Source organism: Emys orbicularis, chromosome 7 (assembly GCF_028017835.1).
Source record: "Emys orbicularis isolate rEmyOrb1 chromosome 7, rEmyOrb1.hap1, whole genome shotgun sequence".
NCBI classification, from domain to species: Eukaryota; Metazoa; Chordata; order Testudines; family Emydidae; genus Emys; species Emys orbicularis.
In genome coordinates this window covers 24,808,706-24,880,794 of record NC_088689.1, presented here as the reverse complement: position 1 = coordinate 24,880,794, position 72,089 = coordinate 24,808,706, and positions in this window count along the sequence as shown.

Below are 72,089 nucleotides of genomic sequence, written 5' to 3'. Positions count from 1 at the left end.
GAACCAATATACAATTGTTGTTCAGATAATTGTCTGTTTATTCTTGGCTTGCAGTAAGGTTGTGTTGGCTAGCACCTCTGGAGGCAAAGACTTCCAGACATTGATTGCCCTGTGACAAACCCCTCTTCGGAGATTTGTCCTGTGTAATTCGATCACTGGGAAGAGAAAGTGGACTCAGCAATATCTTTATAAAATACTTGGCATTAGAAAAAAGGACTGAATAAGATATTCAGAAACCTATTTGTACCCTATACAGATGTATGTAAGTAAAAACAAGTCTGTGTACAGTACGTCACTTACTTCCCTCTAAAATGCCACTCATTTGTGCTACCTGAAATGCTCTGAGGATTTGAACAGACTCACCACATTAGGTAGCATGAATGTGGAAGCCTTTTTGGTTATTCAGACAACAGTAGATCTCAGTCCTTGGTCTAATTCTGAATGCCTAATTGTCTCCTTTAGTTTTTCTGCCTTATTCTTGTCACTATCACTGGAGCTGAAGCCTTGAAATGCCTGCATCCACATTAGTTTAGGACTCCTTCCAGGTCGTTTGGAATTCAAGCTTGGAACTTGATCCAGACAGAGAGCCACATAATGTAGAGCTAGGAGAACTTGGGAAAACCTGCTTGGCAAGCTAACCCTCACCCTTCCTCGGTTTAAAAAAAAATCATATTTATATATAAAAGAATCCTAAATTCACCAAGCTTTTGAATTTCACATGAGTTTGATTAAAGTAAATGAGGAATTTTAAACTAAGAGGAAAAAAATCAGGGCAGCAAGAAAAAACATGTTGTTTTTTAATTATGCTATGGACTCGTTCTCTAATGGATTCCCCCTCCCAGCTCACCCTGAGCACAGCAACTGGCATGTGGTGTGTTCTGCAGATGGATCAGAAGTGGCACAGATAGAGCCCTACACTGCTGGCACACAGATATTTGAGCTTGCGCTTGCCAGCTAGACTGATTTTCAGGGAGATCACATACAGTTGCTGTATGGGGAAAAGGGAGGAAAGAAGTCCATTGGCACTAGTAATCCTTAACAACAGGCTCAAAGCTTCAGCCAGAGAGACTACACTCATTTCTTGTTCCTTTTTCAACATGGTAGCAGGCTCACTGCCTCAATGTTTGTTGTAGCCGTGTTGGTCCCAGGATATTAGAGAGACAAGGTGGGGGAGGTAATATCTTTTATTAGGCCAACACAAGCTTGTGTTTTATGCTCTCAGTAAATTTTATCTGTTTAATTTTGTCTGTGTAGCGTTTCTCACAATAGGGAAGACATAGGACTCAGCAGTAGACAACATTAAGGAGACTCTTTATGTAGGCTGCTGGGCACACCCAGACCCTGCAGTTCCCTGGCTCACTAGCTCATTGAGGGCCTGATCCAGAAAGATCCTGTGGACCTCAATGGAAGCAGAAGGGGCTTAGCATCTTGCTGTATCAGATCCACACTGAGGAACAAAGCTTGTGGTACATAGTGCAACACAGTCTATTTCTAAGTCCTGTCCCATTGCTGACTACACTACAGATCAGCTTCTTTTTTTCAGGTTTGTTACCATTTTTATCTTGGTATGTCTGATGGTTTTGTTTGTTGGTTGTTTTTTGTTTGTTTGTTTGTTGTTTGACTGGGGGGGGGGGGGATTTAAATGATGTCTAAGGTCTGGGATCAGAACTGTGTTCCTGTGTTGAATCATGGCTTTTGCCAGCAGCTTTCCCTGCGTGATGTGCACAGACATTTTCTTACTTGATTAAAATGAGTCCTCTATTTGGTCTGAGGAACTTGAGCTCAAGGGAATGGTAAAATTACCTGACTGGCGAATCTGGATAACTTGCATGTTGAGAGGCGAGCAAGGCAGAGTTGTATTAGGAAAAGCAATCAGCAGGAAGGTGTAAGCTAACTCAACTTTCCAATGTGTCATGTACACCATATTTAAGTTACTCTACCAAGCATCCAATATTCCATCATCTCCTTCCAGTTCTCAGATTCTGCCTGTCTAGGCTCACAGGCTCCTCCTCAGGACTTCCCAGAGGCCTTTCTATGCTGGTGGAGCTGGTATAGAGGTGCTAAAAAGCTGGCATATCTCTCCAGTTATGCTGGTCTGCTGCCATAGTTCAGAGAAGGTCATGGCAGAAAAGTTTAAATTAGAGAAGCCCCTGGGATTCTGCCAAGGACTGCAATCCAGTATCTGGTAGTCCCTAAACCTAAGAGGAGCAAAGGTAGCAGAAAGCCACCGTTCTCTTCAGCCTCCCTGAGTGTAAGAATGGAGAAAGTGAAAAGTGGGGCCATAGTCTTGAACATCTCCTTGAGATTCATTATGGGAACTGCCACTGGCACTACCATGTGTAATATGTGCTGCAAGTTCTTGTTATAGTTACAATAGTTACTGTTATTCTTTTTTTCATTGGAAAAGAAAAGGATACATGTGAGTTTTGTGCAATAATTTTACTAATTCAGCACGACACAGTGAAATCCTAAGTATTGCTCTCCCTTTTGTGGGTTTTAGGTGTGCCAAACACAACACACATAACCTTAGATATGCCTGCTGAATCAAAGTAGAAAAGGGGCCATGCATACCAATATTTAGGAGTACTGCCAATAGTTGGGTGTGGTGTTTTGTTTGGTTTCCTATGCTGATTCTGTGCTTTTCTTCAGCAAGCATCCTGCTGCGTAGTTCCCAAGCACCACCAAATATAACAACATGCAAGGGCTGAACTGGAACAGCTATGGGTGACTTAGTGAACTGGTACTTTTATCTGGAGGCAGATCCTTATCAAAACCTAACCTCCAGAGTCTAAAACAGTGGTAGGCAACCTGCAGACCACGGGCCGCATGCAGCCCTTCAGGGCAATCCGCTGGTGGGCCGCCAGACAGTTTGTTTACATTTGCACGGCCGCCCGCAGTTCCCAGTGGCCGCAGTTCTCCGTTCCCGGCCAATGGGAGTTGCAGGAAGTGGCGGCCAGCACGTCCCTGCTGGCGGCCCACCAGCAAACTGTCTGGCGGCCCGCCAGCGGATCCCATGGGCCACAGGTTGCCCACCACTGGTCTAAGAATTCATGAAAAATAAATTAATCCTCTTGCCCCTATGGATGCAAAGATAATCTTTAAAAGGTGAAATAAGCATTAACTGATGCTGTCTACCTAAGTCTGCTGATTGCTTGTAACAAGAGCCCCATCCATCTTAATGGGCCATTAACCCTTAAACCTAATGATCATTTAAAATGACAACATTGTTAGCTATTTCACTGCAAGAAAGAGGGGGATTATCACATCATAAAGATTTCTGGTGAGTGGTGTTTCTTATAGGTATCTAAGGGCAGGTCTACACTACCCGCCTGAATCGGCGGGTAGAAATCGATCTCTCGGGGATCGAATTATCGCGTCTTGTCGGGACGTGACAATCGATCCCCGAATCGACGCTTCTACTCCACCAGCGGAGGTAGGAGTAAACGCCGTCGACGGGGGAGCCGCGGAGGTTGATTTGCCGCCATCCTCACAGCGGGGTAAGTCGGCTCCGATATGTCGAATTCAGCTACGCTATTTGCGTAGCTGAATTTGCATATCTTAAATCAACCACCCCCCCCCCCCATAGTGAGGACGTAGCCTCAGGTAGGTACAGCTTGGAAGACCATTACTATATTTTTTTCCCAATTCAATCCCTGTAGTAAAGCAGCTATGTCATGCTCATCTCATTTAGATTTAGTTCCAATTACATAGAATGAAATAAGAAGTGAGCTCAGACCCAAAGCATTTTTTCTTTAGTACACTTTTTAATATTTATTTTTCCTTTCTGAGTGCCTTTGCTCCTTCTGGTGTGGCTCTATCCAGGACAGGAAATGGAAGTGACAAAATACTGTTTGAAAGTCTCTTCTAGTGGGTCCTAACCAAAGATTAAATCCTGCCCTTATATCCTGGAGCCAAATGGAAGGCAGAGCAGTGCGCAGCTCATTTGGTTAATCAGAACTATCCTGACAGTGAAAGGAATGATGGCTTACGACAGGCAGGCATGGGATTGGAAAATAATTGGTGTGGCACACATTACTATTCCTTTAAAAAGGAGCAGGACGAACCCCTAGGTAGCATGTGCTGGTGACTTGGAGCAATGGGATGCTAATAGGCATATTAACCAGCTACCTCCACCCCCTGCTTTCCTAAGTGCTAGATAGTAATCATGCCCTGATCTGTAGATGCACAGGTGGGGGGAAGAGAAGAGACTCCTTCCTTCCCCAGGGCATCCATGCTACAGAAAGCAGGATTTAGCCCCAAGTAGAGATGCAAGTGGCTCAGATAAGTATCCAAACATCTGAGTATTTGTAGGAACCAAACCAAGTCTCTGAATCTTTGTCTGTTACTAAATCACAGCATCACTTTTGTGTCTTGTGATTTTTCATTTGCTTTATGTTTAGCCTTTTCTTGAACCACTTAGCTTTGCTCCAGGCACCAAATCAAGTGGCTTTCTCCTGTTCATAACTGATCTCAGATATAACAAATCAAATCCTCAAAAAATGGCATATCAGTGCCTCCAATACTTTTTAAAAACAAAACATAAACTTTAAATGCTAGGGGCAAACACTCTCTCCTCTGTCTCTTGGGAAAGTTTGGGGAAGTATTTTTTTAAAAGTAAATGTCCATTAGATATGAAGATAAAGAGAAACAGATGCACTCAAACTGTGTAAGATAGTGGGGTATAAATGTGACAGCTAACAGGTAAGAATTCTAGCAATGGAAGTGCCTGGTCTACTATTTGAAAAGAACTTTAAAATATTGATTTGGAGTCTCAATTCCATGCTCCCTCTAGTCTCTGAAATACTTTCAGAAAAAAATTATTTAAAAGTACATATGGGTTTAATCCACTTTTGTACACTCTTTCTTCCTCTCTTAGAACCTGATTCAGAGTCCATTAAAATCAATCTGAGTCTTTCCACTGATTTCAATGGGCTCTAGGTCATGCCCTTTAGTGTATGGGTGTGTCTACGCTGCAGCTGGGAGCATGCGTCCGACCACAGGTAGATAGACTTGTGCCACTTCAGCTAGTGTGTCGAAAGTAGCAGTGTTGACATTGTGGCATGGGTAGTAGCAAAAGCTAGCCATCTGAGCTCAGACCCTAAGGGCTCAAGTAGGCTTGGACTTGAGAGGCTAGTCGAAGGCACTGCCTGTGTCACAAAGTTCACTCTGCTGTTTCTAGCATGCTAGCTTGAGCTGTCTACCCAGGCTCAGATGCTTACTTCTAGCTGCAGGGTAGAGGACCCTGTGAGACCGTAAACTGTCTGACTCTAAGTTGGCCTCACATAACCTGGCCACAGCCACTCTCCATTCCCAGAATGAGATCAAGACACAGTGATCTCACTGTGAACATTAACTTGCATTGCAATAGCTCAATTGGCTCTTGGTTTTGGTCAAATCAGAATTGGTTTTGCGCATTCAGATTGCTGGATTGGTTTTATGCATTCAGATTTTTTTTTTTTTTTGGTAGGTTAGCTCTTTGCCTCCCATAAAGCTAGGCATGTTGAAGACAATGCAGAGGAAGGTGAATCTCGGACTTCACAAGTCTTGAGAGTTGGTTTACCTCTTTCATGACCATTTAGCCTGCTACTCCACGTATAATTGTAGGAAATACTCACAGTCTGTTGGTTGCAGATTTAACTCCTCTGTGGTATCCCACAGCAAAATGTCATCTTTACACTTTGTTACATTTTTACCAGCTCTGCTTAATGATACTAGTGTATCATTAAGCAGAGCTGGTAAAAAGAAACATTCTGGGCCAGACCCTCAGATTATGTACATTGGTGTTGATCCACTGATTTCAATAGAGCTACATCAATTTATACCAACTGAAGATCTGGCCCTGTATTTAGTAATTCAAATGGTGGTGAAGCCTATGATAAACTCTACATGTGTAAGCCCTTAGGGCTCAATTGGGCCTCAAAATAGGGAGAGAAGCATGTAAAGGGTGTAATCTCCCTCTACATCCCCTGTGCACCAGATCTGGGGCCAGACACGGTGCCATTGCCTGGGTTCCCCTCAGTGCATGACTAATCCAGACTAGTCCTGTTGCCAGTGCTGCCTTCCTTACAGGGAGTTGCAGGGATCAAGGAGAGGGTGGGAACATAACTCCCCATAGGTGCTGGAACTAGGGGTCCTGCGGGTGCTGTTGCACCCCCTGGCTTGAAGTGGTTTCTGTTATATACAGGCTTTACAGTTTGGTTCAATGGCGTTTTGCACTCCCACTATAAACATTATTCCGGCATCCCTGTAACTCCCATCCTCCTGAGATTTTACCAGGGTGTATGTGTGTGAGTGGCTGGCTGGCCCTTTAAGGAGACGTGTTCTCATTGTCTTTAATCTAGTAGCTAACCCACACCTGATCCAGAGCCGGTGACTCAATTACAGTTAGTGATCCCAGCTGTGAAAGGGTCAGGGCGGACTACATAGGCAGGGGAAGAGAGCTCCATGAGGGAGGAGACTTGGAGGGACAAACAAAAGGGGTTTCCCCCCTTTTCTCTGAGAAGGGCCGGGTGAAATTAGGATGGAGAAAACCACAAGGTGGTGCAGATTAGGCCCGGAGGCAGGGTCTGTTAGAAGAAAGGAAGTTCTTAGAAGAAGCTACCAGAGTAGCTGGAGAAAGGAGTCAGTCAGAAAACCTGCTAGGAAGAAGAGACTCCAGGAAAAAACCCTGCCAGGTAGTGCTCAGACAACGATGGAACTCTGCAGTCTGTGGTAGTTGGGGTGAAGAGCAGGGAACTTCAGTGTAGTTCCAGAGGGACTTGGATCTTCTGTTTGGATAGTCTAGTTAGACTTTTTTGTTACCCTGGAAGGGAACAGAACTAGAAAGAGGTGACAAGGCTGGAGGGTGGGGCCACAGAAGATGTAGCCAGATACAGACCATCATAGAGCCAAAAAATGGTCAACAGGGCATACTAGAGACAAAGAACCTTGTAATGACTCACAGATACTAGAGGAATTATGGTGGTGAGTGGAATTGCTTATAACGTAGGTGTGGAGAGTGTGTGAGGTGGAGGTATTATGTCTCAGGCAGATAAAGCAGAGGAGCATGGCTTCTGCACCAACCTTTGAATTTGGCACAGTGGCCATGCATGTGAAGTATCTGCCTGAGATGTAATCCCTCTGGGAGCTCTCACTGGTTTGCTGTGCCTCTGCATTGCCACCTACTGCTGACTGTGGTCAGCAACAATGCAACAACTGTGCCTGTGACAATTAATATTAAGTCAATAATATCTGAGACACCCATAAAGACTGCTTCTGCCCCCAAAAGCTTACAGTCTAGAAGAAAGACACATTTACTAGCAGGGTGGGTGCCAGTACAACATCCTAGAACCTAAATAGACAAGAAAAGATACACTGGAAAATCTAGAGGAGATGTGAATCAGTGATAAAGGATTAGATGCCAGGAAGGAACTGGCTGGATCCCTTACCTGTTCAAGTCTGGATTTTCTAAACCTTGCTTTATTTTTGTTACAGTTACCATCTTCATCTTCCCTGCCGATCCAGAGGAAATGTACTTGGGGGACATCAAAGGAGCTCTGCCTTTTCTAACATGTCATATTGCTAAATGGGGACATACATCAGTTCTAGCAAGTAAAATGTTGCTGGAAAAGTGATAGTCCCCTTGACCTTCATTTAAGTCTATTCAAATTACACTTAGTTTTACTATCTGATTTGGGTGATTTCTTTTGAGCATAAAAATAAGAATTAGTATCATTCATTAAGCTGCCATTTTGTCTTATTAGTAAACTTTATTTTTCATATTCGTTGTAAGCACTTTTGTGGTAGAGACCATTATTTGGTTTATATTTGTTATTACAAGGTCACATAATGTATTCATGGCATAAGATACATTTTTTTTTCATTCACATAATCAAAGAGGGGGATTCCCAATGATATTTGATATATCTCATCTCCCATCTTTTAATGTATACAGTGAAGTTATACCGCTTCTTTAAACAAAATTTTTAGTTTTGACTGTTAATTTAACCTCCTACATATGACTAGATAGTCTCATTTATTGTTATCTACTTTTATTCTCACTGGGGATTAGGTAAGCAGCTAGCAGTATTTCCAGCTGTCCTTTTTGTATCACTATTTTAAAACTATGTAGACCACAAAGAACATAATTAGAAAAACAAATTGCTGGTACAACTGTTCTGTTAATAAGGAGGGACCTGTTGTAAGTTCTGAAACTTAAAAAGGCCATTTCATTCATCAGTTTTCATTAAACTGTAGTTGCAGACAGTAGATATAATTGCATTTTTTTTCTTTTTAAAAAGGCTTTAGGTTACCTGAAGTAATTTGTATATTACTCTTTTCACTGTGAGGCCAAATCATTTCTCTCAAAGGAAAACATTACATATGGGGGGTAACTCTAGAAATGTTTTGCATTAGTGCAAAAATTGCATTCATGTACTAAGATGTTTAAGCTCCTACAAAGTTGTCGCCAACAATCTGCACTGCTGGTAGCACTAAATCAGTCGGTTGCATAGGCAAAGCCAATGTAATTTATCTGTCAGGCAGTATTTCATTTAAAACATATTTCTGTAAAAAATGAAATACTTAAAGGCACCCACTTTCCTACTTGAATTTGATGTTTTCCATTGCTACATGGGTAAAATTGTCTTTTTAATGGAGCAAGAAACTCTTTGTGCACGGGGGCTCTTGCATTAGGAAAGCGGGTTCAATTTGCATTATGTAAATAGTCAATTATCAGTGTTTGAAAGACAAGGATCTTGTTTTGTTATGATGCTTCCCCTAGCCTTTCTCTAAAGTACATATGGACTAAGAATGAAGATCAAGTGAGGCTTTCCACTGCAATTCTGTGACAAAACATGAGCACATTATCCAAAAGAAGTACTTAGAAGCCAGGGTATTGTTTCATAGCCTCATACGGAGAGCTAGGAGAGCTTTATGAAGCTTGAGTTTAATCTTTGGTTCAGATTTATGCTATGAAGCCCTCTAAGTCTGGAAATACCTTGTACTAGTTTTTGCTGTTCTCCATGATCTGGTAGAATTATGCTAATACAGAGTATGGCAGCAGCATATACACCGTAAATGTTCATGGGCCCAATTGCTTAAGCAGAAAAGCTGAGCTGGGGTTGGAGGGAGAAATAAGATTATTTTGTCCTGCTTCTAACATTTTGTAAGGGGCAGTGTAGTTAAAAACAAAAATTCAATAAACCAACTAACCAGCCATACGTTGCTGCATTTAATATAAGAAGCTAAGTCCCTATGTGATTTCTCCAGATTCTGGACCTGATTAATGTCATACCACTTTGACTGAATTTATGTTCAGGGAAAGTGCAGAGTGTACTTCCTTCCCAAACAGAAACAATATGTGCAGGCTCCTTCCCCTACCTGTAGCATATGCCACAGGGATGAAGAAGAATAACAGGGGAACAGAGGTTGGCTTGAGAGACAGAGCTAGTGAACACTAGGGTTATTTCTCTTCAGAGAATTTTTTCCCACTCTTCTAGGTAGAATGGCTAAATATTTAGGACCTGATTTTGATTTCACTTGTTCCAGTTTCATACTGGTTTAACTCCATTACTTTGGGGGAGGGGGATTGATCCTGATTTACACTAGCAGATGTGAGATCAGAATCCGACCTTTCATGTCTTTGAAGGTATAAAGTAGCCTTAGCTGGAACAAAGATCTGGCTCTTTGTTTTCATACAATCCTTGAAGTACATTTTGCATCATAACATTTATATTCTGTTGGAATTAGAAAACAACACATGAAAAAATAGAATATCCATTTACTGATAAGAGGGCTAAAGTCACATGATCCTGCCACATCTTTTTACATCAAATACTTGCTGTCCAAATTGACCTGACCATAATACAATGGATTACATAATCACATTCAAAGAAACAGAATTTTTCAAATAGGCTAATAACCCAAGAATTTTTTTTTTCAGAGATGGAAAAATATTTATATTTGTTGTGAGTTTGATAAACACAATTGCCTATAAACGTGTAATATAGGCATTGTATGTACTATGGATGAAATCCTGGCCTTGTTGAAGTTAACACAGCCAGAATTTTACTTTATAAGATTAAAATATTACGAAACTCACCACTTTCAATAACTCAAGAATTTAATATGCACCAACAACAATTTTTATTAGAATAAACAATGATTGTGACTTATGTTTGTAGAGTATCTTTTGTCCAAAAAAATACCAAATCACTTTAGAAAGTATTTATATATGGGAATGTGGTCATCTCTGGGGATTATTTTTATCTGTCTTCTGCTACACATACAAAATCAGCACATCACAAAATTCCATAGCCATAAATCAATATTCTGGCCTCTTCCAATGTTGATGACTGATGCTAGTTCCAGCAAACCATGTAATCCTCCACAATATATCATTACAATATCTGCTCAGTGTTTGTGGGGTGGAGCACTGCAGATCTCGTAATTTTGTATGACAGTACTACAAAGCAGTTTAGGATGCAAACAGGAGTCTACATACCATACCCATTGAAAGTGCTAGCAGAAACTGATAGAGGCAGATTACAATTACCAGCTTTGGTCTGGACCCTGAAACACCAGCTCTGAACCACAGAGAACTCTGGTGTAATTTGATCTGGATCTGAATTTGTAATTTGGGCCTTTAGGTATAATAAGCAAAATTGCATAACACTGAATCTGAACATCCCAAAACTTTAAGGAAGTTTTGATTCTGAGCTGATTACAAATCTGAACTTTCCAACTCAAATAAATGCCCAAATAAAAGTTTGGCTAGGACACCACATCTAATGGCTCTCTTCTCACAACTAATCGGGATCTTCATTTTACATTTGATCCAAAATATGGCACCTCCAACAACACAGTGTTCTCTACATGTATTCTGTGGCATAGGTACATTACTGACTCAGAGAGAAAGTATATTACTTGTTGAATCATGAACACCAGTTCCTGTGGCATTTAGCTTTTCCTTGGAGGTCTCATATCAGAGTACTGACCAGAACCAACTTTATTTATCTCATAAAAACAGATGTGATGACAGCCCAAGGTGGCATGGCTGAAGGCAATATTCTGAGTTTTTTCTTTCTCCATTGAATTCCCAGGTTATACACCCCATGCATGGGGTTTTCTTTTTTAGTCTTCAGAGTTCTGCATGTATTGGATGCTACATTTATTATATATCCCCAAAAGAGACAGAAGTCAGTGCATGGATATATTAGTTAAGCAGTGTAGAAACTTGTGTGGGTTCAAAACTACCATTTCCCTCCTGATCAGGGTTGAGGCACAGGCTAGAGTTGGTAAACTTACATTGTCTCCACTAATACTGCACCTGTCCTATGAATAGATGGGCCAGATCCTCAGTTAATGTAAATCAGCACAGCTTCATTGAAATCATTGTAGCTGTGATAATTTGCACCATCTGGGAATCTCATCTAAATGACTTTGGTTTCAAGGGCTTTTCTAGCATTTTTCATTACCAGGAGGAGGAAGAAAAATTGTTTTTCTTAACCTCTGAGGATAGGACAAGAAGCAATGGGCTTAAATTGCAGAAAGGGAGGTTTAGGTTGGACATTAGGAAAAACTTCCTAACTGGAATAAGCACTGGAATAAATTGCCTAGGGAGGTTGTGGAATCTCCATCCGTGGAGATTTTTAAGAGCAGGTTGGACAAACACCTGTCAGGGATGATCTAGATAATACTTAGTCCTGCCATGAGTGCAGGGGACTGGACTAGATGACCTCTCGAGGTCCCTTCCAGTCCTATGATTCTATGATTACTTAAAAAATTTTTTAACTAAAAACAAACATATGAAGCAATTTTTTGTGTATGACATCCACAATCCGTTAATCTATTTCCATATCTTCTGCCATACTGAAGGGGCAGCAGATACATAGCAACCTGCCTTATTATTAAAGTAGGTGGCACCCAACCGCACAAACTAGAATTCAGCCTATCATAAACACAGATGGCTTCGTCCCTAGTACAAAGACATTAATGGAAAGAAAGTTCAATGTGAAGAAGAGTGATGGAGGGCACTCTGTATTTGCCATCTGTTCTGCGGTGTCTCAATTTAACAAAACTCTGTATATCATCCTGCTCCTGTGTCTTTTTGAGAAGGCCATGCAAAAGATGAGAAGTGATGATGCTGGACCCAGCTAGATCAACCCTCTTATTTGCTTGCTGAAGACTAAAATGTGACTTATAAAAGAGTACTCTGAACCTCTCATCTCAGGGCATTAGGGGAACAGCATCATGACCTTGATGAAAGAAGACCCTTGTATAAAAATGTACACTGAGGGATAAGGGTATTGTACTGTTACATTTTTTTTAGATCCCTGATTCAAAGACACTATGCCTCATTTTTTCCCTGGGGTGAGGCTGACCTAGAACACAACAGAAAGATTCTCATGGAAAAGACTGCCAACTGCATGTCAGAAATAATTATTCAGAAAGATAAAGTCCATCAACAATAAAGAACAAATAGAAGAGAGTGTGAAAAGAGCTACACATCTGGGAAAACTCTACAGTCCAAAAGGGAGGGTAGAAATAAATGCCTACCTACCCCCTTGATCTTAATTATTAAATCAATTTTTAAATTACATAACCCCCCCCCCACCTCTTTTCCTCATATTTCTCTGTCACCCTCATCAGTAGCATCTGAGCACCTTATTAATAAAAGCTTTTTTTGGAAAATAAAACATCATTGGAATAAAACACCATTGGAGGATTAACACTATATATAGATCACGATGGCTTCAAAGAGATTGTTATGGTCTATTGTGCAAATACATATTTACAGAGCTTTTGAAATACAGATCATGCAAATATGTATTCAGGGACTTTAAAAAATGCACATTATTGACCTGACAGATCACAAAGGCTCCTTTGAAACTATTATGGGCTACAGTATCATGTAAATACTTATTTAGACAATTTTAAAAAAAATCTATATTGGTATGCTCTGTGAAAATTCTCAAGAAAGTACATATTGTGCGTACATGCCCCTCCCATGTATACAAAAATTGGCTGAATCCTATCTGGGGTAATTAATGCTTTATTTTGCTATGTATAAATATTATGGAAGTAGTCATTTAATTAGATGGTTTACATTTAATTACCCAGGGTTCTGATAGTGAATACTATTTGATCTGACTACAGCAGTGACGCTCTATAAAGGTCTGACCCTAGGAGGTGCCTTGTAATGCTTGTAATGTCCAGCTCGAGGCAACATACCTGCACTAGTTCTTACTGAGCTAGAATGCTAAAAATAGAGCGTAGCTGCAGTGGTGCAAGCAGCAGGAGGGTCTAGCCACCCCCAAGTACAGCCTAGCGTCTCGGACAGGTAACTACTGGGGGTAGCTCACTGCTCCTGCCACCTCAGCTCCACTCTATTTTTAGCTCATGAGCTCAGTCAGAGCTAGCGAGGCTATATCCTTGACCTGGGATTTACATACCCAGCTCAAAGTGTAGGCATATCCTAAGACTTCGATCCTGCAAAGAGAATCCCCGTAATTGAAGTCACTAGGGCTCTGTTCAAGCACAAAAGTGTGCCTCATTGGTTTCTTTGCAGGATCAGGGCTTGAGCAAGCCATGTGTTCATTCGAGGCTGTACTTGTCAGTTTTTGGAACTATGCTTCTCCATTGTGTCCAGACATTGCATGTATTTGCTGCATTTCATTGATTGGAATAGACGTTATCTTTTAACTGTTTCTAGAATATTCTGTAGACAATCCTATGAACTCTTTCTACAAAATATATCCCATGGGGAAAAAAAAATCTCCCTGACCTTGACAGAATACAGTTCCTGTACCGTTTTCATAACCAATGGGGATTTTTTGAAGCTGCCTAGGAGAAGGGCACACAGTAAGTTGGGAGCTCAGGCACTGATCACTGGAATAGGTGACATACAGATAGAATCCATCCAAGCATCTCTTCATTGCTTCACCTATGTGCATCAAGCCCACTCACGAAGTACCACCTAATTTAAACCCTTATCTATCTGGATAGGCAAGGACAAATTGTGTGTTCATCTAACCATGCTTAAACACAGCATAAACTTGTCTGCACTAGAAGCTTAACAATACTTGGTGCTGGTTCAGCTAAACTGATGCCTGATAACCACGGTTTAATTTTGTAATCTAGACAATGCCTATGAGAGGAGCATTAAGTCTCCCTGCTTCAATCTTTGGCTTCTTTGCTGAGAAAGCCAATAAGGTGTCTGCTTTGATGGTGATTTTTGTAATATGGATAGAAAATGGACTGAGACCATAAACTCACTTCACATAGGCCACTGACAAGCAATTAGATGGCAATGAATTTCAGAAATTAAAAGGTTAGAGTGGATTTCCATTGGTCACGTAGCATTGAAAAGATCTATATCTTGTTACTAATCCTCTGAGTCAACTACTTCTCTAGTTTTTACACATGTTCAATATTATTCAATCCTAAACCAAAAGGACAATGACCTTTCACTAATTTATAAGCACATTTGTCATTTTTCTAACATTTCCTAGACTGGTCTTATGTTACAAAGGTGTTATATTTTGTTCTGTGCTATAATCACATAGTCTTCCTAGAGTTTGTATATGTGTGTTAAACTGATTGTGCCAGGTGATTGCAATATTCCTGGAGCACAGACACTGCCTTGATGAATAGTGGTGTAAATGCTCCAGCAATTTTGCACATAAATGTGTCAGCTCAGTTCTACATAATGTAGAGAGGTCCTTTCATGGACTGGATAAAAGGGGGTTTATGAATCATGGAAAAACATGCTTCCCATGGAAAAAAAGCACGTTATATGAATTCTCTTCGGAAAGTCATCAAAAAACCACATGGAATCTGGCCAAAATATTTTTAGGCTCTTTTATCATTCTGATGGTTGAGAAGAGCTGTTTATGACGGTTAACAAGATTTAAAAATAAATAAATAAACACCACTACAAAAGACAGGTAGTTTATTTAATTTTTATTAGGGTAGAGTTACTGTTCTTTTACTACAGGCAAGAATCCACATTAAGAAAAGCTCTTGTCACTTCTTCTCCACTAGATCTGGCTTCTATTTTCCTCAGATATAGCAAGGTTTGACTTAACATTCACTATCCAACAAGGCATCATAAAATCTCCAGCAAGACAATTTACATTAGCTGTACAGTAAATCACATAAGGGATATGCATGTTCATTTACAAAACAGAGAGTCATTCCAGTGTACTAGTAACACATAAGGGGACATACTTTACAGAATTCAAATATTTTAAAATTATTTATTGGCATTTAAGAAAACCATTCAAAAAAATCTCATGGTGAGATCTTCATAGGCACATAGGCAAAACAAATTTAGGGCAGAAATTTGTGCACCTAACATTATTTTTAGGACTAAAGGGCCATTAAGGATTCTTGAATCAATTTCTGTATACTTTCTAATAAGGTGGCGCACTATCTTGGGGTAGACACATGAAGACTGTCACCAAACCTACAGTAGATAGAACATACAACCTATACAATTCCAATGCTAGCAACAAAATTATGTAACCCGCTATCTAGGAAAATACTAGGCAAACGGCAGAGCAGACATATGTTTGTCAGCTTTGTCTCATATATTCAGAGTATTGTGTAAATTACACTAGTATAAGGGCTTGTTTACGTGGTGATTTAGTGTATAGCAAGCCAGGGTGTAAATCTACAACACTCTATCTTGTCACACTCACCTACCATGTACTAAAAGTTTCATAGTGCTCTTTAATGTATTCCCGTTTCAAACACGTACTCCCATTTCAAACAACAGCAGGTCAAAGCACACTACGTAATTTTTTAGTGCACAGGATTAGGGTCCACGCAGACTGTTAGTGCACAGCAAGCTAGCGTGCTGTAGAGTCACACCCTGACTTGCTGAACACTAAATCACTGTATAGACAAGCCCTAAGCTAGGGGCTCTAGGGTGTAAGCAATTCACTAGTAGTGTAAATTTACCTTCTACCCCTCTAGTTCCTGAGTTGTATTTGGACAGTGAAGTCTAAGGGGGGCAAATGAAAACAGGAGCATCTAGTGCTAAATAGCAGCTAGTGGTATAAACAGACCTGGGGCAACTAGCAGAGGCATACAGGTTAAACCACCTTCACCATATTTTATGATGTATCTTGGGGACAAAGCCTGCTCTTTACTGATATCAATGACAAAACTCCCCCTTGAGTGGGACCTTGCTTGAAATTTAATACTCTAAAGAGCTAGCCACCCTTTTAAAATTCTGCTGGACCGTATACCTTGCATCAAACTATTAGACAATTACAGTATTGGAAATTGTTTTGTTAGTTTAATTTCTCCAGTTTACACCTTTATGGTGAAGAAAATTTATAACTAAAGGGGACAAAAAGACAATACAAGGTTATAATTTTTCTGTTTGTTCTGTATTACTTATAGCACAGGCAGGGTGAGGGGAGCAGGAAAAGACTTTTAGTGTGCCTTACTGCTTGTCCCCAAATGCAAGCTGACTGCCACACCCAGACACCCAGACACAGACACACGCATACACACTATTCCCTTATTGGAAGTGAAGGGAGTATTGTTTCGTGGCTAGAACTGGTGGACTCAAATTGAGGACTCCTGGATTTAATCTTTGTATCATGCAAACATGCAGTCTTCCTTTGGTATAGGGCTAAACAAAGGCAACCTGATTCCAACCACTGGACCACACTTCACAGGCTTCCACTAGCTAAAACTGGCCCTGCAACTGGAAGTACTAGGCTTCAGAGGAAACTGTGATTCCTAAAGGGTTATAAACAAAAGAGGAACTATGTTGAGGAGAGCACCTGAAGTAGCCCATTAACCCCCTGAGAGTGCTGAGGGAAGTGGGAAGCTGGTTACTGCAAAGATAAGTGGCTGTGAAATCCTGCTTTATTCTTCCTGTAGTAAAGCCTGTTAGTTCTTCACTATTTCTATTGGTGTGTCACTTTTCTGAGTGCTATATACAGAAGCAAACTAACAGTAGGGTTAATAATGCTAGAATCACACATGTGCTAAGACTTAAGTCTGTTTAAGAAAAAATACTTTTAAGATGTCTTAGATAATTTCATAAAATGGAAACACATTTTTTAACAACAGGGAGACTCACACTTTGTGGCTCAGGAAGCCACGTTGGTTATTTACCACAAACCTTGTGGCCACACTTAATTTCCAGATCGATTCATATTTATAGTAAAATTAAATGCACTCAGTCATGCTCTGTGTTGCACTCACATCTTCATGGATAGATTGCTAGGAAATGTATGGTACTTATGTTTACCAGCAGTATTATTAAATTAGTTAGAATATAACTTGTGTATTTGGTTATTGAAAAATAAATTGATCAGATTTGAGCTCCTCACTGGATAGCTGTGGGAGGATGTTGGCAATGGACCAAGTTTCATGACTCAATAGCCATACTTGGGCACCCCAGAGTACATCATGCAGGATCTTTTGTCATGCTTTCTTTATGCGGATGATAGACTATATTCCTGTTGTGCTACCCAAATGGCTTGCTACATTCTAATTTAATTGGACACTATGCTAAGTAACAGTACAACAACACTGCTACTATGTCATCTCTTGTAAATGTGGTTAAAAAAACCTCAGACATTACTGTATTTTATTTAGGGTCTGATTATGTTCCAACTGAATTTAATAGCTAAACTCCCCATCTCCCCTTAACTTCTGTGGTGCAGGATTGGACCTTTAACACTTAAGTAAGAACACCTGCCTCACCCACTCTCCCTTCCAAGCAGTAGCAGGGCCTGGTTCTGCACATGAATAATCCTTACTCCTGTGAGAAAGGAATGGAATTACTCTTGATGGGTCTAATAAGGTACACCTCTACCCCAATATAACGCTGTCCTCGGGAGCCAAAAAATCTTACCGCATTATAGGTGAAACCGGGTTATATCAATCTTGCTTTGATCCACCGGAGTGGGTAGCCCTGCCCCCCCGGAGCGCTGCTTTACCGCGTTATATCTGTATTTGTGTTACATCCGGTTGTGTTATATCGGGCTAGAGGTGTATTTAAGGAAAACTCACAAGAGTGAGGACCTGTGTGCACTGGAAAATAGAACCTGTAGTTCATTACTGGTGCAACTTAGCTGGAGGTACTGTGGTAGAAGCTGCAGTGTAGAGTTTTATACCACCATCCCATCCCAGGCTGCTCAGCTTCTGAGTCCTAGCTGCTATAGACTGCCACTACACCAGTGCTGCACCAGTGGTGAAACATGGGTTTCATTTTTAGGTTAATGGAAATGCTGTCAAAAGGTTTGCGGGACTGAGTGCTTAATTTGTACTCACAACAGTTGAGCAGGGCCGGCTCCAGGCACCAGCTTAACAAGCAGGTGCTTGGGGCGGCCAAGGGAGAGGGGCGGCACCTGCGGCAATTCGGGGGCGGCAGGTCCCTCACTCCCTCTAGGAGCGAAGGACCTGCCGCTGAACTGCCGCCGCCGATCGCGGTTGTTTTTTTTTTTTTGCTTGGGGCGGCAGAAATGCTGGAGCCGGCCCTGCAGTTGAGCACATGCTTTTGCACAAAATTTTTGTGATTTGTTTACACAGATACTAGAGATGATTAAAGTGTTTTGGATACTGTCAGAAATGGTTCAAATTGCCGAACACTATGAGATTCACCACTTGCTGACAGATACTTTCCAACATTCTTTCTTGCCACTATCCAAACAAATACAGGGTCACTGAAAATATAATACAAACAGAAATGTCTGAAAACTAACTCGTGTGTAAACTGCAGCTTTTAACTCATAAGGCAAGCACAATTTTTGGAAAATGCCATTTATTCTTCTATGGTTTCAACTGTGCCCATTTCCTTTACATTCCTGATCTCAAAAAACCTTGGAGTTTGCACACAATGCAGAGGAACCCCAGAAAATAATAAAGGTATTTTGTGAAAAACTCCGTAGTCTCTTGGATAAACCTGCAGCACTGACTTGTATAGCTGGAGGCTTATTTTCAGATCCTCCAGAGAGTATGAGTGAAAAAAGAGAGAAAGAAAGAGCAATTTAAATAATCATAACTTCATGAAACAGACTTTTCTTGTAATATTCTTTGGTAATGTGTAGTCAAAAATAGATTTACAATCAAAGTGGGTTTAATCTGATATTAAAGCCTTTGCCTTAAAAAAAATTGTGTTGTTTGTTTTTGTGTTAGCTCATCCAAGAGGCCAAGAATGTAAAAATTCTTAATAAATGTGTCTGTGTTAATTAAATTGTGGAAGGAAGATCATTCTAGATTAAGATTCTCTTTTTTTCTCTAGAAACTAGAAAGATTTCAGGAGGAGAATGTGAGGTATATCCACCGAACTGTGAGCAGACTCTCAGCTGGGTAAGAGGAAGAGAATGTGAGGCATTCATAGTTTGGATTAGGGACCTTAATAAAATGAAATTATTACAGTAGATAAGAAAATATGGACTGGTTTAGTCCTTCTCCTCTGGGGAAATAAAAAGAGAAACAAAAAGACAACAAGTCTAGTCCAAGATTGCCAGAAAAAGCTTCAAATGGCATGACCACATAGAAGAGGGACAGGAACCAAATATCATCCTGGAGCAGATGATGCCAGATCAACAGGCCAGTCTGTTAGACCAGTGGTTTTCAACCTGTGGTCCGTGGACCCCTGGGGGTCCACAGACTATATCTCAGGGGTCCACGAAAGGTTGTCATTACCATAGGACAGTGGTTTTCAACCTGTGGTCCGCGGACCCCTGGAGATCTGCAGACTATGTCTAAGGCCAGGTCTACACTACCGCGGTAGTTCGACAGCTGGCAATCGAACTTCCGGGTTCGATTTATCGCGTCTGGTCTGGACGCGATATATCGATCCCGGAAGCGCTCGCCGTCGACTGCGGTACTCCAGCTCGGTGAGAGGAGTACCGCGGAGTCGACGGGGAGCCTGCCTGCCGCGTGTGGACCGCGTCTGAACCGCGGTAAGTTCGAACTAAGGTATGTCGACTTCAGCTACGTTATTCACGTAGCTGAAGTTGCGTACCTTAGTTTGAATTTGGGGGTTAGTGTAGACCAGGCCTAAGATTGGACAAAGGGGTCTGCACCTCCTTTCAAAATGTTTTAGGAATCCACAAATGAAAAAAAGTTGAAAACCACTGTGTTAAACAATGGAAGGACCTAGCCCAAGAACATGTGGAAGGATTGGGAAGTGGGCAACTTGTAAAAAAACCCAACACCGTTAAATGATGAAATACGGCATACCAACATCTCGACTCCAATTGGATAAAGAGAGGAGAATAAAATAAAACAAACCGGAGCATTGTTGTTATGATGCTAGTAAATTATAATTTCTTTTTTTGCTTTTTACAGAAAGGAGAGGCCATTTTAGAAGGGCAGGAAGAGCAGGTTGGGTGGGAGAGGAAATATATTTCACAGCACTTTCATTACTCTACTTGATGAGAGCTAATAAAAATTCTTAATTGAAAATAACTACCTTAATGACAATATCATAATCAGGAGTTATATTTCCTATTTATTTGCATATAAAATATCTTGCTTTCTGAACAAATCATAGCAAATTACTCTGAACAGTTTTACTTATTGGCCATTATAATGAAAAGATAGTTAATATGATTTTAAGTAGAATCACCTGTGATAGGTTCTCTGTACACTTTCTGTTCTGTGGCTAAACACAGTATTAGATAATCTCCTAATTGTTATTGAAACATATATGATCGCTTTCCCAAAGCTTTAGCTGGCTTTTCAGCTGTGGAGTCAGCATTTAATCCAACCATTTGTGACATGGTTAACACCCACAGTCATTTCCTGTTATGCCTGACACTGACTATAGTGGGCTGCTGTATATTTTCCAACGCCCACTCTGCTGTCTTTACAATCAGATTATGCCATTAGACATAGACAATGAATCACTTTAATTGTTGTAATATGACCAAACTGCTAGCAAGCCTTAACCCTTTCACAGTACTTTATTGTTAATTATGTACAGACCTGCAGTTACATGTTGTTAAAAACAACATATAAAATAAACGAAGAGTAAAGCAAAACAATACTGTAAAAAATAAACAGCCCTGAATCAGTGTATATTAGCATTCAGCACGAATATAGAGCCAAACCCTACAGTCCTGACTCATGCAAGTGGCTCTTACTCGTGTGAGAAGTATGGATTATTCGCATAAGTAAGGGTTAACAGGGACAGGCCCATAGCTTTCATGGTAGGGTTTCCCCATATTGCTGTGCTTGCTGAAGACTTCAGAATTCTTTTAAATAAAGAATAACATCCAAAAAGCCTGCTTCAGTTGCTTAAAAATGTAATCAAATGTTCAGCAGCACACATGACTGAGAAGTCTAAAGAGAAGAGAAGGAGGCACAAGGTAGTAAAAATAAGCATGTTACTTTCTTTTTTTAACCACAGTAATTTCTTGCAGAAAACCATGACTGGCTTCTTCTGTAAACCAACTTCAGTAAATGAGGATTCTTATTAGTTTTTAATAGATCATACTAGAGAATCATTCTGTTTGATTTTGATAATTTTTTTTGGAATGCCATGAAGGTAGAGTGTGTGATGTGTGTGTGTACGTACCTTCACTGTAGTGCCATTAAGGTGCCTCCTTTATATGTACATTGCTGTAGGTATACTACAAAGGTGACATATCTCTCTAATGACCTGCCTCCTAGCACAATGATGCATCTTCCCACTAGCCCTTTGTTGTTTTTAACTCTGCCCTAGGAATTACTTAGGGCAGTTCTCTGGCCTGTGTGATACAGGAGGTCAGACTAGATGATCACAGTGGTCCCTTCTGGCCTTGGAATCTCTCTGATTCTCTGAATGCTTACGCTAAGCCAGTAGGTCAGCCGCTGTTCTAAGGAAAAACAAGTATGTTGGAAAGAGGGTAACTCAGTGTATGAGGGTAGAACTAAAAGGATGGAGGAAAGCTGACTAACCTTGGAGTGCCATTCTCTAGGTGCACGGTGATTTTTCCTAAATATGTGCTTATAGGACTCAGTCCAACCAACACTGAGGTTGTTTACATTGAAGACTTTACACTGGGGCCATTTGGCATTGGTATGGGCCAGCAGAATGCAAGATTGGGTTTCAATATAAAATTGCAATTGTGTAATCAGATCTCACTATTTAAGTTGACATTTTCTGTTTAAATTGGACACAGAGAGTCAGATCACTCTCTCTAATGGAAAACTGATGGGATTGGATCTAAGACAGAGGGAGGAGACTGTTGTGTTGTTTCCCTCATGGAATTTTCTTTGAATCAACCCTTCTGATGTGAAGATATTGGAGGCCATGGATTCTGTGGCCCACATCCACTCCAAAATCCACAGTTGTCTAGAATATGTAGGGGAGGGACATAAAAATTACCATTATCACCTCAAAGCCCAGTGTATGGATTCAAAAAAGCTCCTTTTGTTTAGGTATTCCTTAAAAATGAGGTATCAGAGGAAGTTTTTAAAGCCAGAAAACTTGGTGTGGGTAAATTCAGGAGGAAATGGAAAAAGTCCCCAGGTAAAGATAGCATGATTCCAGGGAAAAACAAACCACACAAAGAAGTGAAAAGCCATTAATAAAACACAGGGAAAGGCAAAAAAATCTTACAAACAAGGAAAATCCCTGGGAAAATATAAAAGAACAAAGGCAAAACACACGAACATGGAAAAACATGAAAATCAAGTCTGTATAATAATTATGGGAAGCACTCATTTGGAAAAATGAACATTTTTAAATGCCAGAGAAGTTCTAGGGAAAATAATATAATAGTGGAAGCTTAAAAAACGGAATTAAAGTAAAAATGCTGAAGATAGGAAAGAGAAACACATTAGGGAAAATGCTGTATTATAAGACATAAAAAAAATCAATTGAACCAGTTTTTAGAATGATGATTCTGTAATGCATGCTTGTACACATCTGCAACTTTTAGTAGCCAGGACTGAGACAGTGATAGAGAGGACTTTGAACCTTTATTTACAATCTACACTTAGCCAATGTTCTAATGGCAGAGCAGATACATATGCAGTTGAACACTTGTCACGTTTCACCCCAAAACCATTTCAGAGGTGGGTGGAGTGACTTCTGTATATAGATTATTAAGGCCCAGTCTTGCAGTCCCTGCTGAGAAAACTTGCAATGAAGCCAAAGTCCGGATCCTGTTCCACTGAAATCAGTGGCACTTTTGCCATTAACATCAGTGAAAGTTAAGAACAGGCTCCAAATGAGTTTTTTCTGACCATGGACTGCAGGATTCCATATACTTTGATGAAGGTTTTGCATGAATAAGGACTTAAGAATTTGGCTTAATATTTGCAATGTGCTTTGGGATCCTTTGGGATGAAAGCACTGTATAAATGCCAGATATGGTATCATCACTTTCACTTCAGCTTTTATAACTTTGGCAAAAATGTTTCCCTTCAGGCTCAAACTTGGCCTGTTCTCAATCTGGGAGGGAACATTTTGCCAAATCTCAAGGAATTTGGTTTGGCTGATTTTCAGTCCATTTAATGGGGGGGGGGGGAGAAAATATTTGATGGTAAGATCATTTCTGAAATGAACTCAAGACAGCTTTATCTTTTAATACCAAATTTGGCAAGCCATTACTAGGCCTGTTTTGAATAACTTCCATAAAAACCTTCTTCCTTCTCTTCTTAATAACATATGTCCCAGAGGCCAACAGACCAAATTTCCTTAATTTTATGTATTTAAATCCCACTTTTGCCCTAACATAATTTTTTGCAGTTAATATAGAATTGTAAATGGCACTTTTTTATACAGTAGATATCCAACAGCATTTTATAAAGCAATAAATTAGCTACTGGTTGTGCAGTAAATGTAGAATAACACAGCAGCTGTTACACAGCACACTTGGTATAGCTACTGAGGTGGTGATGATGATAAGTCATGGTAATTGTGACTTGGTGAACACTATGAAATGTTGCTATGGTGAATGTCTATGTGAACAATGGAGTTAATTGATACAATACTGAACATGGGTTGTCAGTCTTCAACATCATGTCATTTAACTCAGTTGTCAATTACATTCAGCCACCATAAAATTTCATAGTATGTCTTCTGTGACTCCAGCCTTTCTGTGATAGAATTGTGTGATTTATTAAATTGATGATGTTTATGGGCTATTTGTACCTCCTGCTTCTACTGTAGAATTAAACAAATTGAGTCATGTCTATTTTAGTGTCAAAAATGAGTTTTCACTGTTTTTCCCTCCGTTTAGCCCTGAAGAACCAACACAGCTATGGGAGAGTGAACTGTATGCTTTCCCTTCTTCTACATTACCGACTGAGTTGTCGATTGCTTTCCAATTCTGGCCAATCAGTTTTGCCTGTGCGGAAACTGGATAAGGCAATTGGACATTACAGGTAAAATTGTAAGGGCAGTGTTTGAAGACAGGGTTGTTGCACAAGTGTAACTGGAAGCCTTAATTTACTTTGAAGAACCTTTATTACTTATGATGAATGAGAGAGAAAAAACTCAGCTTGACTCTAAGAGCCCAGGCTGGGTTTGCAGGGCTGGCAGAAAAAAAATAAACTTTTTACTTGTTAACTGAGTACTTCTCACATGGGAATTATTAAGAGACAAAAAACAAACAAACCATGGGGATCCATGCTGCCATTTATATAGAGTCACTTATCAGAGTAGAACTACACTTTAAGCAATTCTTGTAGAGGACACTCAATAGCAGAGACAGCTGCCTGGCTCACTCTCCATGTGCAGTGGCCCCTGAGAAAGGCAAAAGGTATTAGCATGCTATCAATGTGCAAGCTACCAACCCACTGGAAAAATGGCTCATGCTGGGTCTCTTTTTATGCCTCTGACAACAATACCACACCTGTTCTGTGGTTAGCACTACTTCCTTGGCTATGCTGATGGCAAATATATGGATATGTAGATCAGACATGGGTGTATGGCTCACATGTGGTATGCTATGGATAGGAGCAAGGGGCCCACAACTTTCTAATGTTTACTGACCCTAAAATACTTTTGTGACTCTGGCACTCACAATTGGCTCATGCATAGACCTGGACATTAGAATTTGTTTATTGAAATAGAAAAAATGGTCCAGGTAGCTGGAGGATTATATATATTCCTTTTCTTCTTGATTTAGTACTGACTGTGTAGAATCACCTCAGCAAACTTGTGAATGACTTACGACATGGATAGTCACAGACAAGTGTAGAGAGTGAAGAACATAATTGTGCAGTCACTGCTGTGCTGTTTTCTGCAATATGTAGCTTGGCTAGATGAATAAAATCTCTAGAACACTGAAGCTAGTAAGGTTGAATGTCTTTTTAACATCATTTCTCCCTGTCTCAGTCTCTTAGAAAATGTTTTCCCTTTTACTGTGCATGTGAGCTGAATCTATGGGCCAGATATTCAGCTGGTAAAAATAGACATTGTACCAGGGGAGTTTTGTGAGGGAGTTCTCCAGGTGAAGGAGGAGCGATTACGTTACCCTTTGTTGTCTTAATGTGTGTGTTTGAGGTGTTGTGCTTGCTGCTTGACTGAAATATACTGTGTGCTCTGTTTCTTTGGGGGACCATGTGCTGAGCCTAGCAGCCTACTAGGCAAGGCTGAGAGCTACTTAACCAGGCCTTGTTCCCTAAGCCCTTTAGCACCCATCAACCCTTAACCAGGGGGCAGAGCTACTCAGGAAGACCAGGGCTTTAAAAAGCCCACTCCTAAGTTCAGAGGGATCTAGAAAATAGGAGCAGCTAACAGGGGAGTTGTGTGAGGAAGTTGAGAGGGTGAGTGTGAGGGCGGGCTATCCAGTTTATTGCACCCAGTGCAGCATGTATGATTAGGTGGCATATGTGTGTATTCGGTGCAAGGAGCTCCTGATCCTCAGAGACTGTATACGGGCTTTGGAGACCAGAGTGGCTGAACTGGAGGAGCTAAGGGAGACACAGAGGTACATAGATGAGACTTTCCGGGAAACAGTAGAAAAGTCCCACCCCCAGTTTGACAGCCTCTGTGCTGTTGAGGAGGATGAAAGTCTCAGGGAAGGAGAACATCCAACTGGAGCAGAGGGAAATGATCTCATAGTTGGGACCCTCCTTCCAGATGATGTCGTGGTATTCTCTCACACTCAGGATACCTTTCCGGGGGATAACCTTTCCAGTTATTAGGAAGAGACAGGTAATAGTTATAGGGGATTCAATCATTAGAAAAGTAGATAGCTGGGTTTGCGAAGACCTGGAGAATCACATGGTGACTTGCCTGCCTGGTGCGAAGGTTGCAGATCTCTCAAGACATCTAGATAGACTTATGTGTTGTGCCAGTGGTTGTGGTACATGTGGTTCCCAATGACATAGGGAACGAAACGAGAGGTCCTGGAGGCCAAATGTAGGCTATTAGGTAAGAGATTGAAGTCCAGGATCTCCATGGTAGGATTCTCTGAAATGCTTCCAGTTCCACGCGCAGGGCCAGTTAGACAGGCAGAACTGCAGGGTCTCAATGCATGGATGAGACAATCATAGAATATCAAGGTTGGAAGGGACCTCAGGAGGTCATCTAATCCAACCCCCTGCTCAAAGCAGGACCAATCCCCAACTAAATCATCCCAGCCAGGGCTTTGTCAAGCCTGACCTTAAAAACCTCTAAGGAAGGAGATTCCACCACCTCCCTAGGTAACCCATTCCAGTGCTTCACCACCCTCCTAGTGAAAAAGCTTTTCCTAATATCCAACCTAAACCTCCCCCACTGCAACTTGAGACCATTACTCCTTGTTCTGTCATCTGGTACCACTGAGAACAGTCTAGATCCATCCTCTTTGGAATCCCCTTTCAGGTAGTTGAAAGCAGCTATCAAATCCCCCCTCATTCTTCTCTTCTGCAGACTAAATAATCCCAGTTCCCTCAGCCTCTCTTCATAATTCATGTGCTCCAGCCCACTAATTATTTTTGTTGCCTTCCGCTGGATTCTTCCCAATTTTTCCACATCGTTCTTGTAGTGTGGGGCCCAAAACTGGACACAGTACTCCAGATGAGGCCTCATCCAGTGTCGAATAGAGGGGAATGATCAGTTCTCTCGATCTGCTGGCAGTGCTCCTACTTATACAGCCCAAAATGCCGTTAGCTTTCTTGGCAACAAGGGCACACTGCTGACTCATATCCAGCTTCTCGTCCACTGTAACCCGTAGGTCCTTTTCTGCAGAACTGCTGCCTAGCCTCTCGGTCCCTAGTCTGTAGCAGTGCATGGGATTCTTCCATCCTAAGTGCAGGACTCTGCACTTGTCCTTGTTGAACCTCATATTAAATTAGATCTGTACTGGGACCAGTCCTATTCAACATATTCATAAATTATCTGGAAAAAGGGGTAAACAGTGAGGTGGCAAAATTTGTGGATGATACAAAACTACTCAAGATAGTTAAGTCCCAAGCAGACTGTGAAGAGCTACAAAAGGATCTCTCAAAACTGGGTGACTGGGCAACAAAATGGCAGATGAAATTCAGTATTGATAAATGCAAAGTAATGCACGTTGGAAAACATAATCCCAACTATACATATAAAATGATGGGGTCTAAATTAGCTGTTACCACTCAAGAAAGAGTGAATACTGCATGCAGATGTTGTCGCCCCATCTCAAAAAATATATATTGGAATTGGAAAAGATTCAGAAAAGGGCAACAAAAGTGATTAGGGGTATGGAACGGCTTCCATATGAGAAGAGATTAATAAAACTGGGACTGTTCAGCTTGGAAAAGAGACAACTACGGGGGGGATATGATAGAGGTCTATAAAATCATGACTGGTGTGGAGAAAGTAAATGAGGAAGTGTTATTTACTCCTTCTCAGAACACAAGAACTAGGGATCACATAATGCACAGTCAACCCATGGAAATCCTTGCCAGAGGATGTTGTGAAGGCCAAATTATAACAGGGTTCAAAAACAGATAAGTTCATGGAGGATATTAGCCAAGATGGGCAGGGATGGTGTCCCTAGCCTTTGTTTGCCAGAAGCTGGGAATGGGTGACGGGATGGATCACTTGATGATTACCTGTTCTGTTCATTCCCTCTGGCATTGGCCACTGTTGGGCTGGATGGACCTTTGGTCTAACCCAGTATGGCCGTTTTTATATTCTTACCATTGATTTCAATGGACTTATGACAATTAGCACCAACTGAAGGTCTGGCTCTATGCTTTGAAATATCTGGTAGTTTCCAAACAAGTCAATCTCATTTTTGGCTGGAACAGCTGAAGATACTGCAACTTCCTTGCCATTATTTAGTATTATATAGTACATTAACAGTAAGAAATACAAGGTCTGACAACAAGCACATGCACTAGAAAGGGGACAAGTTTCTTTCTAGAGTTGTTCACTCTTGAGAATTTTGGCCTCCCTTCTGACCACTGTTTCAAACATCTGGAATGGGTGTAAAATACTTCACATTCACACACACAAGTGGTAACATTTCAGAAGTGTTCCCAGTACTGGTATGATTGCACTACTTACAAACAAGTCTTCTCAATGCCCCTGCATGCACTGGTTCCCAACTAGTATGGAAATCACAGGTGTCTCCACTGCACCAGTTCAATTGGTCTTCGCTTCACAATCCCACAGTGCTTCTGTGGGATCCTTTCAGTGACATCTCTGACAAAGAGTACTGGCCCTGGTATCTACCAACTGAACCTTCAGGCACAGACAGGCTCTGTGCTAAGGTGGGGAACATATACTCATGTACATCATACATATACAATGTATGCCAACCTGGCACATTTCTATTCGCCCACTTATCTGGGGAAGGTAATATTTTTGGATGGTTATCCAAAAAAAGTATCATTTTCCCATTACCAGTGTCATGGTAACAGGCAGGTAAGTAATTTTTGTTCCTGGGCTTCTAAATGTTTAGGTCCAATTTGTAGGGGTGATGAATGCATAGTACTTATAATCATATACTGCAATGGCTGCACCTGCTACCGTGATATACACCTGCTCCAGGAAGCCCTTCCTAGAATTATGGGATAAATGCCACAATGCACAGGTACAGTATTTGTCAGAGGGGGTGTTGCATGAGTGCATGCTGAAGCAGTTTGCAAGCTGATTGAGACCACACAAAGCCATTGCAGAATCAGAGAGTGCAATCACACTATGACATTTGTTATCTATTGTCAGCAACAGTGCAGCTTCCCCATTGCTACCAATAATGTAAAACCTAAAATAGACCAGTATGAGTAAAACTGAAGTACAGCCTTTTAACCTTGGAACAGTTAAGTTCTTCTGTGTAGATGGGCTTTATGTAGTAGGAGGAGGTGTATTGATGGAAGGAGGGAAATTAGTGAACTTCTCAGGCAGAATCAATGGCAAACAGGAATGGGAACTAGCTGTAAAACATGTCGGGTGGTAACAACCAAGTACAATAGAAATCTACAGAGAATTGTGTAAATCTGTGCCAGTGTGTTAGAGCTTGTCTCCAAATCCATGGATTCTGTAGGGAAGGGTGAGTATGGTCTCTTTGGTTCTATTTTGCTTGGACCAACCTATTTTATGCCAATTACCATTGTAAATTACAAAGAGACATATGTACAAAATACCTGTTAGCTTATTAAACTGAAAAGGAAACATATTCAGGGATGATAACAATCTCCAGAGAATAAGTGGCAAAATCCATAAGGCTATGGTTCCAATGCAGGTGAGTCAAAGTAATAATATTTGAACTTTTACAGCATATTGCACCCAAGAATCTCAAAGCCTGCTTGTGCTGACCTAATCTGTTGAGGGGCCACTTTAAAAGATTAAAGGATACTAGGCAAGACTCTGCCTTGCACTGCGTGGTAGGTGGCATCTGGTGCCACCATAAAATCGTAGAATTGTAGGGCTGCAATGGACCTTGAGAAATCATCAAGTGCAGCCCCCTGCACTGAGGCAGGACCAAGAAATCTTGATGGGTGTTTGGGGGGAGGAATAGCTCAGTGGTTCGAGCATTGGCTTGCTAAACCCAGGGTTGTGAGCTCAATCCTTAAGGGGGCCACTTAGGGATCTGGGGCAAAAATCAGTACTTGGTCCTGCTAGTGAAGGCAGGGGGCTGGACTCAATGACCTTTCAAGGTCCCTTCTAGTTCTATGAGATAGGTATATCTTCATATATTAAGTGTTTGTCCAACCTGTTCTTAAAAAACTCCAATGATGGGGATTCTACAACCTCCCTTAGAAGCTTATTCCAGTGCTTAACTGCCCGTATAGATTTTCCTAAATGGGGGAGAGAAAATACATGGCTTAGGCATGATGAACAGTGAGATGAAGAAAGGCAGGGCAGCCAGCCAGGGAATGACAAACGGGGCATAATCCTGTAGTTAGAAATGTTCACTCCCTAGTGCTGGTACCTCTTCTTTGCATGGCTACTCATACCTGATAGCATAAGAAGCACAAAGGGAAGTCTGTTCTAGCAATGTAATAAAGCTCATTTTAGATCGCAATCAGAGCTATATAAAAGGGCTCGTGTATTGAGCAACAGTCACATTTTGCCTTTGTGAACAAGAAAAATCAGTTGGTGTCCATGCTTGGTTGTGGATTTACCATTTAAACAGGGAAAAGAAAAACAGTGAGGGTTAATAAAGAAAGAAATAAAAAAGAAACAAAGCAACTCATTTAAAGCATAAAGACAATTTGTTCCTTATATCTGCCTCTGCTCTATGCTGTCTACTTTGTTTTATTTAGATTATTACCAACTCTTCAGGACAGGAACGTTTTTCCTGTAAAGGACTTTTGGGTGCTCCGTAAATTAAGAAAGACAACCACCAACACCACCAATTGAAACATCAGAAATCTATGATCTCCAAATCTGCTGAGTTTGTGTGTGTATGTGTTATGAGGTGGTCAGGTGGGGGATGGGGGTGTAATTTTTAATTTTTATTATTCTTTGTTTCACTCATATTTTAATCATAGAAGTCATTGCAAAACTCAGCTAGGGCTATTCAAAATTATTTATAGTCTTATTAATCTGAACTAGTGTCTCTGCTATTGGACCTGATATTTTATTTAGGAAAAAACATGCTCTCTCAAAACCACTAGTCACAATGAAATATTCTGTAACTACGTCTCGTTTTGGGATTCTATGGTTTCATGAAACTCCTCAAATCCCGAGTCCCAGCACTGAAACCCATATTTTGATATTGGAGATAACCCTCATCCCCTCCAAAATCTCAAATTTTTAAAATGTCCCCATTTGACCGGACTATTTGTTAATAGTGATATTTACCAGTCACAAACCCAGTAGCTCACATTTTCACTGCTGTACATCAACTAGCTTTCACTTGGCTGGTGATTATCCGATGGCGCCACCACGGTGACAAACTTGTGCTTCTGCTTAACAACAGGAAAATTTCCCCTTGAGCTCCTGCTTGTTCTGGAGCTTCTTTTGTACCCCCTGAATCAAGAACTGCATGAGCCCCTAGCCCAGGTGTTATATAAATATTGCTTTTTAAAGGAAAAATTGATACAGTTCAGGCTTCTATTGCCCTCCTCACAGTAGTATCTCAGTACCTTTCAGAATTGCATTAAATGACATGACTGCCATCTGTCATGTTTGGTTTTTTTTTTTTCTTGTCCTTTAGCCGCATTTACCAACATGTATTTTATACCCCATTTCCCATTACCTGTGAATTTGGTCCATTGAGTGTTGGGAGTACCACCAGCAACTTTGGATAGTGTGAAGTAGCTTTGGCTTCTTATTTCACCATTATACTGAGACAAATATATAGTGGCCAAACCCTTTTAAAAGATACTACAGGATTTCCAAGCAGTGGCTCCAAACATTATAGTCTACAATGCAATGCAATAAAGTTTATTTTGATTACCTCATTCATACATTCTACCTCACAGTACTTTACAGACTTTATGTAAATAACATAACAAAAGAACTCTGTATTAGCAGCAAGCGCTAGAAATGAAATGATACAGGATGCTAGGGAAATGATACCAGATAACACGTGAGAGAATGAGTGGCAATAGAAAAGATATAGGAAAGCTGTGCTACTCCTGTATGATACAGCATTGCTTTGCAAGGGAGTTGTGTGAAAGCCATTGGAAAAAAAATAAGGAAAAGATTAATGCTTGACTGAGTTATTTTATTTAATTCCCCATAGATTTTGTCTTAGACTTAAGGCATGATACGGTCAGAGCAGATTGCCTTGGGTAATATTCCACTCTGAAGTTGTCCATATATCTGACATTGGTCATGACATATTTAATTTGAACTGGAAGTTCAGATTTAATGGTTGAATTCAAGTGAAACAAGGAGGCACATAACGAAGTCAGGGACTTACTGTCTATGACTATTGCAGCCAAAACCTTTCATAGGTCATTAGAGTTTCTTGAACCTAGGGAGAATCCTCGCACTATTTGATATAGGCCAGGGGTAGTGACCAAAGAATAGGATGCGGATTGGTCTCCCAATAGATACACAGCTAAGGTCCTGATCATTTCACGGTATTTGCAAGAATAGGGGTGAAATCATGGCCGTACTGAAGTCAATTAGAGTTTATAGACTTCAGTATAGCCAGGATTTCACCCTCCATGTATGATCCCCAGCCACATTTTAGCTGGGATAATTACAGTCTTTGTAAATACATTCCCCTTGGATACAATACTTTTCTTCACTTCTGAACCTAAACTGTTTTTTTGTTGCTGTATGCTATTAAATGATTTCCGAGTGCCACCCCAGAAGTAGCTGTTTTTCAATGGGGGTTAGTTGTTTAGATCCTTTTGAAAATTCCACTAAGTGCGTGTCTGCATCTTTATGTGCTAAATACTTTTGAAATGTGGCCCTTAGTGTCTGTGGCACTTTTGAAAATTGAAATTTAGAGCTTGCCTACATGACTTGGCAAATGCACCAGAAGGGTGTGATTTGTAAAGTGCTCTAGTACTTTGTACTCTAACTGCCCCATGTAGATCCTGCTGGTGTGCTCTAAAAGGTACCTAGGACTATGTTAACAAGAACTAGGTACCTTTTAAAGTGCACCAGCAGGGTCTACCCTCTAGTGCGTTTTGCTGGTGCTGTGTAGATAAGTCCTTAGTTTCCTAAGTCACTTAGGTGCTCTTGAAAATTATATCCCTTGTCAAAATTTAAATGAAAAAGAGAATGGTTATTTCTCAAAAATATAATTAACAACAGAACAGGTCTGTATGACTGGTTACTTCTCAATGCATGGTTTATTTTTGCACTGTCCACCAGAAGAAATAAGATTCAGCCCAAGTCTTAGACAAGATATCTTATTGCATTGGCCTTCCCACAAAGAAGAGGTTGAGAAATATGGCTGTGCCAACTTTCTTCACAGAGAAAGAAGGTCCCACAAACTCATACACACAGGTGCACATGCTTTAAGTAATAGCAGCCTTTAAAGCATTGTGCAGAGTTCTCTGGTTGGCGTTCTCTTCTGTCCCTATATTTCCTATACTGGCACCTCAATCCCATGCAGACTGGTGTGTTCTATGTGTCTAAAGAGACAGATAGATTCTTTTGGCTATTCTGTCATTGCTTTCAAGACAATCAATGATGTAGAAGGAGATTCTGAGAAATGTCTCAGTGAACATCAGGAACTCTGCAGGGCTTCCTTTAATTAGCAACATATGCAGGTAATAAGAGATAACTGCAGTAAACATGCTTCAGGGTGAAATTGTTACATTGCAGCAGAGCCTGGATTGGTCGGTGCAGAGGAGGCAGCAGGTGCTCCTGGAGGTATTATGCCTCAGTAAGGTGCAATACCTCTGGGAGCAAAGAAATGTTGCCACCTTTGAAGAGAATGCTGCATGTACTCCCCCACTGGGACCAGCCCTGTTGGTAAGTGGGAAGGGGAGAGAATGGGGCATGGTGGTGGCTCTGGCCAAGCTTACCCTCTCACTTTGAAGAAACAACTCCTCTGTATGTACTGACTGGAAACAGTCTCTGCATTCCTTGAATTCAGTTGTGCCCAATTCTTGCACAGGGCTGCTAAAGACCTACCCTTCATAGGGGACGTCTATGCTTTCCAGCTTGCATACTTGCACGCACACTAGCTTTGATAAAACTCGCCTGCTGAAATGGAAGTGTAGCCTTCGTGGTGCAGGTGGTAGGAAAGGCTAGCTGCCCCGAGTACAAACCTGTCTGAGACCCTAGGTACTTACTCAGGCAGCTTGCTCCTCCTGCTGATCAGGTCACCATGGCCACCCTTCTATTTTTTATGCACTAGCTTGATCAAAGCATAGGTGCTGGAACTAGGGGTGCTGCTGCACTGCCTGGCTTGAAGTGGTTTCCATCACATGCAGGGTTTGCAGTTGGCTCAATGGCTCCCAGCACCCCCACTATACAAATTGTTCCAGCACCCCTGGATCAGAGTTAGCATGTGTATGTCTACCTGAGATGGAAATTACACCTCCAGGTTGTAGTGTACCTTCCCCTCTTCAGACAAGGTCTGTCTTGTCTATTTAGATTGTAAGCACTTTTGGACAGGGATCGTCTGCTACTCTGCGTTTGTACAGTGCCTAGCGCAATGGGGCCCCACTCTTTGTTAGTCCTTAAGCTCAACTGTAATAAACATGATTAATAATAAGGGATGGAAGATGGAGGGCAGGTTTCTTGCACGCTTCTTCTCTCCTCCGCCAACAGGCCGCACCTCAAGGACAGGCACAATATGGATCTTAATCTTTCATTTACCAGGCTGTGGTTTGGTTCCTTGCTATGAGAAATACCTTAGTGTTCTTTTTTTAAATGTTACAGGGAGTTTTGTACAGTAACATTAATCTGAGAGGCACTTATGGTGATATATTGATATCTACCTGATCATTTAGATCATCTCCTCATCCCATATGATTCATCAGGAGGGAATTAGAGTAAAATGTAAAAAGTATGCTGATGTAATGGTGTGGTTTTCAGGAGCACATTCATTGTCTTCACCTTGAGCTTTCAGATGGGATAAAGTTTTGAAGAAAACAATAGGAAAGCTGTCTTTAAAATCTTGTGGGGAAAAAAGCCTCTTTCTCTATAGCATATCTCAGTTCTGACTTATCAAATGTAAGGTGTTTGTTAGATGCAACAAGTTCCTTCCTACGAAGCAGTGTTCTTACATTCCTCACACCCCCTGTAGGCTTTGAAATCAGTGTTCAAAGTGGACTTTCTGAATTCATGAAAACCCACAGGTCTATAATACATCCCTAATGGAAGTCAAACATGACACCCTAGAGATAAAACACAGTGGCCTTATCCTCTGTTCACAGTAGGTGTCTGTGTATAATAAATATTTTATTTTACTACAAAAACAAATAACTAAACATACCCCCTGTGTTTGTTCTGAACTCTACAGTAGCTTTTGTGAGTTTACTATATTTCAAAGCTGAGAGACGAAACCACAAAGTCATGCCAGTTACATTGCATGCTTGCACAATAGAGAACCAAAGCTGCTTTCATTTTGTGTAAACTATGTTGCTGGCTATTGCCCTTCTAGTAAAAGGCTCTATTGGCATTCCTATGGGAAACCCCAATTTTTGGGGGGTTGACAACTCATCCTATAAGGTTCCAGCTTAGGAACAACATTTTATATTAAAAGACAAATGCTGAATATATATATGTTGGTTTTGCCTTTTTAAAGTAGTAAGTACTTGATTCAGCATTTTTCCCTGCACTTAAGCATATGCTTAACTTCAAGCACATGTATCATCTTGGTGAAGAAAATGAGGAAAACCCTTGAGAGAGGCACATACTTATATACTTTGATGAAATGGTACCTAAAAGGGGGAAAAGTAGAAGATTTGGGGTTTCCAGTGACCATTCTGTCTCATATGGAATTAAAAAGAGTAGCATATACAATTTTTCTGGCCTCTATTCATAATATTAGCACATTTCCTTGGGTATTAAGGTTGAAAAATGGCTACTGCTTAAACAGGAGCTCCTTTTTCAGAAAGGGTTTTAATCCTGATCCTGTGTCCATGGAGAACCGCATAAATGTCAGTGGGACTCTGTGAACTTGATCTTTTATGCCCACATGGAGTCCCACTGAATTCAGAGGGGCTCTGCAGAGAAGCTAGAGGCCATCCATGTAGATAAGAGCTAAGAATGCATTATATTATGGTTTAAAAAGAGAGAGATGATCCAGAGCCCCAACACTACCCTAGCTGTGCACATGTAGTACAATATGTGGTCGGTGAAAGCATACGGGTGATACTCTGCCCTGACACATACTCATGCAACCCCACTGAGTTCAGTGATGATGTAAACTAGGGCAGAATCTAGCCTATTTGCTTCCTCCACAGGCTATCGACACATGCACAGATATGGCCACCTTGTCTCAGACGTATCTCATATTGTAATCCATGCTGCTGTGTTTGAAGGATGGTTTGAAATGTGCCAGTGTAATTCAACTAGTCTCAAAGCATCTCAGGCACTCTCTGACACGTTTCCATCAAGGGCCTAATGTCTGCTAATGACAGAGCAGTGACAGTTCCATTGAAATTGTATTGAGTAACAAGACAATTACTCTTATTTCAAGGGCAGTGTCTCACCACCCAGCTTTTAAATCTAAAAGATAAAAATGGAAACAGAGGAAAAGCTATATTAAAAATATGATCCCTAATTAATCACTGCACTTTCCCAGCTTTACACTGATGTAACTCCAATGGGCCAGATTCTCAACTGGTGTAAATTGCCATAGCTCCGTGGACTTCTATTAAGCGATGCCAATTTATGCCAGTTTAGAATCTGGTCCATTGAATTCAAGTGAATTACATTGGGATAAGACTGGAGTAGCAAAAGTAGAGAACCAGGCTCAAACTGTTTGTCCTCAGACCAAATTGTCAGAAAATTCAGAATTAGGGTTTCTTACTCTGTCAGTATCTCATGCTATTATGTCTAGGTATCAGAAAATTGTGTATTTCTAAGTATCATATGGTAAGTGTGCCATTCCCTAGGAACAGTGGTAAGAGCTCCAGAAACTGTAAGGTGCCTAAATTTTTACTTGCTTTGCATTGTGGGTTTAAATAAGATACAGTATTAAATGTTATTTTAACATAGAATTTGCTGTGTGCTTTTATATGTTTCAGTGGCTTATATCATCATTCTTACTGTACTAACATTTACATGTCCTTTTTCTTACAAAAAATTTACACAAGGATATTATTTAAGCTCTAGGTTTATTTTATCACCCATAAACTTAGACCATATATTAAAATTGTGGAGGAATTTAATATCAGTAGCAGATTATCTTTTAAAAAAAGCTAATTTCTCTGTGTTAGAGAGACAGGCATATCAAGTATGTTAAAAGGTTTAATAGCTGTTAGTAAATTTTACTGCAACTGTCAATAACTTCATAATATATTGGGCCAGTTAATAGGTCAGCAGCATATATTTATATCTTGCTATAAGCTGTTTACCCAAGAACAAACTAATTTCTAATGATAATGAAATATGAAGTCAATAAATATTAATTTTAACATTTCCCCCCTAATTTAAACACAATTTTTAATACTTGCAATAAATGTTGACTGGGCAGAATTAAAAGTGAAGTCCTGTTTTCTTGGACTCCAGGCAAAATTACTTATGTGTTGTGGTTTTTAAATTGTGAAGTATCATCAGTGACATGAGTTTACACAGTCTTGGTAGAACAATGTACTGCACAGTCCCAAGATATAATCTTATATGCACCAGGGGAGTGTGCCTTACACATTACTTGTACCACTTCTGTTTGGCTGAAATGTAGTTATAGTAAGTTACGCATCTAAACAATTTTTTTAAAACTCTAAAGCTCATATTTTCTTTGTTCAATTGTTATTCTAATTTTAAGTGAGCCTTCAATGTGCTGAGTGCCCTCAGCTCACACTGATGCCATAAGCTAAGGTGCCTAAATGACAGGCAGATTGCAAGGCGCCTATCACCTAAGGGTTTGATCAAGCATCTATGGCAAAAAATCATGAACTTTGATGCTGCAGATTTGAATCCTTTCCACAAGGATATCAGGCGTACTTAGCTCCTTGCAGGACTGGACCCCAAGTTACTGGCCAAACTGGGAACAGCTTCTGCTCCCAGAGGGCCAGATTCTAACACCCTTATTCACACTGAGACCATGTCTACACTTACTGGTAAATGAGCACTGCTGCAATCGATGCAGGAGGTGTCGATTTAGCAGATCTGGTGAAGACATGCTAAATCGATGGGAGAGTGCTCTCCCATTGATTTGTGTACTCCACCTCCCCGAGAAGAGTAAGGAAAGTTGGCGGGAGAGTGTCTCCCATAGACACAGTGCAGTGTAGACAGCGCAGCAAGTCGACCTAAGCTACATTGACTTCAGTTACGTTATTCACGTAACTGAAGTAGCATAACTTGGGTCAACTTACAGCGGTAGTACAGCCCACCCCTGAGTATTGGCTTACTTCACTTGTAGTCCCACTGAAGTCAACAGGACTCTGAGACAACTAAAACAGTGCCCGGCGTGAGCAAGGATGGGTAGAATCTGGCCCATAGAAATAAATGATACAGGATTAGGCCCTTACCTGTCCATTTCTTCTCTTTTCATTTTCCAGTAGCAGAATTCATCACCAGACTTTCTCTTTCTCTATCAGCCTCTGCCATCCTATGGCCAGCCACATGAGTTTACATAGGACTTGGTCACTTGCTTCAGCTTCATGTTACAAAACTGGTGAACTGCAACCAATTAATTTTTTATATTTAATATTAGGTTTTATTAATCTAGTATTTTATTAATAGAATTTTTAAATATTTAATGCCAAATTTTATATGTAATATTAAGTCTTATTAATCTAGTAAATTTTATTAATACAATTTTTGTAACTTTTTTTCCTTTATTTTTTTTTACTGTCAGATTAATTAAATAAATTAAAAAAAAACATTGTGGTCCTAGATGGAAAATAAAGTAATACATCCCCTAAAACCTGAAGTGGGGTGTGAAGAAGTGATATTTACCCAGCCTTCCTTCCCCTCCCCTCCCCACTAATATTTTTCATCTTTATTTTTCCTCATCTTACTCCTACTATGGTGTCTGCAGACTGATCTGTGCTCCAGTAGCCCTAGTTCCCTTCCTAATGTGTCCTAATTATCCAGTGTTTGTGTGTTGCGAGTCATCCAGCTACTAAGAAACTCCTCTTCAGCTGCACTTTCCTTACGTGCTATTCTATGTATAATCTGAATTTCCCCCCTTCCAAATTAGTAACACAGTCACATAGCAAATTGGAATATGCATGTAGTTTCAGCACTGATATAGTATTGCCTTCTCCTCTTGCTGACACTTTTGATGTTGTTCCCTTTCATCGTCGTCATCGTCCTGCTCCTACAGCAGACTTAACATCTGAGGCCTTATACAGGGCATAATTAGAAGCTGCAAGACCCAGACATTAAGGTTGGATCCTATTTTTCAAAAGGCAGCTTCTGGAATTGTGGCTGCCTCCATGGTTATAGCTGTGTGCATACTTACGCTACCATCTATGGAGCTGTATCTGGACTATCTTGGAATTAGCCTCCTAATGGTTGTTTTTGGCTACTTTGTCACCATCAGGCCAGATTCTCTGGTCCTTAAAGCATCCAGAGATGGCCAGGGGAATATTATCCTCTTCAGGGGACCTCTCCCCTAGTGTAGCCAATGCCTGAGCCAGCCACACCCAGTGTAAAGTGGAGGAGGGGGCATTCCAGGGGCTGGGCCACATCCAATCCTCCATTGGCCCAAGTCCCTGGGGCACCTTATCCAAGTGGTGTAAGTTACAGCAGCTCCTTTGCATCTCTAACTTGAACCAGAACCAAGTGGCTTTGGATCAGGGATCAGCAACCAATTCCCAACTCCACACAGCTGGGGCTGAGAACCGAACCCCAGTAATCCTTGACTGTGGGGAAAGGGAATTGTCTTACTCTTGCAAGGTTGTGAAGAAGGTCTCACACATTTCCTGCATCACATTCATGTACAAAGTCTTTGTGCTGTTGCACTCAAGAGCCTTTACATGTAACATCTATATGTATTACACCATCTTGGTATGTGTTCCGTTTATAAACTTCGCAGCTTCTGTGCTGTGCAACAAAACCAGACAGTTTTCAGTTCACTGTTGCATAAGAGCATCTTAATATCCAAGGCTCTTAAATGAGAATTAACATGAGTCTTGGAAAAGTGCTGAACAAACAGGATTTATTGGGATTGCTGTAATGCAGCTGTCGGATCAAATTGTTTTTGGTTTTAGAAATAGTCAGGATATGAAAAACAAAGTTCCTACATAAAATATACATGGTGACTCAAAAGGTGCGGGTTTTTGTTTGTTTGTGCATCCAAAAAAGGAAGAGGTTGGGTTTCCCAATCAGCCATTCATCCCTTCCGGAGCAGACTCTTGGCGCAGGACACCCCAGAAGAGCCCCAGGCCATTTCAAGGTGTAACAAGATGGGTAGCTCTATTAGGGGGCTAGGAGTGAATAGAGCTGCAGTGGCCCTGAGAACCAGTTATTTCCTGGCTGCCACGTAGCCCATTGGAGGCCTGGGAAGTTAGGGTAGCCTTAAGGCTGTATTAGCTCCTGGACTCCTACTTTGGCCCAGCTCAGAGATGATTTCCACCCCTTGTGCCTCAGTTTCCCCTGGTGTACAATGAAGATAGTAGTACCCATCTACCTCGCAAAGGATTTGTGAGGCTTCATTCATTTTTGTAAAGTATTTTAGGGCCCTTAGAGGAAGGGCACTATGGAATTGCAATGCATTATAATTACAAATGCTTTTACTGGTCATAAAATTATCTAGCCACAGCATTTGACTTGCTGACACCTTGCAGCAAGGAATTCCACAGAGTGTCTACATGCTGTAGAAGTTCTTCCTTTCCTTTATGCTAAGACCACTGGCTATCAGTTTCTCTGGGTGACTCCTTTCCACCACAACATGGGACATCATCACAAAAAAATGGGCTGAATGGCTTTCACTAGACATCTCAGACTTTTCTGTCTCAAGGGTGCTTCCTCATAATACTCCATTTCCATATCCTGTATCACAGGGTGGAGCAGTGTCAGAATCTATCACCATTTTTAATCTGTTTTACAAATGGTGATTTGACACACTGGACTGACTTTTGACACAATTGCATGAGAAACTTCTTTTTATATTTTTAAGAGCAAAAAATAATACTGTTGAAAGAAAATGAAGACACAAACTTTGAGTTTACTCAAACATTAGTTATAAAACAAAATCTTGAAACTAAAGGCTAATATTTCAGCCTGCTCTCACCCCACTGTGCTTCAGTACTGATGGGCTCTCAGACAAGCATATCATTGGGTTTTATTTTTTTTTTTTAACAATGCCACGTATTCCGCTAAACTAGGCATACTCAATATGTTAAGGAAGAAGCATCGGCTCACACTTAGCTTTGAATTTCTTTGCTTTTGTCAGCCTCATTATTACAGTCAGAATGTTATTAAAATGCTGCTCTTTGTCTGTTAATAATCATTTCACTTCTCTATTTCTGCCACATGAACTTTAGAACACTGTGAAATGTTTTTGTAGTTGCATGTTTTTTTCAAGTTCATTGATCAAGCATTTGTACATTTTAATGTTATAAATAATTGAAGAGCCTTCATTTTTCAGTGTTAAAATTAAGTTTTCTGTTCTGTCTTTCAAAACTAGAACAAGGGAAAGTATAATTTAAGTCATAAAAAGGCTGCAAAATATGTGGAACTCACTCTAACCCTTTTCTGTGCAAGTCTTCATTTTACTTTGATTCTTACAAAGAGCAAAGCATTCACAATCAGCCTTGACAAAATCCTCCAGTTGGTGACTAGCCAGAGGAATTCACCTACTTCCTGCCAGTGCTTAAAGTGTAAGGTGGGTACAAGGAGGATTCTTGAAGCCACCCAGAAGGGTTTAGTGTATAGCAGTTTTGAGGGGTGAGCCAGGCAGATAGGTTCAGAACTGATAACCCATTGAAATGAACAGAGGCAGTGCACATCATTCTGAAGTGTAAACTATGCTTCTGTCTCTGTGCAGAACTCTGATTTAGAATTAATGCAGTGCTGTTGTGTAAGGGACGGGGCAGGGTTTAGGGAGCTCTGTTTAGGGGCTACAAACTCCCTAAGCAGAACCCAGCTCTGCAGGAGCTCCTTGTGTGCCATTGCACAGTAGGGATTTGGGGGGAGGGAGATCTTGCCCTACACAGTTTCCGTGAATGTTCCACTCCACATAGGGGCAGAGCCAGTAGCATGGAGCCGTTAGAGAGAAGTGATTATTGCTGGGTAGGAAGAGGGGGGGCGGGGCCTGGAACATAAGGAGCAGTTACTCCTGTGGCAGCTGGGATGTCAGTCCCTGAAGAGAAGCCACATTTGCAGCACAATATGAAACTAGCGTGTCCTGCATAAGGTTGCCTGGCTGAGGGGCGGCCCATTGTTACATGATCCTGCCCAAAGAATGCAGTGAAAATGTCCTTTTATTGGTGCTGTTAGGCCTCTCCTCTGTGCAATGGACTTAATCTGAACTCCTTTCCTACACCTATACTAATATCAGAACAGAAAGAAAGGGGGAATTTAAATTCAAACCTGCCTCTGAACCTGCCTTTATGGTTTCAGGTTAAGTTGGATCAAAAATTGGACAGCTGTGTATTTTCGTTCTGGTTCAGATTAGACTCAGGTTGGTGGAAAACTAGCAAAGTCAGCTAATATTGCACCCCTCTAGGGCCATATTTGTTTGCCAATTTGGTAATGTCAAATTTGAATCCTAGCCTTCAGCTGGAACTATGAGTCCTAGCCTACATTTAATCTGGAACCACAGGCTTCCTCTTGAGCCCGACAGTTACCAGTTTTACCATAAGTGTTGCTGCTGGATCAGCTGATGAAATGAACCAGCATTATAGATAGTGTTGAGCAAACCTCATGATTCCAGTTTTTGGATGAGTTTTGCAAGCAGAGTCTCTCCAAAGCTTATCAGAACATATTCTAACCTCTTTGATTGAGAAACTGTGCTGGGAATTTCATGAGAACAGATTCCCATGGGAGATTTCTGGTACTTCCTGGCTCAGTCTGAGCTGGAAATACTGTGAGAACAGCACATCAAAAATGCTGATTTAATTAACTCTGTTGGCAGCCATGGCCTCCAGACTGCCTCCTGTCTTCCCGTCAGAGGAAATGCTCCCTCTAATGAACACAAACCACATGAAAAGTACTTGTTGCGCATTATGTATATGTTTGTTCAGCAGAAAAATCATCAAGATAAGGTTCCATAAAAGTTAGGATGAAAACTATGAATCTTTACATTAAAAGAGGTAACCCATGCAGACTGGATGTTTCTCCTTCTGACTGTCGTTTCACTCACTATGAATTTTATGAAAATTGCGTCGAGTAAAATGGAGATTTACTGAAAGCACTAAAAACTGTGTTGATGGAACAAACAACCTTGAGTGAGCACTTTGCTGCCTGTGTTCATTTCAAAGCAAGTATTACCATAATTCTGCTGATGCTGAGACTGGGTATCTATAGATACCTATAGCCATGGGTCCACCCCACAACAGCAGTGAAAGAAGTTAAATCTAAGTAGGCTTATCATTAAATAGAGATTGACCTGAGCAGCAAAGTTTGGAGCTGGATTCAGATACAAATGTAAAGGGATTATTTCAGGCATGTACATAGCAGTAAATCTCATCAGCTTTAATTTTTGTTTTAATTTAACTGAGCTTTTGGTTCTGGTGTGAAATACAAAAATAAAAAGCCTTCTAGACTGACGCACTCTGCACTTGGTGTAAAGGCAGAAACAAGGCACAGTTCTATCCAGTAGTACTTCTATCAGTATGCAGCACGACTGCATCACAAACTTAGCAGACATTATGAGAAACTGCATTCTCCCAATCCACTCTAATGAAAGAAAGTGTCTTGCGGGGCGTACTGCAGCTAGATCACATAATACAGGGTATGTAGATTTGTTATGCCCCTTCCTCCAATGAATTCTTTGTGAATAAGTCCCCTTCACCAACACAGAACCCAGTTAAAATGTGTACAGCTCATTGTAGGATTGGGACATAATGAGTATGAGACATAGTGAGTATTATTGCTAGCCAATAATAGCCCATCAGCCAGATCATTGAGTGGAATCTCTTGGACTTATTTCTTAGTGAGGTTATCCAGTGGTGCTAAACATTTCCCCCCTCTCTGAGAAGCATTTGAAATATTGCCATTCACCTCATTCCTGTCCATACCATCCAAGTCTCAGTCCCTATGAAAATTTCCTTTTATCCCTAAATATTGAGTGGCAGATTGTTTGGGCTGGATTGAGTACTGCATGGTAAATAACCATTATTACTCTCTGCAAAACTATTTTGGAACTATTATTATAGGATTGAGTAAAATGTGGGTCCCATGTTCCAAAGCACCTGAACTTTTCCAGACCAGTTTGGCTCATCTGTGAACAGTTCAGCTGCTGATAATCACTTATTTTATTCTTTGCCAAACATGCAGAATCTCTGACAACCATTTGTTTAAATTACTTACACAACTTGCCGTTTTAATCTTCTTTTTCCTATTAATCTGTGACAAGCCATGAAATTTAATATTTTTACCATGACTAATGTATGAAATTTGTTAGCTTTGTCTGTAATTTACAAAAAGCATTGAATAATTGAGCCTTAAAGTTTAAAGGCTTAAATTTTGCTATTGTAGAAGTGATTGTTTTTAATGATTTAAGGCATCCAAAGCGCTTTGGTGATGGGTGCTATTATAAAACACCATTGCTAACCTACGCCCCTCTTCAATTTCCTGGGTCTGCAACCAAATATTAAGATATAAACTAAACCAAAAAAGGGAGGGATGGTGAAGAAAGGAGAGCAGAGGGGGAAAAGACCATGAAGCTTGTATAAAAGTAAGATGTTTTCATTATCTTCACTATCCTGTACCTCTTCTGCTACCCATTGTTTATTATCTTCCTTATGCCTAAATTAAGCTTTCAAAACTCCTTGGGGCATGGTCCTCGACTTTTTATCACCTGCCATTAACACCTCTGGCTCTATAGAAATAATAATTTCTAAGCAAAGAATCAGTTCTGCCTTAGAACGAAGTATTCCACAAATCCTAATGCTAACAGATATCTATTGTGTGTTTGATATATACTATGAATATCTCTTTCTCATCCACACCTCACCCCATAAAATAATGCATATAGTAAGCATGGGCCACGGATGTGGTGTACAGATGTAGAACTGAACAACCCAGGACTAGGGTGAGAATGAGGAAAGAATGATGCTAAAATCTTACAAGCTGTTCTCATGAGAATTTTGGTTCAGGGTTGGAAATCTTGCAAGATCAGCAACTCTCATAAGATTTCTGCCAGCTTGGACTGTCCAGTAACAAAGCCACAGGTGAAAGCTCACATCTTAGCACTACCTTGAAAGTGTTAGGTGGAGAAGTTGGATCTGAGGTTCTGGTTTGAGCCCATCCTCTATACTGTGTAGAGATATCTGACATATGCACAGACAGTCACAACTTGAAGAGCCTTTTTCAATAAGATAGAGTTAACCTTTATTTAGATGTTTATGTTACAGCACAGCCCTAAAATACCTGACAGTTTCTCTGAATATTTTAAAAAGTTACATGCACACACAATTTGTATTCCAAGGATGGTTGTATCAGTTCAAACAAAGCAACATACCTGAGCCTATACCAAAATTTGAATAAAAAGTGTTCGAGTAGCTATACATTTTGTTTAGTTTTTGATACTGTTTTTGCTAAAGTACTGCCAGGGTAAATTGAGTCTAATCCAGAATCTGGAGCCACCAGAATTTCAGAGTTCACAAGACATTGTCAGCTCTTTACCCAGCCAGCTGGACCCACTCCATCAAGAGCTTACTGAACTCTTGATTTCCTCTCCATGAGACAGCCAAAGTCCACCTCAGCAGGCAGTCATCAGTTGTGTACTGTACTATGGCCTGTCTTTCCTGGAGGCCTGCCTACATAAGGGAAACATCTATTGGTATAGTTGCACTAGTACAAACACATGAATTACTGAAGTAATTTGCACTGGTCCAAGCCCCATCAGGAGACTATACCAGCATAGCTACATCACTGTGACAAATTTCCAGTGCATATTTCTCTGATGTAGATAGGCCCTTGGACTCACTGCTGTTTCAAAAGGTTCTCTGACCATGGTGCTCAGATTTTGCAGAAGCTGCTCTAACCTACCTTTGAATGCCACGAAGAAGGTTGGTTTTGCCATGTTTTCATTCTATCAGCAGCAGGATGTACCAGAAATCTCATCAGGAAACCTACCAATGTTGTAGGCGCAGAAGGCCTGGGCAGTTTGAAAGGTTTAGTTGTTTATCCAAGTAAAACCAAAATGCCAAACCTTTTCACGTTTGGTTATCACTAGTGTAGACAACTACAGAGATAATTCGATCACATTGTCATCCTAACTGGAGGAGATGTACTTGAACCAAAACCCCAGAACTGAAGACGCGACACTTTGTAGCTCAGTGGAAATCTATTTTTTTTTTTTTATAGGAACAATATGTAGATCCTTACAGTTAAGGTTTTAGCCCTGGCCCAGTAGTACAGCTAAAGAATTGGTACTTCATTCTGTCACAAAGTTGATTCAGAAACTGCCTTTTCCTGGACCAAAGAGGACCCAGTAGTTGCTATCATGACAACCTTAGGGGCAATGCTATAGCATCTAGTTCCAATCAGGCAGGAGGACTGAATATGAGGGAGGGGAAAAGGGAGCATAATGGTAGCAACCAACATAAGAAGAGAGCCAGAGCTAGCACTCTGTCTGCTTTTGCTCAAGAAAATGTGTTCTTAGAAGGAAACAGATTACAAGTGATCTAATGGTACATTAGCCTTAAACCAGAAAGAGTTGCGTAGTACTAAATCCCTTCGAACGAGGATGTTATGTATTCCTCAGGTCATGTTTTTTTTTTTTTAAATATTAATCAGAAAAATTGGAAAGCTTTATTATAAAGATGACAAATGCTACTATGCCTCAAGGAAAGGTTGTGCACAGGATGTGCAAGCTCATACTTATTGATTCAACATGGTGACTGTGAGCTGCACTTTTAATGAGGGAAATAAAACATCCTCTTAATTGGCTATAAAAGGATGTACAACACAGACTTACTGAAACATTAGGATGCCTAGTTAGGATCTACTTTGCGACAATGCCCCTTTTTATTAATATTATTTTATTGGTTGCAAAATCTATGAGTTTATCCATGTTTTTGGTACAAAAGACACATTTTGGTTTAAAGTAGAGAGCAAAAGAAAAAAAATCTGCATAAGACAAATTGAAAACATCAGTGTACCCTATAGAGTAATAGTACTTTATCATGATTTATACATGGGAATGCAAGTGTTGCCAAAAAAATAGGTGACCTCTCTACCCTATATTAATAATTACACTATTGAGATGAAAGCCTGATATGCAGAACACTCCTGTATGCAACAAAAATTTTCCTTAAAGAAAAAAAATAACTGTTTCAGACAAGAAGGTAAAAAGGAGGTGAATCCAGTTAAGTGTTGACAAGCATTTCATCTCATGTAATGGACAACAAAATATTGGAATTCCTCCCAAACTATTTCTAATTGTTCTAGTTTATTTCATAAAATCAAGTAAGAACAGGCTCTATTAGCCCTACCCTTCCACTCCAGTGAATGCAGGTCACCTTTCCAAACTCCCTGCTTAAATATACAACATGAAAGCCAACCAAGACAGAACTGAACTGTGGATAGTTGGATGTCTCCTTATCAAACCAGGATTGTTCCAAGGATAAAGAGAATTAGTTGACCTTCTGTTTCAGTTCCAGGGCCTTTCCAAAAACTTGCTTGTTCCAGATTAAAACTAACTTTTGGGTTTTATTACAGACTCAAGTCTCAGCCTAGGCTCTCCAAAATAACAAACTTTTGAGTGACTCAAGGAGAAGTTTTGAACAACTCCCTTCTATCAGTCTAAAGTACTGTACTTATATGTCCTCCAGTACAGTAGCATTGAGTGCCTCACAATCTTTAATTTATTTATCCTTCCCTCCTCAGAATATGAAACTGGTCAGTTTCACATTATTTTTACTTGAAAGTAGGTAAAACTTTCAGTTTTCAATTTTATTGAATTATTCCCTTTTAGTGTTGGGAACCCAAACCCAATAGCATTGTGTTAATGTAGCAGTTATCCAACATTTTCTTTCACTGATCCTGTTCCCTCACTAGAGTCCAGTCCCCTACTACTTTGGTTTTCAGAGTATTTCTTTCTCCAAACCATTCAGGAATGACTCTGCAGATTACTAATAGTCCATGGAGCCCCAGTACAAGAACCATTCTGTGAGTGCATGAGACACAAAGCGAAAATGACATGTTGGAGTTTCATCATCTTTGCTGACTGAAATTATAAACCTACAAAGAAAGAAAGAATGGTTATTCTGTTTTTATAATCTAAGGTGTCACTAGTAACAGGAAAGGAAACTTTTTAAATATATGATTTTTATATAGAGAACATCCATTTAAGGTAATGACAAAAACGTTTTCAATATAAAGTAAAATATGAAATGAACCTTTATGATTTAAGAGCAGTTCTGTAACCAGTCCAAGTTTAAAAAAAAAACAGTAATGAAGTTCACCATTTTTATTCATTAAAATAGCATTTTTATTACAAAAACATGTAAAATGAAAAGTTGAGAGTACATTTCAATTGATCTTTAAATATTGCACAGAGTGTTTTATGTTTTCCCTGTTTAAAGGCCCATCTGAAAATGTTCTTAGAAATTATTAAAGATATGACACCAAATTACCTGAGATAGTATATTCAAATATTTGACCAGCTTGCCTGCTTATGCTATTGTTGTCAGCTATTCAAGATTGACCAGGACGGCCCCGTTTCCCAGGGCAACACATTTGTATAAACCCCCCAATCCGTGAAACCAAAACCAAAACCATCAAAAAACAACCTAGCACAGAACTCTAGAACACAGAAGGCAGAAGAAATTCTGCAATGTACCACATAGGGCTAATTTTTTTTATTTGTTTTTTTCCCCCCAGTCTGTACAAAATCTGTTAAATGTTCTGTTTTATAATTTATCTTATAAAATATAGAATGGAGCTTTATGGATTAAGTATAACTACTGCTTTTTCCTTACAGATAAGGTAGGAAGAGGAAGATGTAATTCTTCCTACTCTAAGATCCACAGCTCCATTAGAAGACTTTCATGTCTTTTGAGTTTGTTAGATGATGATTGATAACCACTGTTCCCTGTGTTGCAACTAACCACTCCTATGTGAATGATGGAATGCATTCATCTTTGGGCTGGGGTGTGGCAGCTGCTTTAAATAGGACAAGTTGTGAGGAAGAGTACTGTATCCAACTGAAACACGGCTTCACTGGCAACGTTAAAGCGCTGTGGCAGCGCTTTAATGTGGCTTGTCTAGTTGCGGCGTAGCACTGGGAGAGAGCTCTCCCAGTGCTCTTAAAAAAAAAAAATAACAAAAAAAAAACCCCAACTCCATGAGGGGAATAGCTCCCAGCGCTATTCTACCAGTGCACTGTCTACACTGGCACTTTATAGCTGAAACTTGCAGCACTCGGGGGGGTGTTTTACTGTAGAGTGTGCAGTATAGTTAAGAAGAATATGATTTTTATCCCAAGTGGAATCTGGATGAGATGCCAGGGTTAACATTCCCATTATCGCACAAAAGGCCATGGGATTTTCAGAGACCACAAATGATCATGCCCTTGTTTTTTTTCATCTCATCCCACAGGCAGCAATTCTAACAGCACAGAGCACCCTCGCCCCATTCTGAGGCATTAAGTATTGACTCAAGAGAGCCACCTACTAAATCAATAGCCTTGCTTCCTGCAGAACCCTCAACCTTGTAGAATTTTCCTATCCAAATACTGGACAGATTTGATCCTGTTTGATTTGTGAGACCAGTGACAATAGAGACTGGAACCTGCTTCTACACTCCTATCTGTTCAATAGGTAACTATACATTTTTGCTGCAGGTATCAGTTGTAATCACTTTCAGACATTTCTTCCTGTGCATTTCTGTTGGGGTGCCCTTAAAAATGGAGTAACCTGTATATAGAGTCTATACTTTTACACACACATACATATACAAAATCAGAAGAAAATATCTGTTTTGTCATTAGCTTTTTTAAAACTCAGGGGGAGTAGGTGCTGTTTGTACAATCCAACATCCCTGCTTCCAAATCCTGTCCGGATTGCACTGATTAAGCTAGCATGAAAATGGATTACATTGATCTTAATTGCTTAATTTATCTTTTACAAAGGTGATGTGAAAGTTGAATTTTGCTTCTCGCTGAGCATTTTTGGTCCTTATAAGGAAAATGTAAAACCAAGACAGCAAGCATGGATTTAAATAATGTGTCAGATAACAGCAAATGCTGTCTGAAGGTGTTTCACTGTAGGAATTTATTGTAACGTGGGGACGTTTATTGGGGACGTTTGGGATAAGAACAGCCATACTGGATAAAACCAAAGGTCCATCTAGCCCAGTATCCTGTCTTCCAACAGTGCCCAATGCCAGGTGCCCCAGAGGGAATGAACAGAATAGGTAATCATCAAGTGATCCATTCCCTGTCGCCCATTCCCAGCTTCTGGCAAACAGAGGCTAGGGATACCATCCCTGCCCATTCTAGCTAATAGCCATTGATGGACCTATCCTCCATGAATTTATTTAGTTATTTTTTGAACCCTGTTATAGTCTTGGCCTTCACAACATCCTCTGGCAAGGAGTTCCACAGGTTCACTCTGCATTGTGTGAAAAAATACTTGCTTTTGTTTGTTTTAAATCTGCTGCCTATTAATTTCATTTGGTGGCCCCTAGTTCTTGTGTTATGAGAAGGAGGAAATAACACTTCCTTATTTACTTTCTCCACACCAGTCATGATTTTATAGACCTCTATCATATCCCCTCTTAGTTGTCTCTTTTCCAAGCTGAAAAGTCCGTCTTATTAATCTCTCCTTATATGGAAGCCATTCCATAGCCTTAGTCATTTTTGTTGCCCTTTTCTGAACCGTTTCCAATTCCAATATATCTTTTTTGAGATGGGGCGACCGCATCTCCATGCAGTATTTAAGATGTGGGCGTACCATGGATTTATATAGAAGCAATATGATATTTTCTGTATTATCTATCCCTTTCTAATGATTCCCAACATTCTGTTTGCTTTCTTGACTGTGGCTGCACGTTGAGTAGATGTTTTCAAAGAACTAACCACAATGACTCCAAGGTCTCTTTCTTGAGAGGTAACAGCTAATTTAGACCCCATCATTTCATATGTACAGTTAGGATTATGTTTTCCAATGTGCATTACTTTGCATTTATCAACATTGAATTTCATCTGCCATTTTGTTGCCCAGTGACCCAGTTTTGAGAGATCCTTTTGTAGCTCTTCGCAGTCTGCCTGGGATTTAACTATCTTGAGTAGTTTTGTATCATCTACAAATTTTGACACCTTACTGTTTACCGCTTTTGGGTAGTTTGGGGTTACTGGTGAGCAGAAAGCAGGACTTGGGCAAAGAGGTTGAGAAAATAATTAATACTGGTTTGGGGTTCATATTATTTTGTTTGCAAATCTGTCATGCCCCAAGCACAATGCTCTCTTCCCTAATGATCTAAGAACCTAAGAACATGACACTGTCTGATTAGTGGTCCATCTAGTCCAATATCTTGTCTCTAACAGTATCAGAGATTCAGGGGGGCGTGTACAGAAAAGGGCAGTTGGAGTGATCCATCCCTGTCTTCCCCTTCTGGCCTTCAGTAGTCAGAGATGTAGGGTCATCCTCAGCATGGGGTGGCATCCCAAACCATCTTTACTAATAACCATGGATGAACCTATCCTCCATGAACTTATCCAGTTGTTTTTTGAATGCAGTTATACTTTTGGCCATCACAACATGCCATGGCAATGAATTCCACAACTTAATTGTGTGTTGTGTGAAAAAGTACTTTCTCTTGTTTGTATCAAATCTGTTGCCTATTAATTTCATCAGGTGATCCTCATTTTTGTAGTGTGGGAAAGGGTGAATAACCCTTTTCTAGTCACTTTCTCCACACCATTCATGATTTTGTAGACCTGTCATATACCCCCATAATCATCTCTTTTCTAAGATGAACAGCCCTAGTTGATAGTCACCACCTAGTTAATAGTCATCTTAGTTACAATAAAAGTTTGCACAAATATTAGTAAATAGTGAAGGTCACTAACATATTTTTTCCCCACACAGTGAAATCTATATGTCTGGGGAAAGTGTTGCAGTTTCCTAAAAAGATAATTTGCAGATACAAAACCACACTTCCCAGAATTTCTGTCTTATAATGGTGTTAGTATCAAGAAGAAGAAATATTACAGCTATTTCACATACCTAGTTATATATGTGACTTTGGGTTGTCGGGTTTTACACACCCAGTTCCAGCAGAAGTTATTTTGATTTTAGCCCATCACTAAAATCAACACTTCAGTCCATTCATCCTATTATTACCAGCAATTAAAACTACTTTCAAATAGGGAATTTTAAGTCAAGAAGTATAATAAATGTCAGTCCTATAATATGTACATTAGTGTAATCTAATGTGAGTAGGAAGTCACTTGAGATGGAAAAAAGCAACAGCTCCTCCAGGGCTAGTGCCATAGCACAAGCAACAAAAGGGAAACCCTTGTTAATCCTTTGGAAATATCATGTTAATAAATGAAAATGAGATAATGACTTTTGTGGCTAGCTGAATCTTGTCAAAAGCCTCTTATGAGCTTCATGAGTCTCAGATAGGGACTGTGTTACATGATAAAAAAAAACACACACAAAAAGTTCAGCTGCAGGCTGCACACAATAAAAAAGTTAAATAAGAATATGTGCTTGGTATTATTGCTACCCTCCTGCCTGACCTAGAAGGTTTTCATTTTAGGGACTCCATCCCAAGATCTCATTACAGGTTTTTAATTGGTATTTCAAAATCTCCCCAGAATGCAAGAAAAGTCTTGCTGCAGTTCACCTTTCTTATTTTTTTTTTTCACACTAAAGGTTGATGAGCAAAAGTAAATGTATCCTTTCTGATTGCAAATCACACACATCCATACAGATCCCATAAACTGTGGCCAATATTTCAGATCTGTTTCAACACCACAGGCAACACTAGATCTGCTTGAATGAACAGTAATGTCAATCCAGACTTTACACTGCAAAAGCAAGAAATAAAAGTGAGCTGAACTTCAGAGTCCAAATTTGGTACTGAACTCTTCCAACGTTTGAAGTTGTTCAGACTGGAGGGCTTGGCTCCATCTTTAGGAAGCAGCTAAAAGTAGCTGTGGTGCATTATTAGCTAAAATGCCTCACAAGTTCAGTTTGTGATGGAAGCAGACATATATGATATGAAAATACGGTGTTCTGCTGCATATGTTGTGTGACCTTATATCATAGATATAAGTTGTGAAGGTACCTTGGATACAGGTGAGCATGAATTTTTACACTCAGAGGGGCAACAGGACCAAAATTTAAAGAGACATGCAGTTATTCTCAGGTCAAATATACACTTATCTGGATGCAGCAACTGAGCAACCAAAGCACTCTCCATCTACATTAGCCACTATTTAGCATTTGAAACAGATCCTACCAAACTACGAGAAATGTGAGATGGTATCAAAAAGTCAGTGGACGCATCACAAATAACTGGAATCTTGTTCAGATACTTTGTCTAATTATGACTTATTCAGAATGTAGTGAAGTTAATTTTCCCATTATTTCTGGCATTATTTTTTTCAGTAAAATAGTAACTCTTTAAGAGTCCAGTCATTATAAGTTCATTTGGTATTCATGGAAATAGCAATGATCATAATGAATTCATTTGGTATTCATGTGAATGTCACATGTACTTCCCATAGAGGTACTGTTGTAATTCAGTTTAGTTAGCTAACTTTTTTCTTTGACAGTGACTATTTCTTTCGGTTGTGCTTTACAGACAGAAAGGGTGGTCTGGGCTAAACCACAAGACTAGAAGTAAGGAGATCTGTGTTTAATTCCTGATTCTGTTCTGGATTTCTTATTTGGTTTTGGGCAAGTCACTTAACCTCTCCTTATCCACAGTTTGTCCCGTGGGTAATGGGAATATAATTGATCTCACAGCACTGTTAGGCAATTTAACCCATTAATGTTTGTAAAATGTTTTGAGACACTCTCTCCCCCTCTAATGGAAGACACTGAAGACATGCAAAGTATTAATTATTATTTTTAAAACCTTAATGGGAGGTTTCCTAGGTTTTCTTTAGCCCTTGTTTTTAAATCAGCACAAGAGGCTTCTAAAACCATCCCCGTGGTCATGATTTTCAAAAATGACAAATGATTTTTGGGTGTCCAACTTGAGACATTTTTAGAGGGACATTTTCAGAAAGCTTTCAGCAAATGCCCTCTGAAAATCAGGTCCCTTTAAGTTATCACATATTGGGCATCCAGAAATTGAGGCGCCTCAGTCACTTTTGATAATCTTGGCCTGTTTGACTAAACACATAAGCTCCTTTAAAATCTCAGCCTAAGGGAGCAAGGTGCTCATATTCCATTGATATTCAATGGGACTCATGTACTTAAACCCTTTAAAGCTCTTTTTAATATTCCCATTTCAATATTCAGGCATTGTGATCATCTAGTCCAGAGGTGGGCAAACTAGTGCCCATGGGCCACATCCGGCCCGCGGGACCCTCCCGCTGGCCCCTGAGCTCCTGGCCCGGGAGGCTAGCCCCCGGCCCCTCTCCTGCTGTTCCCCCTCCCCCGCATCCTCAGCTCGCTTCGCTGCCGGCGCAATGCTCTGGGCGGTGGGGCTGTGAGCTCCTGGGGCAGCGCAGCTGCAGAGCCCGGCCTGACCCAGTGCTCTGTGCTGCACGGTGGCGACAGCGTGGCTGGCTCCAGCCGGGCGGTGCGACTGTAGCGCCGCCAGCCACCGGTGCTCCAGGTAGCGCGGTAAGAGGGCAGGGAGCAGTGGGGGGGCTGGATAGAGGGCAGGGGAGTTCGGGGTGTGGTCAGGCAGCGGGGGTGTGGATAGGGGTCAGGGCAGTCAGAGGGTGGGGAACAGGGGGGTTGAATGGGGGCAGGGGTCATGGAGGGGCAGTCAGGAAGGAGATGGGGGGTTGGATGGGGCGGCGGGGGGCAGGCAGGAATGAGAGGAGGGGTTGGATGGGGCGGCGGGGGGCAGTCAGGGGCAGGAGTTCCAGGGGCAGTCAGGGGACAGGGTGGGGGGGTGGATGGGGCTGGAGTCCCAGGGGTGGGTCAGGGAAGATGGGGGGGTTGGATGGGGCAGGAGTCCCGGGGGGGGGGGCGGATAGGGGGTGAGGGCCGGGCAATGACCCCCTCCCCTAACCGGCCCTCCATACAATTTCCAAAACCCGATGAGGCCCTCAGGCCAAAAAGTTTGCCCATCCCGATCTAGTCTGACCTCTTGTATAACACAGGCTAAAGAACTTCCCCAAAATAATTCCTAAAGCAAGTCTTTCAGAAAAAAAATCCAATCTTAATTTTAAAATGGTCAGTGATGGAGAATCTACCATGACTACTGATAAATTGTTCCAGTGGTTAATCATGCCCACCATTAAGAATTTATGCCTGATTTCCACTCTGAATTTGTCTAGCTTCAACGTTCAGTCATTGGATCATGTTATACTTCAGTCAGCTACATTGAAGAGACCATTATTAAATTTTTGTTTCCCATGTAGATGCTAATAGACTGTCATCAAGTTACCCCTTAACCTTCTCTTTGTTAAGCTAGATAGATTGAGCTCTTTGAGTCATCACTATAAAGCATGTTTTCTAATCCTTTAATCATTCTCATGGCTCTTCTCTGAACACTTTCCTATTTGTCAACATCCTTTTTGAATTGTGGGCACCAGAACTGGACCCAATATTCCAGCAGCAGTCATACCAGTGCGAAATACTGAAGTAAAATAACCTCTTTGCTCCTACTTGCGATTCCCTTGTTTATGCTTTAGCTCTTTTAGCCACAGTGTTGTACTGACCTTCAAATGTTTTTCAGACGATAGAAACCCCCATCCTGTAAGTATGATCTACATTCTTTGTTCCTAGATGTATACATTTTTTTACATTTAGCTATATTAAAATGCGTGTTGTTTGCTTGCACCCAGTTTACCAAGCAATCCAGATCGCTCTGAATCAGTGACCTAACCTCCTTCTTATTCACCACCCCCAAATTGTTGTATCATCTGCAAACTTTTTCAGTGATGATTTTGTGTGTTCTTCCAGGTCATTGATAAAAATGCTAAATAGCATAGGCCCAAGACCGGATCCCTGTGGGATCCCAATGGAAACACACCTGCTTGATGATGAAATAGTTATTAAAGTATTAAATAGGTAACCTACCAATATGTGACCTACACTGGTCCCAACATAGTCCACTGTGACTCCTGAACTAGTGCCAACACTGGTCTCCAAGAGGAAGTGTCTCAGCATTCTCTAAAGACAGCATGAGGAAATGCAAAACTAATCCTGACCCCAGCTTGCGTTGGATCAGTGGTTCACATAGTACTGAGTTCCAAATTCAAGAAAGGCTTCCCCTCCAACCACCCTCCCACCCATTCCTTAAAGCTCTGCACACCAGCAAAATACAAACTGGTTTGGAAGAATAAGCAGGAAAGGTTTCATTTCTTTGTTATGTAAATCAGTTATTTAAAGATTCCCTTTGCACATTAAAAATAATACAAACATGAGAACTACAACTTTATCCAGAACAGATAAAAGGCAGGCAGTTTCAGTTAAAATTAAAGAACAGATTAAAATTAATTAAATAAGAGCCAGAACAGAAATATCCTATTCAGTACATACTGCAGCCCTCAATACTTTCTTCAGCTGCAAAGTGGAGGTGGTGGGGAACACAATGTTTTTTATATTACTCCCAGAAGCTTTTCTCAAGTGTTGCTTCCAGGAATTATATGGCAACATTAGAGTTGGACCAATGCAGGTTGCATAATGAAAGTATGATGTTTGTGGATTATACTTTCAGGAGAAACTGGAGTGTTTGGAAGTGTCTGATGTTCTTCAAACTAATCCAGCCTAGTTATACAGTCACTAAAACAGAATTCAGTGTTTGTTTCCTCTTGTTTAGCTAGTTTCACTAAGAAAAAACAAAACAAAAAATGTGTCTCCTACTACATGAGATAACAGAAGGCTTTTTAATCTGGACAGTGGAGAACATTGGTGATGGCCTACCTAGGGGGTTGTATGTAGCAATCACTCAGGACATTAGCTGGACTGAGGTAGGGTAACTTTCACCTGGATTCTAATAGTGTGGATGCACTCACTCTACAGCACAAAGGAAGGACTGACACATCCTTGATCCAGAAAGAGGAACCCACTTGAAGTCACTCCTTGCCTGCCTCCAGCCAGGAGACTGAATGCAATGCTTCTATGGCCACCTCCTATTCTGGCCATCGTAGACACCAATATTCCTAAAGCTGGATTTCCTGTGCAGCAGTGTATGAATCTATTAAGTAAGTTTGGAGACCACTTCCTCCACACAAACACCTCTTAAAACTGGGGGTTGATTCCTTAGCTGGTAATATAGAATGAAATCCTTTTGCTCAGGGAAAATGCCCACTGAAACTAATGGGAGTTATGCTGCAGTCAGAACTGCAAGGTTTGTCTCTGTGCTGAAAGATCACTATGCTCCTGCCCTAGAATAAGATTTGCTAATGGACCAAAGATGTAGTAGTCTGCCTTTTTATTATCAATTTTTTTCTGAAGAATTGTTCCTTTTTCTAAAGAATTAATCATGACTGTTGTAAGTACTTTGTGTATTTTACAGTGTCTAAAGTGAGATAACAGACTGAAAATGACTTTGCTACTGTATTTTACATATTCATCACAGTACCTCTTCTTATTCTGGACTTAGAATTAAACACCTCAATGGCCAAATCCTGCTCATTATACTTGACAGATGCCTGCCATTGACAAAGAAAGGGATACTTGCACAAGTGAGTGAAACAGGATTCTGGCCAAAATGTGCTCAGACCAGGAAATGGACAAAGTCTAACTGTTAAACCAAGGGCTTTTGGTTATGATCTGTGAACCCCACAGTGTTCAAAGGTTTGGTGTGGATAATAAATATCCAAAGAGTTGATATTCTTTCGTATCCCAAGCTCAACCAGACCTCTTTGGACTAGTAGGTGAGCCTGAAGTCTCATAATAAACAAGCTTTCACATTGGATAGTTCCTAGTTCCAGCAAGGTGAGAAATAGAACTAGAGTAGCGTTTCTGGTGGTGTTTTGGTCCTTTTGCTTCTGATTAATGCCAAGGGTGAAAGCATAAAAAGTTAGTCTTTTTCAAAGCTGAAAGATTCAGTTCAGTTTCAGTTTGAATTCTGAAAAATGTGCAGATTACATTTTACTTTATCTGAAACATTTATCCATCCTCAGATTTTAACTCTAGTTAGTTCACATTTCTCTTCAAAGACTTAAATGACTGCTCTTGACTAGTCTGAAAGCAAGATCAGCTCAAAGATCAATGTGGTGAGACATGTTTTGAAATACATACATTGCACATTATACACAGAAAGCTTCCTTTTGCATTGCACTGTAGCTCACAGTAAGTGCATGGTACCAGTCTGTATTGAACTCACAATGCTTTTCTGCACACATCAATTCAGATGAATAGAAACGGGCTTTTCTATAATAAATAAAACAAGTATTGTTGTGTTTGGAAATAGTTCAGGCAGTGGGAACATTTCACAGTCAGGATTGGCAAATCAGCATACTTTTATCTGTAACAAGAGAAAGCATGACAGATTTAAAATATTTACCAATTTCCATCACATCCTGTGGGTTAGAATTGCAGGGCATAACACTCCATGTGACATGATGAGTCACTTGCATAGAGGCTCAGCTAGATGTACAGGTAACTGACAAAATAGAGTTACTTACTGTACCTGCTTCCTAAGGCATCCAACACCAATCTAGAACTATAGGCACTTACATGGCCCATGGAAAGGAACTGACCTCTTACTCTAATGGAGCTAATATTGGCTGAGTGCAGTATAGAAAAATGAAAGTTGCAAGAGAATGGGTTAAAAAAAAAAGGAAAATGGCATCACCATCTTCTGAACTGTGGCTTCATGCCACAATCAAGTTATGAAATGCCTGAGGTTTGCAAATGTCTGTATAAGGCTGAGTGGATCTAATGGTCATATGAAGGAATCATTCTAAAATGGCTTAGGAAGTTAGGCACCTCCAAGGTAAGGCAGGGTCATAACACTGCATGTGACATGATGAGGTGCTTGCATAGAGGGTCAGCCACAAATGGTACAGTACATGGTAACCAAACTGAAGTAATTTTTGAAACAATACAGCTCCTGGAGCTCTTAGAACTACATCTAAGCAATATTCCTTTTTTTTTTTTTTTTGGTTCGTTTGTTTTTTTAGCTAAAAACTCACTTGAACTATCCGTACTTTACAGGTTTGTAAATTGGGCTAAAAATCTCCAGGGAACAGAATTTCTAGCAAGATTTTTGGTATTTCCAGCTTGTGGCCAAGTAACAAATAGGAGAACACACTTCCTATAATATTTTGGAATTACCAGTTCTAACTAAAACCTGAAGTGTAGAGGCATGTGCCATTGAAACAAAAATAAAAAATGATCTGAACAACTTCAGACCTAGAGAAATGTTTGCCTCTCTTGGTTAGGTAAAGGTTTTGTTTGAAGATTCAAGTAGATTCTTATTTTAAGCCACACTAGTTTGCCCATCTTTTGCACAAATCCTAATAAAAGCTGGACAAACACTGTATATAACAAGTGGTACTGAATCGTGTTAAGAAAAATGTGATGTGGTTTGATGTGGTGCTCATAGGATCTAATGGAAAAACTGATCTTTAATGCAGATAGGAAAATGTTCTGCCTGCCTGTTCTGGCTCACATCACATCAACAATGTCACTGAGCATGAGGGAACAGTGGTTTTTCTATTTTTGTGCATAAAGTTCAGTACACACTGAGTGAGAGAACATGCATGCAGCGCCTATCACAGAAAAAAAATGTTTCCTCCACTTTTTCTAATGTTTTTGCATAAATTAGTGCACTAGTAGCAATCTGCCAAACAGACTAATCTGTGAATCATATACAAAGCAAGATTTTTGTGTGTGTGAATCAACCTAAAATTAATAAGATCTCAGGAAGATAATTATTATTGATCATAATATATACACATTCCCCTTGCACAGTGAATCACATTTTAGAATGTATTTTTCGCCCCACACCTTCCTTCTCTATTTGCATGTATTCTTATAAGAGCATATTTTTACACACTCCTGATGTGTAGCAATCTAAATTCATGGTACATCTATTTGTGATTGATTATAGAAATTAAAGACAATCCCTTCATAAATATTAATTAAAATGTTGGTTTTTTTCCTTCAATTTTTTGGTGTTTTTTTTTTTCCACCTGACACAACAAATGTGATGTTGTCTTTTTCACAGCTGGGAGACAAAGTACAAATGGCCTCTGGGAATGATGTGAATATGTCAAGGAAAAAGGATATGGCTTTTAAACAAAGATAATTCCTTCACATAGAACTCTTGCCCTTTCCTCCTACCCCTGGTGCACCTCATTCAAATGACACTACCAACTACTTGACCTACCAGTACTGGCTATAGAATCAGCAGATAGGAAAATTCCCTGGCTAACCAACGTGTCCTAATACCTCCTATTTAACAGTATGTGATATGGATTAATCCACAAAAGTCCAATATTCTGTTCAGTATACCTGTAATTATTTTTCAGTGTGGTTGAATGGCGATGCAAGCTGCCTCTTTTGCCCTGTATCAGCAATTCAACAATTCCTCCCTCTCTGCTTGAATAAAATGTGTCTTGATTCTTGTTTCTCCTGCTGTTTTCTTTATATTTAGTTTATGTTCATGCGTTCTGGGAGTTAGTGTTAGTTTAAAGAGTTTATCTACAGTACATCTACTCTCTCTATCCCACTTCAGCATCTTGAAAACTTCAAATTATATCATCTTTTAAACAGTCTGTTTTTCTCTCTAGTGAATAGAATTCCAGGTTTCCCAGCCTTTCTGCACACAAAGTTCATGAGCACTTTTATCATTCTTTTTTGCTGTCCTCTGGCCCCTTTCAATCCCCAGGTTGTCAATTCAATGATATGGTGTCCTGACTTGGGTAAGTTGCCTAAATGTGGTCTGATAAGTACTTTACAACATGCTGGACTAATTTCTTATTTCTTCCAACATCAGTTTTATACCTCTACTATTTTGACAGTGCATAATAATGCATTGTGGGAAAGGGTTTATGCTTCTGTTTACTATCAGTCCTATGACTTTCCTGTTCTTGGTTATGCAAAACATGTCTGTTTAACATATATCCGTTCTATTCTGAGTTGCAAACTTTGAAATCTACCCTTGCCTCAGCAAAAACTCATGAACCATTTGTCCCACTCATTCTCCAGTCTTGTCTGGAAGATCTTTGTTTCTTTAGATACAGATTTTTTAAGGTATTTAGGCATCGCTGCTCCCAGCATTGCAACACCTTGGAATTTAGGAGTCTAAATGGCATTTTCAAAAGGGATTTAATGCCTTGAGCCAAAATTCCATTGACAGTTGATGAGATTTAGGCTCCTAAGTGCCTACATCACTTTTGAAAATGAGACAGGCTCTTAAATCAGTGAGGCCATGTTAGTGATAATCTTCTCCAGGTCATTCATATAGAGAGAGAGATACAATTTGGCCCTCAATATCAATCCTTAATCCTTATTGCACTTCACTCATTGCCTTTCTTGTCCCAACCCCATACGCCAGTTACATCATTGCTATCTACCCCTCACCTCAGTTACCTAAACTATCCTTTCTCCAGTCCAAACCCGTACCTAGAATCCAAATAGAATTAATTTAGTCCAGTGCGTTACCCATGTCTGCTTTCTGCATTACTTCCCTAAAAATATTCCACCCGATTTGTCAAACAGGATTTACCCTTTATGAAACCATACTGACTAGTTTATTTCTCCAGATGTTTTGTGACCTCATCCTTTATTAATGTTTCCAGAATCTTGCCTACCACCAAGGCCAGACATACTGGTGTATTATTTCCTGGCTCTCTTTCCTAGTCCTTGTCTTACAGACTGAGGTTGTATTTGCTTCTCTTCAGTCCCTAGGAGTCTTCCCTCTCTGAAAGGAGCCAAGTTAAAATCTCCATTATTGAACCACTGATCTTGTTAAAGATTCCCCAGTATATAAACCCTATTACCTTGGAGCTTCTAGCCTCCAGTAATTTTAACTTACACAGGACTTATGCTGAAATGAATCTATTGTACCCCAGAAACTTTGCTTCCACTCAACCTCATGAATATTGAGCAGAAAATTAGATTTAGGCTGAGATTGTCAAGTTTTTATAGGAAACACAGCAAAAGGAGAGTTTTAAGAAGATATTTGAAGGAGGATATTGAGGCTGTTTATGGGGACCTCTTCCCAAGTGTGAGGTGCAGTGTGGGAGAAAGCACAAAGACGCTTGTTTGAAAATCTAACCACCCCAGCAACTGAACAATTTATCTCAACAAGTTCCTCTGTCTTTGCCACGTTTGGTTTTTCTATGTCGCTTTCATTATTAAACATTAAGCTCTTCAGGGCAGGTACTGAGCCTTCCTGTGCTTTTGTACAGTGCCTAGCATAGTGAGACACCCAATTCTCATTAGGGCCTATGGGTGTTAGCGTTATATAAATGGTAATAAGAATTAATGTTCAAGCCTGCATTTTTTTTCTACTTGCAGGAAGGACTGCAGAAATGGACCCATATTTTCCACAAACCATAGGTCCCCTTTATTCAGCATTCTTGTGTATGATAATACACCACCTCTCTCTTCCTCCCTGTCCTTAATACCTTTTATAAGTTTTGAATGTATCTACATTGACCTTTTATTATTATTCACCATTGTTATATGTGCTCGCTATTGCCACCACAAGGCTGGATTACTCTAGTGCACTATACCTGGCTTGCCATTCAATGAGCCTCCAGAAGCTCTAGGTAACAGAGAACAAGTCAAACTACCCTCTAACCACGGTAAGGCACCATGTGCACAATATGTGTATTCCATTCTCTGTCTACGTTTCTCCTTCCAGGTGAAAATTCAAGGAACATAAGAATGGACATATTGGGTCAGACCAATGGTCCATCTAGCCCAGTGTCCCATCTTCCAACAGTGGCCAACGCCAGATGTTTCAAGGGAAATGAACAGAACAGGGCAATTATCAAGGGATCCATCTCCTGTGGTCCAGGCCCAACATATGCCAGTCAGGGGCTTGATCAGAAGCTAGTGACAGGCTTCAAAGTTATAGAAGAGACCAATTTCTTCCCTATATCCTGTCAGTACATATAAGGTCCATTAAGTGCCTCCTCTCTTGGTGCTGGGAGGTCATCCTTTTGGGGTCAAGGATATAGTTCTCAGTTTAGGGCTACAACTTTGGGACTTTCTACCTGTGATTGTCTATCAGAACACATACTTCAGAGTAAAACTCTTTTGGTTAGTCAGGCTTTCTTTTAAACATTTGTTTATTGGGGTTTTTTGCATGTGTTCTTTCTGATATTTTAGAACAGGTGAGTATTTTATAGAGAGGGGGATATTTTGAGTTGTTTAGATTCTGTGGATCAACTTTCAAAAGGGCCTTTATCCTGCACTCTAATTTTATGCCAGTAACTTTGTACCCACAATCAACCTTTAGAAGTTAAACTACCTGATTTGCAGGCACCAACATCCTTTGCACTTTTAGATCAGACAATTAATAATTTCTGCTCACAACTGATTATGCTTGCAAAACAGCAGGTACAAAATGAGGATTTTTTTTTTAAATGTAATTCTGCATGATTTAAATGCTATTATCTGGTGCTTGGATATTTTCATGGAAGGATCTATGTGATACATTTTAAATAGAATGAAGAAAAATAGATGATAAATATCTTGTACATAAACAAAATCAAATGTGGGATACCAGGGACGACTCCTGCAAAAGTTCTACTTGTCAGCTCCATCTACTACAAAAGAACAATGATCAAGCAGGAACATCAAAAGGGAGGAGTCTGAGACTGAGCAGTTGTGAGAGTGGATCTCGCCATGAAGTTAGCACAGAGTAGTTAGAGAATAGCAACCCTCCCTCAGAACTGAGCACAGCCATTAATGAATTGCTACCCCTCTGAAGCTCACTGCATTCAGAAAGCCCCTTCTCCCCTGGGAATGCAATGGGATCACCAGAGGAGGACCTCACCTCCTTGAAAAACTTCACACCCCAGCTGCTCACCCAAATTAGAACTCCTGTAATTCACACCAGAACCTGGTGAAATCGCATCATTTGCTCCAGTATCTGAAGCACACAAGATATGCTGGGAAAGGTACAAATTACAATTTCAAAGCCTTTCAGCCTGAATCTGAATTTAGAATTAAGACTATGCAGCTGCACTCACCACTACTTATTTCAGCTTATTGGGGGAAAAAAAGAAAAAGAAAAGAAAAATCTCTAAAAGTCATTATTTTAGTGATCTGAGTTGTTTGTTACAAGGCTGTCTCCAATGACACTGACTCACAGTTAAGAGGCTGCAGGATATTAATATTAACAATGTAAATAACAGACAATTCTTCAGGGGAGAAAGGAACTTGTCTCTAATTTTCAAAGGATAGGCTTTACTTAACTAAGCCTAATTAGCTGTGATTTTCACATAAGCAACAACAACAACAACAAAAAATCACATTTGTTTTAGCATTTTTAAATAGCTGATAAATGGGAAATTATTTTCCAAAACAGACTTTTAGGAATATTATCAAGTTCTTAAGTGCACACAAATTATTATGCCCAAGATTATTTTCTCATTTACTATATTTACACATACTCTCTATTGCAACCAAAAATCCTAAATGTTTATTTATTCTAGAGATATCATATAGCAACAATATACTGGTTTAATGTTTCTTTGTAAACCCCTAAAGCTTTCTTTCTGCTGTTATGTAGAAATACTCATTCTAAGAAATACTAAAACGTATCTTATATGTGTGCATACATTTTCTAGAATGAATTATCTTAAAACATTTTATTATGCAACGAGGGTGTCGTGAAGGGTTTGTCACTTTAATTGCAGTAACTTATACTACAAAAGAATGTCTGGGTGTGTTAAAAATACCACTGTGAAACGTAAGGTATAATATTGGTTTGCTTTTGCATCATGAAGAAAAGAGCTTCCCCCCACCCCCCAAATTAGCCTATAGTGCATATTGCATGCTGGCTAGAATTCAGCATGTACATAATGTAAAGCAGCCCACTTGAAATCCATCGTATGGAATTTTTAAAGTGCTAAATGTCCCCTCTGCAACCACTTCCACCTGCTTTTGTCCAACACATGCATAGTTTCTCCTTTTAGTAGGAAGGCTAAACCTTCTCCAAGTCGTTAAAAGTTCACTTTTCACTTTATTAATTGCATACTTCACCTGAAGAGAAGAAAAAAAAGTGATCTCATGCCTTTTTAGTGGCTTAGCCAAGAAGTTACTTGGTTTATAGCCTCACTAAGCCAGGAGGTTCCTGCAGCTCTGGTTACAAGGTTCAGACACTATCAAATCCATTTAATGTTTTATATGCTTTGGAGATATTCTCTCTTTCCTCAATGATTGTTGCTGTAATTACACAAATGATCTGCTCCACTGTCACTTCCAGTCAAAGGTGTCATCTAAAATTAAAAATTCATGTAAAAACTAAAAACTGTTTAAGCAGGCACTTCGGACCTGATCTGATTTCACAATGTTTTGTTTAACTTCTTGTGTGCCTTGTCTCTTTGCACAGTGGGGTCCAGTTTAAACGAGTGGGTTGGAGAGCTATACATGGAAGCTGTGAGTACTAAAAACTAATGTCCTCTGACTCTTAAACACTTTTTATTTTATTTTATTTTATTTTTTTAAATAAAGGGCCTAATTCCCCCATTGCGGATACAGTGTAAAATTGCCTTGAGAAGAAAATCATGTACAGAGTTTCTGAAACAGATAACATTACACTGTTTAGATGAGGAACAGACAATATGGCGACTCAACAACAGGATTAGAACCTGAAGCATATCTTTTCCAGGCTTCTATGGTATGGACATGAGACAGGAGGTTACAGAAATGGAAGCAGAAGACACCATATTGAGGGTAACTGAGAAGACAAGGGACTGAATTGGCAGCCATAGATTACAGATAGGTTTACATAGATGCTATTCTCTATATTTACCCCATGTTACATCTTCAGAGACCCTAGTTAGGAATCAAATGGCTAATGGTGGCTATAGATAATTACTGTACAATAAAATACTGTGCTTCCATCTAACTTGGGTGCTGTTCAATGGTGAATTTTGTTTCAGATTCTTGCTCCTGGATTCTGATTGTTTTAAAATGAATTCTTGTTTCTGCTGCTGCATAACTACTGTATTTAGATTAGACTGATAGGGCTGTATAATTGCTGACACAGGGAAGGTGCAAATTGCACTCCTTGTGCCCTGACTGGAGCCTGTCTCCTGAGATTCACCCTAAAAGAAGGCAGGTGATGTCACTACTGCCATCCTCCTATGGTAGCTTAAATCTCCGACATGGACTGTGTAGGAGCCCTGCCAGTAAAGGCTGGTGAGGGTGTGCACTAATTCAGCATACCCCTGGATACCCTGGCCATTCCTCCTCCCTAGCGAGCTTTGTCTTCTTTTGGGGCTGCACTGGATCACGGTAGATTCCCCAGCAGACGGAAGGTTTGTGTACCATATACAGCTGCAGACACTCCCTTCTCTTACAGGGTAGAGTATTGCAGTAGTCTGACTGCACCACTCTTTCAGCTGTCCCAAATGTACTAAGAGTCTGGCATGTTCTGCACATCACACAGGTCACTGACTCAGTGCAGGAACAAACTGCCCATCTTGAGACTCAGAATTTACTGTGGAAAATGACCAGGCAGAATCACCCACCACAGAGAATACTAAAGGGCAACACTTCCAATGGTTCTGGAACAGTTTTATAGTAGGGGGTGCTGAAGGCAGACACCGTGAATTGTTGTGGGTTGTTATTACTGTTTCAAACCAGTGGATGTGACAGTACCCCCAGCACACCTAGTTCCAGCACCTATGAACACGTGAAATAAAAAATGAAACAATCCTGTACAGTGACTCTCATCCTGACATTTTCAAAGTGGGATGAGAGATTTTGACTGGGTGACTCCCATTAAAGTCAATAGAAGTTGCAGGGTTAAACCCATTAAACAAAGATCTGCAACAAACAGGGACTCATGTGAACTGATCATTTCAAAGAATTATTTTTGTGACCACTATAAATTGAATTGCATGGAAGCCTTTGTTTTGTTATTGAGGTTTCCTTAAAGTACAAGATGGGAAAGGAAGAACACCAGCCACTAATTCCCAGAAATTAATCCTAAAGTGTCAGAGAAAGTTTTCAGTTTACTGAATGCCCTACACTGTCTCGTCAAAATCGTCAGAATTTAAATAGTATGTTTTTCCTTTGGAGACAGACTTAACAATTGAGCTGAATTTTGAAACTGGATGTGCCCATTGACCCATTACTACTGTGGGTGTTTTCATACCCAACCAGTTAATTGCCCATAAAGATTCATAATGTAACATGACGTGAAGAAGAACCAGATGTGACTCGTTAAAGTCTTATGTATCAAGCTAGGAAATCCAAAAAGGCTTGTTTTTCAAGAACAGACAGCATTTCAGGTTTAAATGAATGCTTTGTACCAACCTCCTGCAATTTTTGTTGCCATTTCTTTGGCAAAATTGCCAGGACAAAGCACATCTCACATAAAGATGCCCCAAAAGAGTTTTGAAATCTTTCATTATCTCTAAATATCGGGTAAATATCTTCTTTCATACAGATATTATGCAGTGCTTGACCTGGAAGTATGTTGTATATATTGTGTCTGGAAGAATTAAACCTAAAGAAAAAACTCATGTCGTCTTTGAAACCAATCTTTCAATGCCATGAGTTTTCTATTTGATTTTCCAGCATAATCAGCAGCCACTTCAGTGTGCGTATGCATTTGGCTGAGAGACTGGCAACATTGCTTCTGTGGGAATGATAAGAAAGACGTTTAAAAATTAAAAGTGTAAGCAATTTTGTACTTTAAGGTGATTAGTTTGTTTTTTTTAAGGGGAAGGTATGTGTTGGAGTGGGGAACAAAGTAAATTTTTTCCCCAGAGTTCAGAGATAAGTACACCGTGGGCCACAATCTGCCCTCAGAAACATGCCCTCAACTCTTTTAAAGCTTGCTGAAATAAACAGGAATTGCATCAGAGGGCAGAAAATGGGCCAAGTCATTAGAGAGAGAAGAAAGAGAAAAACTTGGAAAAGCAATGAAAAATTGTACACCCGTATTTTTTCTTTTTATCTGAAATATGTATGCTCAATGGAGCTTCTTGGTTAAACAAAACACGATGAACTTACTGTGGATATATATACTGTAACATACACCAAAAAAATCAGTGCACTGGAAAAGGGCTATTTTATGCAGCAGTTATAACTTACTGCAGAAGATTCTAAAGTTGGACTTGGTACATATCCACAGCACAAAGAAGAGAGTGAGAATCTGATATGGTGGATACAATTTTTCAAGTTACTCACATTGGCTAGAACTGCAGTGATTTCATTTTTATTGCACTACAACCTAAACACAAGCTTCATTAACTGCAAAGTCACATTTCTTTAACACAAGGTGAATAAGAAGGGAAAAAGGTGTTTGTTTTTATTTGAAAATTGTTTAATTTTCTGAAGTTTATACCATATGTCGATATCGTTAAGCAATTCCCATGGTTATGCTCAAGATTCAGCTCTACCTGTGCTACCCAACCATTAAAACCAACAAGAGTTTGTGTAGCAGTAACAAGTTCTAAAGAATATGGAACACCTTTCAGACATGACAAAAGTCTCAGCAAGAGTTTAGTGCTAAAAATGTATATTGTCAGAACACAGTTAAATATAGTTTGAGTCTGAGGAGATGGAGAAGGAGATGCTGAAAGAAAAACACCTCTATAACATCATCTTCCAGTGAAGGCATCTGCCCCTCTAATCATTAAGATGGTCCACAACATCAGAGCTGACCTAGGCTCCTCATTGCTTCTAGATAGCCAAATAGTTAGGATAGCTAAAAATGTCTCTTTCCAACTGCACCCCAATTCAGATTTGATGACGGTGACACGTTAACTCCAGGTTTCAATACTGCAATGGATTGTTTCTAAGGATAAAACCATTAATCTTTCCTTTATCTAGGAACCAAGCCTCGGTTGGTTCTGATACAACAACTATGCAGCAACACAAGACACCAAGTGCACATCACACTACTGCCAGGCTTCCTTCTTTGGCTGTTTATTGAATACCAAGTGTTCAAGGGTGTTGGTCCTTATCTTCAAAGCTCACCATGGCACTGACCCAAATTACTTGAGGAACTGTCCCACCCTGGATGATCCTGTCCTTCTGAGCACAGCAGACAGAACTTTCTATGTAACTGGCCCATAACTGAGGAACTTCCTTCTGGAAGAGATCAGAATGACTACAAATCTCAGCACCTGCAAAATGAAATATAAAACCATTTCTTCAACTTAGTCTTCCTTTGGAAATCCCACCTAAATAACATCAACAAACAAATAAACCAAAGCAAACAAACACAATAACCTTCCTACGGAATGGAACTAGAGAGCGAAGGAGAGCATGCAATACAGAAATCTTCTTAACTTTAATACATTTGTAAGGTGTTCAGGTCCTGTATAGAAGCTGGGCCCAAGAAAAGTAGGTAAATACTCTCTGGCTGAAACCTGCTGCCTTCTGAAAGGCTGAACGTGAACATGCATTTGACTTAATTAATCTAAAATCTGAACAAGGTTAGTTTTCATTGTCAACATCAAAGTTAAAATAGGTTTCTAATCTTTTTACTTATGCCAAGAAAAACCTTTAGCAAGAAGGTCTTCTATCACTACTAATCATGCCATAATCCTGACATCATAAAACTAATTGATGTTGCCACTCTTAAAATGGATCTTAATCTAAGTGATGCAATCATTTAAAAATATCATTGCATCTGACATGACTGATCTGATGTTGACTCACAGGATTGCTATTGCAGGTCTGAGGGACAAGACAGGCTGTATATTTTGCAGAGGGTTCCTGTAGAAGGGTCACTGAGACTCATCTGGAAGTAAGCAGTCACTTATGTACTAAATGGGCTGCTCATAATAAGTATTTTCTCCTTCATACAGGGAAATCCTTCTCAGGACTCCCCTCCTAGTCAGCCCACTTCCTTCTTTAGAAGACTCAAAATAAACAGCTTTCTTTCCTCTTTCTAGAGGGGAAATAATAAAAGGATCCCAATTTGCAAGACCAAAATCCATCACCAGCAAAAAACAAAACCAAGAACATCTCTTCCCATCCTTCTCCCCGCCTGTGCTCCAAACTCCTCCTCCCAAAAAATCCTAAAATAGCTCTGGCTTGCCTATTTGGCCAGAAAAGACCAATGTATTCCCTCTTAGCAAAATAACATCACAGTTTTCAGGACACTAGCAAAAACAAACATAAAATGTATGTCCATTTGGGTTCAGGACAACAGGTTCAAAGTCTTCCCTGGTCAGCAGAAGAAGCACAGCTCCTCCCAACCAGAAGCCTCCTGTTCAGTCAACTTCCACTCTCTGAATGAGCCAGCTGAAGGATCTGTCCTCCAGGCCTGGCAGCTCATGGGGGAGAATCTGTACTCTCATTTCTCTCACTGGAGAGCTTTAAACCTTTCCCTCCCCAGCCATGTGGTGGGTATGCTCATCCTATCACAGAACCTCATACTGCAGTAAAGTGGACATTCACAAAGGAATTTAAAATATTTAAAAGCTCAGAAGATTACTTGAGTGGTTTTTCAGGGCTTTTTATCTGCCCCTGTTCTGGAGCTACCTCCTCATTCCCATATCTGGTTTCAACTAAACTCCAAGGAGCTCAGTATTCAGCATCATATCCATTTAAGAATGAAGCTAGCTTCCTCCCCTGGCAGGCAGTGGGATGGTTGGTGGATTGGCAATACCTACCTGGAGCTTCAAGAACATTTAAATCTGAAACCCAACACAAAACTGTAGATGTGCAAGAACTTGTGAACTGGAACCACAGATATGGTTTGCTGACCTTCAGGGAAATTAAAGCCAGTGAGTTCCACACAGTGGTAGTGTTACTTTTGGAGTCCACAGGAAGAGCTGCTTTCCCTGATACATACCAAGAGTTAACTCCTTTAGCTCAAGTGGTAGAGGCCTGTATTTTGATACTGAAGATCCCAGGCTCTAGCCTTGCTGACCAACTGTTGTGAAGAAGTTGTAGAAAAGTGATGGTCTGCAGATTCCCCATTGGCTTCAAATAAACTCCTGTGGATCTCAGATGTTTGGCATGAGCTGTCCCTGATGGGAGAGTATATTGGGTTCCCTTCTAGTGGCCGGTCCACATAAAAGATAAGAGCTTACTATTGCTGCCCAGTTAGTCCATTAGCTCAAGTGGTAGAGGCCAGTGTTTTGGTGCTGAAGGTCGAGGATTCATTCACTGACAATCTGGGGAAGAGGTCATTACAAAGTGATGGCACACAAGAATTTGAACATCTGAGGGTTGTTATATCTGTGAAGAAATTAGAGATACTCTGGCACCTTCTGTAAGAGTAGGAATTTGCCCTCATGTCCCTGGTCAATACCAGTCTCCTCACTGTTGTATGGCTGATGGAGGTTGCCTCCGCCCCCAGGGCTGGCTGCATTTCAGTCATGCACTCTGTGAATATGGCTGTAATGCATTTCAGGATCCTTCAAAATGAAAAAGACTGTTTGTCTTTGGGAATTAGTTCAAATATTGTGAAAGGTTCTGCCTTGAACAAATTTGTAATTCTTATTAAAGTCATTAATTACCTGTTTTTGCACACGAGGAGATGCCACTTAAAAAGGATATCTTTTGCACAGCCCAATTGTTGTGTGTTTTAAACATTCATAATATAGTATGTAAGTATCTAGGATTGTGTGTTTTGTATTAGAGAGACATTTTAAAGGGCAGTTAGAATTTCTATCTCACATACCTATTAGGTGTATATGCCAAATGGAACTTTGCTGAAATACTTATAAAGATATCTGCTGAGTGGGGCAGGCATTTCAATCCTGGACCTTCTTTAGTATTCGTCACTTCTAAATGAACTGGATATGTTGTACAGT